Below are 71,844 nucleotides of genomic sequence, written 5' to 3' on the forward strand. Positions count from 1 at the left end.
TTTTATTCTATATCCTTTCTCTTAAAGTTTTTGTTTCCAAGAATGTGTAAAAGATGATATTAAGTGGGGACTTAGGGTACAGCTTTTCTAGGCCACAGTATTCAATGGAGGCCTTCAAATAGTACATCAGTTAAAAAAGTAGGGAAATAGGGCGGCTCCTGTGGCTCAGTGAGTAGGGCGCCGGCCCCATATGCTGAGGATGGCGGGTTCAAACCTCAGCCCCGGCCAAACAGCAACAACAAAATAGCCGGGCGTTATGGCGGGCGCCTGTAATCCCAGCTGCTTGGGAGGCTGAGGCAAGAGAATCGCGTAAGCCCAAGAGCTGGAGGTTGCTGTGAGCCGTGTGACGCCACGGCACTCTACCCGAGGGCGGTACAGTGAGACTCTGTCTCTACAAAAACAAAAAATAGTAGGGAAATAGTTTTAGGTGCTGTAGACTATCTCTCTCCACCTCTTTCTATCTCAGCGGATTCACTGGGACCCTTGGCAACTTCTCTAATACTTAACCTTGGTGTGGTGGCCTTGACCTTGGTTGTTCCTGGTTTTGCTCTCTGCTTGCCACCTTGTGGATTTATTGGGAATTGCGTCTTCTTCTGAGAGCCCGGCTGACTCACCCAGTTATTTGGCTACTGCTTTCACTGGGAATGGAGATGGGGCAGGTAGAAAAGAATTCTCTCTACTGGAGTAACACAACAGGAGATCTTGCTTTTCTAGTCTTCCTGTAGCACCGCTCCCCACCCTCGGTGTACCAGGGTGTGATCAGGCCCTGACTCTGCCCAGTATCACCTCTCCAGTCCACCAGAGGTTCCCTTGTGCTTTAAAAACATTATAAAATAAGGCTGGGTGCAGTGGCTCACACCTGTAATCCTAGCATTCTGGGAGGCTGAGGTGGGTGGATTGCCGGAGCTCACCAGTTCCACATCAGCCTGAGCAAAAGTAAGACCTCCTCTACTAAAAAAAGAAAAACTGAGGCAAGAGGATGACTCGAGAAAAAGAGTTGGAGGTTGCTGTGAACTATGATGCCACGGCACTCTACCCAGGGTAACAGCTTGAGACTCTGTCTCAAAAAGAAAAAAATGATAAAATAATACAAGTTTACTTAGAGCTAACAGTCTGCAGAGGAGACAGATTTTAAAAATTAGACAAATAAATGCAACATTTTTTTAAGTTATGGTGCGTGCTAGGAGATGGAGAACAATGGTGGTGGTGGGAGAGGGCAGGGGACTTTCATTAAGTAGGCTGGTAAGGATAGGCTTGCCTAAATAGGAGAAATTTCAAATTGAAACCTGAAAGATGAGAAGGATCCAGTCATGAAAAGAGGGAGGATGAGCATGTGCAAAGGTCCTGAGGGGGAAAGAGCTTGTCAAGCTGAAAATAAATGAGTGTGGCTGGATTGCTGGGAGCGGAGGGGAGTGGCTGGAGTGGGGCCGGAAAGGGTGGTAGATGCAGATATTCAGGGTGGGCCCTGCAGTGCCGGGTAAAGATTCTGACTTTGTTCTGAGTGTAGTGGGAAGGTAATGAAAGATTCTTTTCTTTTTTTTTCTGAGACAGAGTCTCATGTTGTTGCCCTTGGTAGAATGCCTTGGCATCATAGCTCACAACAACCTCAAACTCTTAGGCTCAAATGATTCTCTTGCCTCAGCCTCCTGAGTAGCTGGGACTACAGGTGCCTGCCATAACACCTGGCTATTTTTAGAGAGGAGGTCTCACTCTGGCTCAGGCGGGTCTCGAACATGTGAGCTCAGGTAATCCATCTGCCTTGGCATCCCAGAGTGCTGAGATGATGGGTGTGAGCCACTACCGTGGGCCTAATGAAAGATTCTTTTATTTTATTTTTTTAGAGACAGAGTCTCACTTTGTAGCCCTCAGTAGGGTGCTGTGGCATCACTGCTCACAGCAACCTCCAACTCCTGGGCTTAAGCAATTCTCTTGCCTCAGCCTCCCAAGTAGCTGGGACTACAGGTGCCTGCCACAACGCCTGGCTATTTTTTGGTTGTAGTTGTTTGGCAGGCCCAGGCTGGATTCCAACCCACCAGCTCTGGTGTATGTGGGTGGTGCCTTAGCCACTTGAGCTACAGGTGCCAAGCCCTAATGAAAGATTCTTAAGCAGGGAAGTGATGAGGTCTAACTTCTTTGTTCTATTTCTATTTTACAAGGATCATCATTGCTGCTGCATGGATAATCTGTTGAAGTGAATAGGGAGGGAAGCTGGGACACCAGCTGGGAGCCTGGTGCAGGAAGCTGGGTGAGAGGGATGGTGGCCTAGACTTGAATGGTGGCAACAGAGATAAAAGGATCCTGGCTGTCTAACACGGCAGCCACTGGCCACGTGTGGCTACAGAGCGTGTGAAGACTCGGCACAAAAAAAGATGGAAAGAAGCTTTTAGTCATTTGTTCATATTGATTACTTGTTCAAATAATAATACTTTGGCTATTTCATTATGTGAAATAAAATATAATATTAAAATTTTAACCTTTTGGGTGGAGCCTGTGGCTCAGTGGGTAGGGCGCCAGCCCCATATACTGAGGGTGGTGGGTTCAAACCCGGCCTCAGCCAAACTGCAACAAACTTCACATCTCTGGATTTCACTTTCCTTATTTGTAAAATGGAAATGGATAATGATGGATAGTGCCAGATGCCATGAGGTTCCTAGTTTTCCTTACATCCTTTGTCACACACCCTCACAAGGTAGCCTGTAGTCCCAGCTACTCCGGAGGCTGAGGCAAGAGAATTGCCTAGGCCCAGGAGTTGGAGGTTGCTGTGAGCAGTGTGACGCTGCGGCACTCTACCAAGGGCAAGAAAGTGAGACTCTGTCTCTACAAAAAAAAATTTTTTTGGACCTTTTTTATTAAAAAAATGTGGTTACTAGAAAAATTTAAATTATATGTGTGGCTTATATCTGTGGCTCTCACGTTATTGGACAGTGCTGACACAGATAAAAGTCATTAAATTAAAAAAGATATTGTTCTGAAATAATCTCACTCTGTACCCAGATTGGAGTTCAGTAGCATGATGATAGCTCACTGTAACTTCAAATTCCTGGGTTCAAGCAATCCTCTTGCCTCAGCCTTCCAAGTAGCTAGGACTATATACATGCTTCACTATGCCTGGCTAATTAAAAAAATTTTTTTTGTAACTATGGGGATCTCACTACATTGCTCAGACTGGTCTCAAACTCTTGGCCTCAAGTGATCCTCCCACCTTAGTCTCCCAAAGCACTGGGTTTATAGGCCTGAGCCACTGAGCCTGGTCTAAAAAGTATTTTTAGAGTAAACTTATATTGGATACATTAGAAATTTCTAGCTAGACATAGATTTCTAGCTAGGCATAGACTTATTTGGTACACAGAAGATGTTCATTTGATATAATAATAAAACAATACAGTTAGTGTCCTGTCCAACCACAAAAAGCAAAAAGAATGAAAGATTTGAACTTGAACATAAAAAATTCAAGATATTTGATGTGACAAGTATATATTTTAAAAATAATGCTCCTAAAATGCCTCAGTTATTGACAACTGCAAGAAAACAGAAAAAAGTCAATAGCAACACAGTTGAAACCAAATGTCAAATTTAGAGCAAACGAACATGTGAGGCAACTTTCCGAGTGGTGCGTGTTTTTCTTTTCTTGTTTACAATCTTCTCAAAATATCTTCATACCAACTGAGTGGGCAGGACATTTAGGTTGAATATCAGTTATACAACATTAGTATAAATCGGGACAGCAACAGATAGGGTATTGTTTTCTGTTGAGCTGGTAAAGTGACCACAGAAACACTAGATCAGTTCTCTGAATGGAGAATTTTATCCAAATAAATGCCACCTCTCTTCCAGATATATTTATAATATATTTAATATATAAATATAATACATTTGATAATTTCTTCATGTGATATTTATAGATGATTTGACTTTAAAAGGACTTTAGCTTCTTGAGATTTTATTCTATTTATAAGGATAACCTTAAGTCTGGAGCAAGGTTGTTTACAGTGTTACTGACAGCACGTTGTGTAAGGTCCTGTAAATGAGGAAGGCTGCCCCTGAGGTCACGGGGCTTAATGGGAAGACCACACATTCTAGGCTTGAAGACAGAAGATTCTGGTTCTTCCTTGGCATCCATAGCGTGTGAACTTGGACCTGACTTCACATCTCTGGATCTCACTTTCCTTATTTGTAAAATGGAAATAGATAATGATGAATAGTGCCATATGCTCTGAGGTTGATAGTTTTCCTTGCATTCTTTGTCTCACCCCCCCACAAGGTAGGCACTGTTACTTCCTTTTTACAGAGGAGGAAACTGAAGTTCAGAAAGGGTAAATGACTTCCTTAAAGTTACGTTGGTGGAAAGAGGTGAAGCCAGGATTTGAACCCTGGTTTTTCTGGCTCCAAAATCAGCTTTTTTTTTTTTTTTTTCCCCTCTTATCATACTCCTTATTCATTTTCCTGCTCACCTTTGAAATTATTGGGAAAGTCAACTTAGACTGATGAATGGGTTTTGCAAAAATGTCATAAAACATGCAAATGTATGAGATTATGAATCCTCAGTTAAAAGGGAACGTAAAATGAAGCTCCAGGTAAATATTCATAACAACTGTATTAGGTATATATATCAGTTGAAGTAAAATGAATTTCACATGTTGTTTTCAGATTCAAGCTCTGAAGCTCATATGACAAAGGGGTAATTTCCTTCCTCGGGATGAAAATTTACAGGAATTCAGAGGAAACTATTTCAGTGGTCATTTCTAAAACGCTGAAGAGTCAGATGCACTCAGCATCATATGCTAAGTCCCGTTAGTCAAAGCATGAAACAAACATCGGGCCTGACCTGGCGTCCGTCAAGTAGGCTGGCTCTGTCTGGGAGAATTCATTCAGCAACAAGCAGAGAGAGGTACCCAGGCAGGATGGAGAAGTTTGTGTTTCTGCTGGTGCTGTCTCTTCCCTTCCTGACTTTCTTCTCAGGTGGGCCTTTGCTCCAAAAAAACATAGTCTCTTTCTATAATAGTTTCTTTGATATTTTCAAGTATTTTTTTCTTCTAAAATGATAGATAGTATATAATGTATAATGTAAAGATATTTCAATGCTCTTTCTTTTTCTTTCTGTAAGAGCAGGCTTACAGAATTGCTATCCTTAATACATCTTTAAATGTATTTGAGAACTAATTCTTAAAAATGCTAATCGTAGCTTTACTTTCTTTATTTTTCATGTGAAATCACCAAATGTTGATATACTTCTATGGGCATTATGATAATATCTTTTAGAATTTGCATGTGATTATCAAGACAATATAATTTTATGGTTATAGTAATTCTCTTTGAGGGGCTGTAATTTATTAAGTTTAACTTAAGTTTATAAGTCAGTGGGCATCTTCCCATAACAACATTAAACTTGATTCAGTCTATTGAGGATTTAAAAAATTCCACTGAAACATACCTAAAATTGCAGATCAGAGAACTGAAGAAACTGTTGTGTGTGTGTTTTTTAACTTTATGTGGTTGTTGTGGAAGAAAATATGTATTCATTAAATTTATACCCACTTTTAAAGGAATAGGCCATTGCAATCAGTAAATACATTTAGGTTGTGCAGTTTTTTGCTCTAAGTTAACCATATCAGAAACAATTTAAAATTTCTTCCTGAGCCTTTTGGAATGCCAAGTCCTCTGAGACAAGTCCCTGGGAAAGAACATGAGTGTTCTAACCAAAATTGAACTTGCAAATCCTTTGCCTTGGACTGTGGGGATGGAAAGTGAGAACCCTTAGTCACCTTCCTGACTTTTCTAGAGGCTTCCCCAATTCTGAAGGAAAAGGAAGCCAAACAGTTCCTGAGATCCCGGCGACAGGACCGGCCGAGCAAACCTGGATTCCCGGACGAACCAATGCGGGTGAGAGCTGGGTTCTGGCAGTTTTAAAGGAAATTCAATGTTTGAATGCTCATTCATTGCGAAACTAAACTAGGTGTTGGCCCTAGCATGGGCTGCTAGTTGGGGGTCCTGTTAGAGTTTCAGTTATCAGGCACATGCAATGTCAACCTTTTACCTCCTCATTTTCTCTTCTGGAGGTGCCAGCCGACCTAACCTGTGGTGAGTATACAGTAGGAACAGTGGGGCTACTGGTGGGAGCCCCAGGATCCTGACCTGCCTGCTGAGGAGCTGTCCTCTCCAGCTGGAGCGAAGCCTATTTCTCCTTCTTCCTTTGGCCCCGGGGCTGCTGTGGCCAGTGGTGGTCTGCCCAGGCATGCAGGAACTCTGTCTCAGTTGCCTGGGGGTGGGGGTCCTGTCCTGATCTGGTCACTCTGATTTTGGCCTCTGGCCTCAGCTCTGCCCTGTGGGCTCATGGTGTCCACCTGCACAATCTTTCTGGGCCAGGCACCCTCTCCTAACTTCATTTGGGGAGTTGAGTAGATGCTGCTGGATCTGGACCCAGTTCAGGCCTTGCTTGGCTCATCCTGTGGCTAAAATAGTCCTATTTTTGCCCCACCCTGGTGAAGGTAAGCAGCAGTGATCTGAGAAAGTGTTTGGGAAGCCAGTGTCTGCGGTCCAGGCTCATCTTCCTTCCCGGCCCCTTCAGCAGGGCCCATGCTCTTTCTCTTTTTTCTGCCTTTCATGTCAAAGCCCAAGAGGATCTGCAACAACATTTATCTGCAGTCAGGGCAGAATCCTGTGCATAACTGGATTATCTCCTTTAAGAGGCTCTTGTTAAGATGCAGTATCCCACAGCGATGAAGCATGCTGGCTCTGGGCTCAGACTGGGTTTGAAGCTCCCCATTTCCTAACTACGTAACCCTGGGGAACTTTCCTCATATTTCTGCACCTTAGTACTCTCATCTATAAAACGCGGATAGTAACTGTTATTATTGACGTTACTATAACATTGTTATTATAAATAATATAAAACAACCATTTCATGAGGCTAAATGAAATACTTCGTAGTAAAGCACTTAGAACGGTATTCAGCAAATGGTAACTACTTTTTTGAGTATTAAGTACCAGGTACTGGGCTAGGGGCTGGGGCGGTACAGATGGGTTGCCTAGGTTTCTGCTCAGAGGCTGTGGTGGAGACAGAGATGTAAGCAGATGGCTGCTCTGGAGTGTGACAAAAATGAATCCACTCCAGGATGTTCGGGATGGATGTGGCTTTTTTGAAGAGGAAGCAGAAGAGATAAGAGGTAGCTCAGAATGTCTAGGTGTAGGGTAGGAGGGAACAGGGAGGTGGGCAGAGGCAGAATTGAGAAAAGTTTGAGTAGTTGAACTTCATTTTATGTGGAGAGCAAATGAAAGATTTTTCAAACAAAAAAGTACAGATCTGAGCTTTAGATAGAGAGCTCTAGAAACAGAGAAGAGGCCCAGGGTTAAAGTCTGGGACACCAACGCTCAGGTGGGTAGAGGAGAGGGACTGAGGAACAAGGTGGAGAGAAACAGAGAGAAGCCTGGCCCCAGGGCTGGCAGGAGGCCCCCAAAGGGTGCAGAGAGCAAGGAAGGAGGGCAGGTGGAGGGAGGAGACGGGTGGGTGCGACAGCGGCTGGAGGAGGGGTCCTGTGGGTGGATGACTAACTGGTCCTTGTGTGCTTTCTTTATGATGTCTGGAGTGGCCATTCCAAAGGCTGTTCTTTGGGGCCCCGGATGGGGGGTGTCGGCACACTCCCCCATAGCAGGTGCCCCTGCTCCAGGCGTGCAAGGGGCAGCTGTAATGGATCCCCAGGGCTGCCACCTGACATTTTCTCTGACAGCATCTGCACCTGGCTCTTTTGAACTGTGACTGTGGTTAACGGCTTTTGCCCTGACTGAAGGCACTGTGGGCATCAGTCAGCAGGTGGGTTTGGACCTTGTGGTCTGGCTTCCTGCCTCTGCCTTCTGTCACCATCCCCGTGCCAGCCTACAAGCCATGCTAGACTTTGCCCCTAAAAGCCTGCACTGTGTGGTCCATGCCCTGTTCAGAAAACTCCCCCCAACTCCTCGGTTTGCCTTTCCCCTGCTGTGATCATCACCTCCCCTAATCTTTTGACAACTCTCTGCTCGCCTCCAACTTTGTAATTTGCTATCTGGCTCTCTTCTTGTTTACTTTAGACACCTTTCACAGATGGGACCAGCACCTGCTCCCCTTAACCGCTCAAACCTACCAGATCTTGTTTCTTTGTGACTCCTTCCTGCCTCTGAACCTACTTCTGAGCCCCCAACCATTTCTGTCCCCAACCTACCTACAGCCCAGTCCTGCATGTACCTCCGAGACATTTCACCCCAGTGTCCAGAATCCTCAGGCACTCAGCCTGTTTGGAGAAGTGGTCATGGGACTTGCCATTAAAATGTGAAATCAACACACATTCCATTATTTAGCGGCTAGTCTATACTAGTAATTCCCACCCAGGGGAATTTTGTTTCCCCATCCCCAGGGACATATGACAATGTTTGGAGGCATTTTTGGTTGTGACAGCTGTAGGAAGGGTCCTGTCGGCATCCAGGCATCCAGCAGGTAGAGGCCGTGGATGCTGCAAACACCCTGCTACACACAGGACAGCCCCACCCAGTGTTAGTAATGGAGGGTGAGGAACCATTTTACACCAGGCCAAGGAGCCTCTTTCTCATTCACCCTGGGTCACACTGTGTCTCACTTGTTCTTGTTTAGTTACACTCAGTCACATGCACAGAGAATTGGTTGAATTTGCATGTATTTTTTGGCTTTCCTTCCTTCCTTCCTTCCTCCCTCCCCTCCCTCCCTCTTGTCTTGTCTTGTCTCACTCTGACACCCTGGGGAGAGTGCCATGGCATCGTTGCTCACAGCAACCTCAAACTTCCTCAGTAGCTGGGACTATAGGCATGTGCCACAATGCCCAGCTAGTTTTTCTATTTTTAGTAGAGATGGGGTCTTGCTCTTGGCTAAGCCTGGTCTTGAATCTCTGAGCTCAAGCAATCCACCAGCCTCAGCCTCCCAGAGTGCCAGGATCGCGGAAGTGAGCCACTCCCAGACTAGGTATGTGTTTCTTAACTTTGGTTTGCATACTGGAACCACTTGGGGAATTAAAAATTCTGATGACTGCATTCCACTCCAGGATTGGGGACCTGAGGGTGTGGCCTAGATGAGAGGGTGGAGTTAAAGCCCCCCAGGAGTGCCAGTGTGCAGCTGAGGCTGAGAACCGTGGTGCTGTGCCTTCTGGGAGAAGCCAGCCACATGTGAAAACAGCCTCCCCTACTTGGGAACACAAAAGCATTTAGAAAGCAGTGAAATGTTAAACTGAGCAAGATGGAGAGTAAGAATTTTAGTTGTGTAAATTGCGAGAGGAAGAATTTTAGACAGAAAGTGAGGGGATCAGGTGGTGGGTGCTGATCAAGGTGAGCCATTAATTAAATTTTCATTGACTATGCCCTACCAGGCTCGAGGCCCTGAGGGTGAAAGATGAGCTAGACATTCTTTCTTCATTCAAGAGCCCTTTGTGTGAGATGGAGCCACAGCATTCCAGGGCTATATCCTCCAAGAGACTGTGGATGTGAAAGGAGGGAGCCTTGAGTTCTAACTGGAAAGAGGAGGGGGGCTGAGAAGGCTTCCCAGAGGAGGTGTCCGCCCTCTGAGGCTTGAGGGATAGAAGGAGTTGTCAGGCAGTGTGGCGGGTGGAGGGGAGACAGGAAGAATATTTCTCTGTGAATATCCCAGTTCCAGTTCATATCTGCCATAACTAGTTGTGGACTTTGGGCTTTGGACGCCGGCTAAGTCACTTTCTCTGTTGGAAGGCTACTCTTCTCATTTGTAAAACACAGAGTTGGGTTGGGATCCAGGCTAGAAGGTTCATTCCAGGTCTCATATTGTAGGGCAGTGGTCCCCAACCTTTTTGGCATCAAGGACTGGGAGACAATTTTTCCATGGACAAGGGGGGGGGGTCAGGGCTTTGGGGGTATGGGGACAGGGGATCGTTAGGGGATGTCAAGCACATGACATTTCAGATCATCAGGTGTGAAGTTCTTGTAAGGTAGGTTCAGCCTAGATCCCTCGCATGCCCGCTTTGTAGTAGGGTTTGATACAGGTCTGGGGGTTGAGGACCGCAGTTACAGGGCTCTGGGTAGAGTTTGATGTTGACACAAGTTTTCTGGTGCCAGTCTGTAACTTGGAGGTGACATACACACACCCTCTCATCCCCCTACATACACCCGACAAACACACCCTCACTCCCTTACACACCCTCACACATCCTCATACCGTCTTCCACTCACACACTCACACATGTCCTCAAAATCTTGTACAAACACCCCACATCCCCCCTTACATGCCCTCACACACCCCTACACCCTCCACGCTCCCTTACACGCTCACACACATCCCTCACAGTCATCCTCACACCCCCTCACACATCTGTACACACTCTCACACAGAGGGATGTGTGGTTTTTTAAGGCCTGGCAGAGCATGTTTTTGGACAGCAGGTACCAGCCCTCTCACTTCTGCTTTGGCCTTGACCTGTGCATGTGAGCTGTGTGGCATGATGGGAACTGGCAGTCGAGGGTCATCTTGGGGCTGGGAGGCCCTGGGACATCACAGCAGCAGAGTTGGGTTTCTGTACACAGAGGGAGCCATCAAGGGCTTTTAAGTAGAGGAATGATGTGACTTGGTCTGTTTCCAGGGGCCCTTTGGAGTTCAGGACGCAGAGCCTCTGAAGTGTTGGCCTTCAGACACTGTTGCATGCAGGAAATGGGAAGTGACATTTCTGGATGCATTATTGCATTTCCTTGCCGTGGTCCCCAGGAGACAAACAAGTGGACTTGGGCGAATGAGTGGAGTCAGTGATCTCCGGGCAACATGTGTGCCCTTGGGAACTGAGCCTTGAGACTTGGGTGCTCACCAGTAACTCTAAATCACTCAGAGATGATGGCTTGGGTTGTTACTATTTTATTTTACAGTCCCCTCTAAGGGACTGTACAAAAGAAAAGCCTTTCAGAGAGGGGAGAGGCTACCCATGGCGGTAGACAAGTGGTGCTTCAGGAGGAATTAAGGATTCAACATGAAAACAAGTATGAAGATTTGCAGAAATCTTCCTGTGGAGATCTATTAAGGTCTGTTAATAATCAAAAGTTGGCCTAGATATTGGCAGAGGTTGGCTCCCGTGGAATTACAGACTTTTTAGAAACAGCATCAGACAAGTCACGCCTGTGTACACAACGGGCTTGATTGTCTGGCATCTGTCCTGTGGATTCAGCGCCACATCTGTTCCTTTCTGACTTTGTGGTGGGAAGGACAGAACTTTCTGAAGAGCGTAGTGGGGTGCCCCTGTACCAGGATGGAGGGCCAGCACAGACACCTGAGGTGGAGACACCTGCTGGGACCCTAGGCAGAGGACAGCAAGGCCCCAGAGGACATGGAGAGGGGGGCTGGAGGGAGGCAGAAGGCTCTGGGTAAGAAGGTGGGACAGATTGGGATAGATGGAGGCAGCCACACTGGATGAAAGGCCCAGTATGTGCAAAGGAGAGAGACCGGTGGGAAGGCAGGGCCTAGGGGGGATGCACCGCTGAAGTCCCCTTGGGTAGGAACTGGCTGATATGTTTCATCTATGATGAAGCTAGATGTCGATTTGTAATCGTTTTCTGCTCTGTGCTGTTGTAATCCTCTGCTGCCCCTAAACCCTAGGGAAAGCCTGCTACATGCAGCAAATTTATCTTCGTAGTTCTTTGTGTGTGTATGTGTGTGTGTGGGGTGTGTGGTATGGAGTGACAGTGGCTGACCAGAGAGGAAAGGAATCGTTAGAGTCTGGAAATGGCGGTGGTAGAGACGAATTCATCTGAGAATTCGTTCTGAGACGAATTCATCATAAGCTTGGCTCCAGATCCTCAGAGATTTTGGAGAGTAGAGTTCAAGACTTCATAGGCGTAGGATGGACACTCCCCCATGGCTGGAATTTGCTTGGGCACGTCCCTTTTTGGAGGTGTGTGGCTTTCAGCTGAATTGACTTTCTACCATAGACAAGGTGGCCTAGTCATGTCAGAGAGCTTGTGGGTACAGTGAAGTCTTAAGATCCTTCAGAAGAAAAAAATCTGCTTGGAGAGAAATTGGTGAAGAATTTGTGTTCAGAGGGAAGAAGGTGGAAAAATATTTCGAGCTTTCTCCCAAACATTACCTCAGTGGTGAGGATTGGTGTCTAAACTCCCACGACTCCAAAGGGGGTCCCCAGCCTGGAGGGGCAGGCTTCACCTGTGAGTCTGTCAGGCTCACAGAACCCAGGCTCCTCCTCACACCTCCAAGGGCCTATCTGTGCCTCTGCTAGACCAGGGTGATCCTTGTGCACCGTCAAGTTAAGATGCACTGTGCTGAAAGATGGAGACTTTACCTCTTTCATGTTCACATGGATGGAGCTGGAACATATTCTTCTTAGTGAAATATCTCAAGAATGGAAGAAAAAGTATCCAATGTACTTAGCCCTATTATGAAACTAATTTATGGCTTTCATATGAAAGCTATAACCTAGTTATAACCTAAGAATATGGGGAAGGGGCAGAGGGAGGGGAGGGAGGAGGGAAGATGGGCAGACGGAGGGTAATTGGTGGGATTACACCTACGGTGCATCTTACAAGTGTACATGTGAAACTTACTAAATGTAGACTATAAATGTCTTAACACAATAACTAAGAAAATGCCAGGAAGGCTATGTTAACCAGTGTGATGAAAATATGTCAAATGGTCTATAAAACCAGTGTATGGGGGCGGCGCCTGTGGCTCAAAGGAGTAGGGCGCTGGCGCCATATGCCGGAGGTGGCGGGTTCAAACCCAGCCCCGGCCAAAAACTACAAAAACAAACAAACAAACAAACAAAAAAACAGTGTATGGTGCCCCATGATTGCATTATCTTGAGACTTCACTGTACCCACAAGCTCTCTGACATGACTTATGTCAGAGAGCAAATGATTTAATAATAATAATAAAAAAAAGATGCGCTGCACTAGACGACTGCAAAGGTGGCCCTGTCTCTCTCTGTTCCTGGCGTCTGGGGACTAGAGCCAGTCTGGTATTTGTTTTGACACCGTTGATCTCCCTTCCTTCCTTGTGGACACTCTGGTCATTTGGTTTCTGTCTTCAGGACATCTTGCCCTCGGCTTCTCCTCCCTTTTCTCAGCCCCCACTGCTAGAGTTTCTTAGGATTCTTAGCCTCTGACAGTCAGTTCAGTGTCAAGAGCCTGCCAGAGCTCTGCCCTCTGCCTCCTCCGGTCCCCGTGGCTTTAAATCTCTCCTCCGTGCTGACAGCTGCACATTTTCTGTCTCCAGCCTGACCTCTCCCTAGGAGCCTCAGACTCATTTACATGAATGTCCACACTGCTGTTTGTGCTGGAATATTTAACAGGCATCTCAGATCTGCCACCCTGGAGTGGAGTTCCTGATTTCACCCCTACAACAGCTCCTGTCCTTGCCTTCCATGTTGGGGTAATTGGGACCACCCCCAAACCCAGAACCTGATAACTTCTCACCCTCCACTGCCACTGCCACCACCGTTGTCCTCAGAGAGGTGATCTCTTACTGGGTGTCCCTGCTCTTAGCAGAGGTGCCAAAGTCATTTCTTTCTTTCTTTTTTTTTTGAGATGGAGTCTCATTTTGTCACCCTTGTTAGAGTGCTATGGTATCATAGCTCACAGCAACCTCAAACTCTTGGGCTCAATGATCCTCTTGCCTCAGCCTCCCCAGTAGCTGGGACTGCAGGCGCCTACCTTAACATCTGGATTTTTTTTTTTGTAGAGACAGAGTCTCACCTGATCGCCCTTGGTAGAGTGCTGTGGCGTCACACAGCTCACAGCAACCTCCAAATCCTTGGGCTTAGGCGATTCTCTTGACTCAGCCTCCCAAGTAGCTGGGACTACAGGCACCAGCCACAAGGCCCAGCTATTTTTTTGTTGCAGTTTGGCCGGGGCTGGGTTTGAACCTGCCACCCTCGGCATAGGGGGCCGGCGCCCTACCCGCTGAGCCACAGGCGCCGCCAACATCTGGCTATTTTTAGAGCCCGAACCAGGGTCTTGCTCTGGTTCAGGCTGGTCTCTAACTCCTGAGCTCAAGCGGATCACCCAGCTCAGCCTCCCAGAGTGTTGGATTATAGGCGTGAGCCACTGTGTCGCCAGGAAATTTATTCTTTCACAGTCAGTAGGCTAGAAGTTCAAAATCAAAGTGTTGGCAAGTTTGGTTCCTTCCAGGGGCTCCGAGGGAGAATCTGTTCATCTGTTCCATGCCTGTCTCCTAGTGTTCTGGTAGTTGCTGGCAATCTTTACTGTTTCTTAGCTTGTCCTCCAGGCTCTATGTCTGTTGTCACATGGCCCTCTTCCTGTGTGTCCCTGTGTCCAAATTTCCCTTTTCTTATCAGGACACCAGTCATTGGGTTTAGGACCCACCTTAATCCAGTGTGACCTTCTTTTAACTTGGTAACATCAGCAAAGACCCCATGACAAACTAATGCCACATTCCCAGGTTCCATGTGGATGTGAATTTAGGAGGACCTTAGTCAAACATTCAGTTTTTTGAATTTAATAACAAAATATATGATTTCCCCCCAAACAACCCAACATATAACAACCCAAAATATATGATTTTCCCCAACAACAATGAAAGTGGTAAAGAGTGGGGCAGAGATGGCCTGATCTGAATCCACCAGTCAGCTTACCACTTGTTGCCTCTTCCTCCTTGGCCAAGTTGTTTCAACTCTTTAAATCTCAGTTTTCTCATCTCTAAAATGGGGAATAATAATAAGACCTGCCTAAAAGGCTTATAGGGAGGATGAAATGAGAGAATATATGCGAAGTGCTTCGCACAGTGCCTGACATTTAGTGACAATGTTAGCTTTCATTCTTCTCCTTTTATAAAAGTAGCAGCTTCATAAATACTTCTTAGTGGCTCGGCACCTGTTGCTCAGTGGCTAGGGCTCTGGTCATGTACACCGGAGCTGGCAGGTTTGAATCCAGCCCAGGCCTGCCAAATAACAGTGCCAACCACATCCAAAAAATAGCTGGGCATTGTGGCAGGTGCCTGTAGTTTCAGGTACTTGGGAGGCTGAAGCAAGAGAATTGCTTAAGCCTAAGAATTTGAGGTTTCTGTGAGCTGTGATGCCATGGTACTCTACCTAGGGCAACAGCTTGAGACTCTGTCTCAAATAAATAAATAAATAAATAAATACTTCTTTGCACATTCAGCCCCTTGCCATGTGATGATACCCTGTGCCACCACAGAACTCTGCAGAGTCCTCATCAGCAAAAAGGTTCTCACCAGATGCACTCTCTTAACCTTGGACTTTCAAGCCTCTAACCTTCAAGAATTAAATTTCAGTTTTTTTATGAATTAAAACAATACTTCTTATAATAAAACAAAATGAAAATCTCCACAGCTCCTTACTGCTTATCAGATAAAGGCCAACTGTCTTAGTTTGGAGACACATTGGGCCCCTGGGCCATCACTAGGTTTATTGACACTCCTCCAAGACAACTTATGCTCCAGCCACCCACAATTTCCCATTGCTTTTCAAATGAGATCTTTCTGTGCACCTTTTCACAAAATATTCCCTTTGCCTATAATAGGCTTCTTCCTTCTCTCTGCCTGGTACCTTCCTCTACATTCTCAATCTCCCTGAGTTGGTTCTACCCTTGGTACTCACACACAGAGCATTACTATCTACAGTATTTATATAGGTAGATTTAAATGCATACAAATGTTTTTTTAAAAAGGTCTAGAAAGTTAATCAGTTGATGGTTAATCTTATCATCTCATCAAGAAGACAAGGACTGCAGATGGTAATCTAGCAAACTCTATTTGATGTTTGAGTTTTAAACAACAATAATTAACGTGTGTAATGAAAAAAATTAAACCATTCACATTTATTGTTAAAAAACTGAGAACCAAGAAAGAATCAAATGAAGAAAAGAAAACCAGGCATAGTCCTGCTCATTCTCCCTAAAGACAGCATGGGTATTTTAAAATGTATTTCTTTCTAGTCTTTTTTGTATATATATATTTTTAAAAAGTGCATCTATAATTTTGTATCTTGGTTTTTCTCCTAATATCACAACACACAAATTTCCTCCTATTGTAAACTATTGGTTACCATAATGTTTCTGAATTATATTCTTTTGTTAGATAGTTGAATCATTTCCAGTATTTTTTCATTATAAACAACATTCTGGACATTTTTTGTGCATAAAATGCTTTCAATATATTAAATTGTTTGCTGTGTTTATATTCCAAAAAAAAAATGCTGGATTTAAAAATATATAAAGCTTTTAGTATATATTATTGAATTCTTTCCAAAAGCATTTTAACAATATCTGTTCTTGTCTTCCAAGAGTACTCCAGTTGAGGTTTTAAGGTAAAGAGATGAGGGGCACTTGATTATGGTAGCTTAAATTGGAGACTAGTAGCTGTTGCTGAGGCAGGAGGAGTGGGTATAATAAGGGAGAAATAAAAAATGACTTGTTTCATTATTTTTCTTAATGATTCTTTTGTTTTCAATTTCATTGATCTCTGATTTGATTTTGGAGATTTCTTTTCTTCTACTGGGTTTAGGCTTAGTTTGTTCTTCTTTTTCCAATTCTATAAGATGGCTTGTGAGTTTTTTGATACACTCTCTTTCTGTTTTTTGAATGTAGGCATATAAAGCTATAAAATTTCCTCTCAAAACTGCATTTGCAGTATTCCACAGGTTTTGGTAACTTGTGTCTTCATTGTTGTTATGCTCAAGGAAGTTATTTCTTCCTGCACCCATCTATCATTCAACAGAAGGTTGTTTAATTTCCATGCCTTTGTGTGGGTTCAAACGTTTTTGTTAGAGTTGAGTTCCACCATTAGTGCCTTATGGGCTGAGAAGATACAGGGTAAAATTTCAATTCTTTTTATTCTGTTGATATTTGTTTTGTGTCCCAGGATATGATCAATTTTGGAGAATGTTCCATGGGGTGATGAGAAAAATGTATATTCTTTATCTTTGAGATGGAGTGTTCTATATGCGTTTATCAAGCACAGTTGTTCTAGGGTCTCATTTAAATCTCTTATATCTTTGTTTAATTTCTGTTTAGAGAATCTGTCCAGCTCTGTAAGAGGAGTGTTAAAGCCCCTGTTATTGTGGTATTATCAGATATATTGCTCAGACTGAGAAAGGTCTGTTTCAAGAATCTGGGAGCATTTAAATTGGGTGCATAAATATTTAGAATTGAAACATCTTCTTGTTGTATTTTTCCCTTGACCAATATAAAGTGACCATCTTTATCTTTTTTTACTTTAGTTGCTTTAAATCTACATGTATCTGAAAATAAGATTGCAACTCCTCTTTTCTTTTGAATTCTATTTGCCTGAAAAATTGTCACAACTCCCTTGACTCAGAGTTTTACTTTGTCTTTTGAAGCCAGGTGTGTTTCCTGCAGACAGCAAATAGATGGCTTGTGTTTTTTAATCCATTCAGCCAATCTATGTCTCTTCAGTGGGGAATTCAAGCCATTAACAGTTATTGAGATAATTGACAAGTGTGGTAGTATTCTATTCATCTTATTTTGTGAGAGTCCATTGCTTAGTTTTATCTTTTGCATCAGTGTGGAAGTTAGGTTCTGTCCTTTAATTTCTGAGTTCTTACTTTGCTGCTGATCCATTGTGATGGTCAGTGTGTAGAAGAGGTTGAAGTATTTCCTGTAGAGCTGGTCTTGTTTTGGCGAATTTCCTTAATGTTTGTATATCCGTAAATGATTTGATTTCTCCGTCAATTTTAAAGCTTAGCTTAGCAGGATATAGAATTGTGGGCTGGAAATTGTTCTGTTTAAGTAGATTAAAGGTAGATGACCATTGTCTTCTTGCTTGGAAAGTTTCATTAGAGAAGTCTGCAGTCACTCTGATAGATTTGCCCCCGCAGGTCAACTGGCGCTTACTCCTGGCAGCTTGAAGAGTCTTTTCTTTTGTCTTGACTTTGGACAGGTTCATCACAATGTGTCTTGGAGAAGCTTGGTTAGAGTTGAGGTGACCAGGGGTCTGATATCCCTCTGAAAGCAGTGTGTCAGAATCTTTGGTGATATTTGGGAAATTTTCTTTTATAATATTCTCTAGTATGGCTTCCATTCCTCTGGGGCATTCTTCTTCCCCTTCTGGGATTTCTATAACTCATATGTTGGAACGCTTCATAAAGTCCCATAATTCTGACAGTGAACATTCTGCTTTCTCTCTCTTCTTTTCTGCCTCTTTACCTATCTGAGTTATCTCAAAAACTTTGTCCTCTATCTCCGAAATTCTTTCTTCTGCATGGTCTAACCTGTTGCTGATACTTTCTATTGCATCTTTAAGTTCCCTAATTGACTGCTTCAGTTCCTTCAGCTCTGCTATATCCTTTCTATATTCTTCATATCGTTCATCTCTTATTTGATTCTGTTTTTGGATTTCCTTTTGGTTATTTTCCACTTTATTAGCAGTTTCCTTCATTGTTGCCATCATTTCCTTCATTGTTTCCATCATGTATATTCTAAATTCCCTTTCTGTCATTCCTAACATTTCTTTATAGATGGAATCCTCTGCAGTAGCTACCTCATGGTCCCTTGGAGGGGTCACTATGGACTGGTTCTTCATGTTGCCAGGAGTTTTCTGTTGATTCTTCCTCATGAGTGATTTCTTTTTATCTGTTTCCTTGCCCTAATTTTCCTTTCAATTCCTCTTGCTCTTTAAGTTCTTGTGCCTGTAGACTAGGGTTTCAATGAGTCCTTTTGGTACAGGCCCAGAAGGATGAGAAGGTTGAAGAGCAAGAAGGGATAAAAGAAAGAAAAAGAAAGAAAGAAAGAGAAGAAAATAGAGAAAGGAGAAGGGGTGGGTAAAAGGGAATATTGACAAAAAGAAGAGAGGCACAGAAAGAGGGAGACAGGGCAATATATATGTACAGTAGGGCACTTTGACACCTTAAAAAAACCCCAACCTCTGGGGGTGCCTGGTTGGGTGGTTCCCTTGAGGTCAGCAGCTCTTTGCTAACCTGATCGGACACAGTACCCCACCTCCACCAAGTAGAGAGGAAAGACAAAAATGCTCTAAATCAAACCAAAACAAGCAAACAGAAAACTTTATGAGATAAAATTGGGTGAAAAACCAAATAATAGGGATAGAAACACTAGCAAAAATTAAGTTCTAATTATTGAAAAAGGCAGCAATGGGAAATTGTATTTAAACTAGAAAAATGGAGAAAGAAAAGAAAGAAAAAAACGAGAAGAAAAAATCTGTAGGGAAAAGGTTGAAATTAAAAAACAAAACAATAACAACAACAAAAATAAACAAAAAACAAACAACCCCCCCAACCCCTCAAAACAAAGCAGTATATATATCTTGTTGAATATTGTCTGGGCAACAGGTGGTCTTCTGGGGTATGAGATGTTAATCACGATGCTGATACGACTGGAAGCCTCCGCTGATTTCTCAAACCCCACAGGGTGGAGACCCTAAATCTCTCTTCAGCCCTCTTAAAAAGCACTTTAAACTTCTAAACTTAGCTAAGCAGAAGCTTTCCCAGGAAAGTGCTTGTCGCTGGGATCACTGCTGAAGTGGCTATCCACTTACCCAGTGTACCAAAACCACTTTCACTCTACCCCTGAGGGTTAAGGCTGTAAGGCTTGGCTCAGTCCCCGCCTTTAGGCTCCTCAGTCACTAGATTACTATCTCCCACCCTATTGATCCTTTTTCTGTGACCCTGAGGGCCGAGCTTGCCGAGCTTGCCAGGGCAGTTCTCTCACAATGGCTCCCTGCGGACCCAGCCAAACACTATTAGCTCCTTTGGCTCAGCGGCTCAGTCTGGGGCCCTAGACAACACCTGAAGTTCTCTGCATTCCTGCCCAAGCTCTCCCCAAGGCAGTTCAACTGAGTGCCAAGTCCAAAAACACCAGAACAGTTCACAAATAAGGCCTTTCCCATTTGCAGTCTCACTGCTGCTGTACTTACAGCTGCCAGTGGGATTAGACCAATCGAACACACGCAACCACTTCCACTGTTTTTGTCCTCCTCTTGGGGTCCAGAAGTCTCTCGCTGACTCCCTGTGTCCTCAAAGGGATGATTATAGGCAGATCCCACCAACCAGAGATGCCTGGAGTCTTACCTCCCCAGACTCACGGTGCCCAGTTGCAGGGGAGCTGTTACTCGGCCGCCATCTTGCTCTCCAGTCCACCTTGCTTTTACTAATGAGCAAAATAATTTTTCCAAATGTCGATGGACTTTGTTTCTGCAAAAATGTCATAAGAAGGATTTTGTCTTCTTGGCAAAAGTCCCTACCTCGATATATGAATTGTTCCTTTAGGATTTCTGGTAGGTGTTTTTTTACCACACCCCCCGCCCCCCCAGCACCATAATAAAAGACTACTTCCTTATGCTCTACTTACTAAGAAATTATTTAATTAAATCATTACAGTTGGCATTTGACATGGGACGCAGATATTGGTTTTTGTTTTGCTTTATTTTTTTTTCCTCCTTCTTAAAGAAAAGAACCTAAAGAAGTTAAAACTTATTTTCCATCTACCCTTTCTTTCTTGGTCCAGGAACATTTGAGATTATCATTAACGCTGGGTTGTTTCTATCTCAGCCAATGCAATTGTTGAATTTGTGGTTTTTGGCTGATTTGCAATTTGCCTTTTCATCTTTGACTAATGATTGCTTTTCAGCCTTTTGTGGTGTATTCATTTTCCTAACATTTTAAATAAATAGTGAAAAGTCATGGAAACTAGTGCTGGTTTCTTTCTTTCTTTCTTTTTTTTTGAGACAGAGTCTCACTATGTTGCCCTCGGTAGAATGCCATGGCGTCACAGCTCACGGTGACCTCAAACTCTTGGGCTTAAGCCATTCTCTTGCCTCAGCCTCCCAAGCATCTGGGACTACAGACGCCCGCCACAATGCCCAGCTATTTTTCGGTTGCAGTTGGCATTGTCATCTGTCAGGCCCGGGCTGGATTCAAACCCTTCGGCCCCAGCGTATGTGGCTGGCGCCCTAGCTGCTACAGGCGCCGAGCCATGGTTTCTTTCTTGTTCTCTGTGTGTGTCTGTTTTGGTTTTTTCCCCTCAATGATGATTTCAACTATTGTCTAGGAGTGTGATATATATATTAATTTTTGGTGCTTTTTGTGCACATTTGGCCTGGGTCATTATATTGAGCTGACTGGCACAGATGTCAAGGAAACTTCCAAGGGAGATTTAGTGAGATTATGGGGAGAGACAGTCATTTCATTTGTTCACTTTCTCATTTATATGATAAATTTCCTTAGTGGGCTTTACTGATATCCTGCTGTGTGCCAAGCACTAAGACATATACTAGGTATATCTTAGTCACCACCTTCAAAAAATTGGCTGGATAGAGGTCGGCACCAGTGGCTCAGTGGGTAGGGTGCCGGCCCCATATACTGAGGGTGGTGAGTTTGAACCTGGACCCAGCCAAACTGCTGGGCCAGGCATTGTGGTGGGCGCCTGTAGTCCCAGCTACTCGGGAGGCTGAGGCAGGAGAATCACCTAAGCCCAAGAGCTGGAGATTGCTGTGAGCTGTGACACCACAGCACTGTACTGAGGGTGATAGAGTGAAACTGTCTCTAAAAAAAGAAAAAAAAAATTGGTTGGACAGTTGGCTGAGAGGAACAGGGATTAAATGAGTAAGGATGCAAATGAGCATATAATTATAAAAGGTGCTGCGTATCAGTGGTGATTCTTGTTAATATCATCAGTTGTCTCATCAGGAAAGTCTTTTTATATGTTTTTTATGTTAAAAATAACTTTTTCATAGAGACAGGGTCTCACTCTGCCACTCAGGCTGTAGTGGAGTGATGTAATCATAGCTCACTATAGCCTTGCACTCCTGGGCTCAAGCACCGTCACACCTAGCTAATTTTAAAAACATTTTTGTAGAGAGACACATCTTGCTATGTTACCCAGGCTGGTCTCAAACTCCTGTTCTCCAGTGATCTTCCTGTCTTGGCCTCCCAAAGTGCTGCAGTGACAGGTATGAGCCACCACATCTAGCCAGAAAAGTCTTTTTTTTTTTTTTTTTCCGAGACGGAGTCTCACTATGTCACCCTTGGTAGAGTGCTGCGGCATCACAGCTCACAGCAACTCAAACTCTTGGGCTTAAGTGATTCTCTTGCCTGAACCTCCCAAGTAGCTGGGACTATAGGTGCCTGCCACACTGCCCAGCTATTTTTTTGATTGCAGTTGTCATTGTTGTTTAGCAGGCCTGGGCCGGGCTCGAACCTACCAGCTTTGGTGTATGTGGCTGGCGCTCTAACCACTGAGGTATGGGCGCTGAGCCAAGCCAGAAAAGTCTTAAAGCATTAGGAAGCTGTTAGCATCACGGTAGCAGACCCAGGTTTTCCAAAGTTCCAGTTTGCCCCCGAAAGCTTGGATTTTATCATTTAGCAACAAATAACTATTTTCCCCGAGGGGACAGGCTCACTTCTTTCACTCTCGAGATGCATGCCAGACACTCACAGAAGACACTGCTAGTTCAGTCCTTGACATCAACGGTTGGGCACGTGCTTTCCTGGTGACAACCCTTGCACTTTGTCACACAGCAAATGTGCTGCCTGCCTACTCCCTGTCGGGTCCCTCTCTGCAGCCTCCCCACCAGGGCATTCTTCAGTGGAACTGGCATTTCCAGAATGCTTTATATTTATTTTTGTAGCTGCGAGTGTGTGGCAGGGAAGGATACGATGACCGTGAGTATGACCGAGCACCGGGCTGAGGCGCCAGGCATCACACCTACCGCTGCTTTGAGATGTCAGTGCAAATGCCAATCCAGTGAGAGGGCAGGGAATGTCTGCGTGTTATTCTGGAAAGAACACTATTCTCCAAATAGTTTTGACCTCATGGGACCCCGAGGGGCACACAGGCCACATTTTGAAGAATGTGGTTCTCATCTTTTCTTCAATAAACCTCTGCTTAAAGTTTCCTGTGGTCCAGTTCCTGCCATGGAAGTCAGGGGAGGGAGGGGCTCTCCTCCACAACTTCAAGGTCTACTCAGATCTTTCCTTTTTAACAGTAACAGAAACTAACAGCTTGCACTTACTGAATTCCTATTATATGCCAGGCATGGTGTGTGCCAAGCCCTGTAGCATCAGGAAACCATCAGGAGACAGGGTAATGGAGGAAAGTTTACTAAAGATACTTTTCCCAAAGGTGTGGGCAGGATTACGGCAAACCAACAGAAAATGATGAAACAATGGGACTCACAACCCTGAGGCATGAAAGGGTAAGGAGAGTGAGTGGTGCTGCCCAGAACTGGAGAGGGCATCCCCCAAGGAGTTGTGGCCATCAGGACAGAGATTTAGTCATTGCCAGGGTAAACCATGGGAATTCTTTAAAAAGCTGACTTTCAGGCTTACATGTCTTTTCACGAGTGTGCTCATACTCAGTGGGACTGTGTCCCCTCAGGGATGAGCCCGCAGGGTGAGAGCCTCTGGCCCCTCTCTCTCCTCTGACCCTCTAATTCCCTGGGAGCGCGTCCCTGAGGTGAGGACAGCCACAGGACAGGGGAGTCTGTGAACTGTAATCACAGGGCCAGGTAAAAAAGGGGAGACAATGGATCTGAAAAGACAAATGCAGGTTACATATTTGGCACCGAACTTAAGTGTGCCATCTCCTTTCATCTCGCTGACTAGATAGGGCAAGTGCTGGAGCAATCTCTGTCCTGCAGATGGCCAGATGGAAGCTGGAGAGATAGGGTCTGGATTTGAACAAGCCAGAAGTCTTCGCTCCTGTGCTGCACCAGCTGGCAAACCGGCAGGCAGGAAGAAGGCAATGCGGGTTCCCTTAGAGCCGTGCTTTATTGAACTAGCTGAACGAGTAAAAGCTATGCGCTTGGGGTGCTTGTTCTTTATTTATAGGACTCCACACTGTCTTCCGGTTCCTCTCAATTACTATTCTTCTGGCCAGAGACTCTTTGGACAGGGCAGAAACTCCGTTCAAAACTCACAAACGCGGCCAGCGAGCAGCTGGGGAATCATTGTTGGGTTTCACAAGGAGCCCTCTCTCTGTCTGCCTTCTACCCTGGCTGACCCAGAGATGCCCTGCCGGGACACCCAGGGTATTTTGATGAGTTAAATGAAAACAACGACCACAACCAAAAGAGATTCAAACTGCATGAGTCCTGGGGGAAAGAAGAAAAAAAATCAGGAAAGTTGTCCCCTTCGTTATTTCTTCCTTTGCCCATTCTCCCCTTACTCCTTTTAATAACTACATTTAATATAGGTTGTAGAATTCCTAGAGGACTTTCAGGAATTTAAAAACAAAGTTCTAAGTCGGGCTCTTTGTTAAAGCTTTATCGATGCCATAGGAAAGTTTCCGTGATTTCCATTTAGGATATCAATTTAGGGTATCAGTACATGCTGGGACCAATGTAATCATGTCACAAATATTACTAATTATGTCTACTGTCTCCCAAGGAGGAGGGCTGCGTCCCCGATTAATGGCCTGCTGGTTAGTGTTACCTATGCGTGTTTATATGGTTGTGCTTCCTGCATACGTGGCAATTGTTCACATCCCATAATCACAGCACCCAGGCTTCCTGCAGGGCAACATCAACAGCACACATTCCTCCTGGTTAAAAATCATTCCCATCTCTAGCTACCCACTTTGGGAGGGAAGTTCAAGTTTTCGAGCAATACGTGATCTAATCACACTGCTCCTGCATTAAACAACATGCAGCGGGGAGAAGTCACTGTCAACCAGAGGGACCAAGGCTGTGCTGGTCTAGAGAGCTCTGGGGGCCCAAGGAGCAGTGGGGTCACAGGACATCTGAGAAGGCTTTCTGGGGGAGGTATCATCGAAATTGGGACCTGAAAAGTCAGACAAGCAGGAGGTGAGAAAGAGAAGGCGCGTTGGTGTTCTAGGCAAAGGGAGTAGCAGGTGCCGAGGAAAGCTTCAAGACGGGATTGAGAATGGCCCGTTCAGGGAAGGATGGAGAACAAAGCTCAAGTCGTTGGTTAGTGACAGGAGGCTCAGGAGATGGGTGTGGCCGCATCTGGGACAGCCTGGAAACCACATTAAGGAATTGGAACTTCCTCCTGAGCCAGTGGGAGCCATTCATGTATTTTAAGCAAAGAAACACCGTGGGCTGATTTTTGAGAAACATCACTTTGCAAAAGGATGCCGCAAAATCAAGAGGGTTTTTTTGGTCTTTTCTTTATAATTTGCTAATTTTACAAGATTTAAAAAAACAGAACGTATTACTATTATAATAAAGCCACTAAAGATATTTTAATTTTCATATTTTAAAAACTCGCCCTGACAAAAGATCTGAGAAGACACAGAGATGGCTAGGAAGCATAGGGAAAGATGCTCCACATCACACGTTGTTAGGGAGGTGCAAATCTAAGTAACAAGGAGACACCATTACGTACCTATTAGAACAGTGGTTCTCAACCTTCCTGATGCCGCCACCCTTTACTACAGTGCCTCATGTTGTGGTGACCCCCCCCCCATAAAATTATTTTCCTTGCTACTTCATAATTATAATTTTGCTACTGTTATGAATCGTAATGTAAATATCTGATAGGCAGGATGTATTTTCATTGTTACAAATTGTACATAATTAAAACACAGTGATTAATCACAAAACAGTATGTCATTATATATTGTGAAATATTTATTTCTGATTACAAATAAATGAAATTTTGTCTTGAAGCATGGTGTAGCATGGGTATCAGTCTTCATATAACAAGAGTAAACTACATGGCTACATTTTGCCACAGACAGTACGTGTAAAAAGCCAACGTCAGTGTGAAGGTTGAGATTGCATCTTTCTCACCAGATCAGAAATTCTCGGGGCAGTCTTTGCAAAAGCACAACAAAGATCATCTTCCACGACAAGTCTACTTCTGTATTTAGACTTGATAACCAACAAGCTGGAAAACCCTGTTTCACAAAGATATGTTGTTGGAAATGGAAGAAGAAGGCACAACATAGTCTCAGACGGAACAGGATATGACTGCAGACACTTGATTCAGGATTTTGTAACTGGCATTGTACAGAAATCAGTTCTCGCTGCATCACTGTTAATAAGTTCAATGAACTCTTGTGCTGTCTCGGGAACATCTTCAACTTTGTGAATGGGCTTCTGGCAAGTGTAAATGGGGTGTCAGGTAGATTTGGAAATTTCATGAAATTTCATCTGCAAGCGTGTGCAAGTGTTCTTTCATAGAAATTTTCATCGTAATCCTTTTGTCTGGTTCAATGTCATGTTCCTCAAAGAAAGCAGATAAGGTAGGCAACATGTAAATTTTATTTTCATCCATTTTTTTTTGCCAAAGCTGAAGTTTCATTTGGAATGATGGGATCTTTTCAGACAAATCGAGGCATGTTGCTTTGGTCCTTGCAGTGATAAATTTAACTTATTTAAGATGGCAAAGATGTCAACAAAGTAAGCTATTTTCTGTAGTTCACTTTTATCGCTGAAAAGTGCTTTGAACTGTGTTCCTGCTTTCTGATTAAAAAATGTTTTGAGTTCTTCACGAAGCTCAAAAACATGTTTTAAAATTTTTCCTCTTGACAACCATCTCACTTCAGTGTGAAATAGCAGAGCATTGGAGTGGCACCTGTGAGTAGGGCGCTGGCCTCATATACCGAGGGTGGCAGGTTCAAACCTGGCCCCAGGCAAACTGCAAAAAAAAATAGCCGGGTGTTGTGGTGGGCGCCTGTAGTCCTGGCTACTCAGGAGGCTGAGGCAAGAGAATCGCCTAAGCCCAGGAGTTGGAGGTTGCTGTGAGCTGTGACTCCATGGCACTCTACTGAGCATGATGTAGTGAGACTCTGTCTCAAAACAAAAACAAACAAACAAACGAACAAAAAAAAAAGAAAAAATAGCAGAGCATTGTTGGGTGCATCCAACTCGTTGCACAGTTGTGAAAAAGTCTACTGTTTAAAGTGCTCGCCTTTACAAAATTGACAGAACTTATGACGCTTTTCATGCTTCTTGTAACTCTTGTGGCAGCGTCTTCATTGCTAATATTTGCCGATGAATCATACAGTGAGTTCCGGTGACTTTTGTGACTCATTCAGCCCCAAACGTTGAAATCCAGATCAACATCCTAGCATAGCTGGAGCACCATCTGGGCAAACACCACAGACCTTTTCCCAAGAGAGCTAATGCTCATTCAGAAACAAACCAACTATGTCAAATACATCACGTGTAGTAGTTGTCGTTTCAAGAGGTTTGCAAAAAAGAAACTCATCTTTAAAGTCCCTACCATTAATATACCTCAGGTAAACCAGTAACTGTGAACAGTTTGCAACGTCTGTGGATTCATCAAGCTGGATACTAAATATTGGAAGTGGAGCAGGTTTAATTTCCTGGATTACCTGATCAAGAACATCAGCAGACATGTCATCTGTTCTTCTGCGGACAGTGTTTTTAGATAAGGAAATTGCCCTCAATTTCGTAACAAATTCACCTCCAATCATAACTCGAACAATGTCTTTGCCGCTGGCAACAGTAAATCCTCAGCAACGGTGTGAGGTTTCATCGCTCTGGCGATTCTGAGTGCCACCAAATACGAAGCTTCAACGGCTGCTGCGTTTTATCTGTGTCCCTTCCCACCAGGGTCAAGTCTGGCTTTCTTGAGTCCACCAGCTTTGCTTCTAAAATAGTTGGTATCCGTGCTGGCAAAGCTCGGATGCTTGCTATCAAAATGGCGTTTTAGTTTGTTCGGCTTCATAGATTCAGCTGAAAGAACTTCACAACAAATAACACATTGCGGTTTCTCAATTCCTGCTGTAATTATTGAGGTAAAACCATACTGTAAAATCCTCACTATATTTTCTTTTCTTAACATTCTTCTCTACACGATCCATTGTCATGGGATGGTTTGCTAATGAAAATAATATGTAACAATAGCTTTAATAATACAAAAGATGACACATGGCATAGTTCAGTCAATACAGTTCATGAAAGTGAACTGATTTACCATTCTCTGTGTTGTTTTTTACCATACCTGTTACTATCACAAGGGGGCAGTAGTCACATCAACCACAGTTGAATATAAACAGACGGATTAGCATCCAAATTAAGTTCCCATGGTACGGATATTTTGCAGTAGTTGATGATTTTACAGTACGTGATTTTACATTTACCCAGTAATTATAATTCATGAAGTGTCCTTTTACCTCCAATACTGCTGCTTTCAATGCAGTAGCTGCTTTTAACAGAGTAGCTGCTTTCAACACAGCAGCTGCTCTCTACACAGTAGCTGCTCTCTGCACATGTGTGACTGGTCTGCTTAAGTACATTATGGCGCCAACCCTGTCACATACACCTGTACTTGTACGGGGTGTATGTGACGGGGTTGGTGCAATGATGTCATCACGCTGGGTACTTGCATGCGGGCGTATCTGCAAGTGGGCGGACCCCGCCTGGAGACAGATAGAGGAGCCAGGTCTTGGTTCCTAAGACCTTCGGAAATATGTGTTTTCGATGGTCTTAGGCAACCCCCAAAGGGGTCGTGACCCACAGGTTGAGAACTGTTGTATTAGAAGGAACAACCAAAATCAAGAACTCGGATGATAGCAAATGCTGGCGAGGATGGGGGTGGGTGAAAGGTACTCTGCTTCATTGCTACTGGGAATGCAAAGTGGGATAGCCTCTTGGAAGACGGTTTTGCAGTTTCTTATAAAATGAAACATACAATTCAGTAATTGCACTCCCTGTTTATTTACCCAAAGGAGCTGAAAAGTTATGTCTACAAAACCAACCTGCACACAGATCTTTATAACAGCTTTCTTCACAATTGCCCAAACTTGGAAGCAATCAAGACATCCTTCAGAAAGTGAATGGGCAAATAAACAGTGCTTCATCCAGACAATGGAATGTTATTCACTGCTAAAAAGAAATGATCAACCCATTGTAACAAATGTACCATGCTGGTGGGGGATGTTGATGTTGGGGGAGGTTCGGGAGCAAAGTGTATATGGGAAATCTCTATTTCTGCTCAATTTTACTATGTCCCTAAAGCTGCTCATAAAAGTAAGGAGACAAACACAGGAAAAAAACCCACAAGAGGAAGGAGGTAAGGCAAGAGGCGCCAGCCCCAGGCGTGGGGCAGAGGAAAGAGTGTGGGGAGGAGTCAGCAGTGTCTGTGGGAGCCAGGCTGTGGGATGGTGGGCCTGGAGGGGAAGGAGGAGGAGCTTTTGGCCTATTCAGCCATGTGGTGAAGTGAGCAGAGATTTGATGAGCCACTTTTGGTAGCCTGGGCAGTGCCTATGGGCCAGAGATTGCAGCAGAAGATGGAGAGAAAAGTGAAGAGGGAAGGAAGAGGTTTTGTAACTGATTAAGACAAGAGAAGTAATGCTTTGTTCTTCTGTTTAAGAGACATCTTGCTGGCTCAGCGCCTGTGGCTCGAGCGGCTGAGGCGCCAGCCACATACGCCTGAGCTGGTGGGTTCGAATCCAGCTGGGGCCCGCCAAACAACAATGACAGCTGCAACCAAAAAATAGCTACTTGGGAGGCGGAGGCAGGAAACTCGCTTGAGCCCAGGAGTTGGAGGTTGCTGTGAGCTGTAATGCTACGGCACTCTACCCAGGGCAACAGCTTCAGGCTCTGTCTCAAAAAAAAAAAAAAAATCTTGCTGATTTATCACTTTTCTGCTTTGTGCATTATCTACGTGAGCTAATGCAATGATCAGCCATTGATCCTTGGCTGAACTGGCTTTGCTGCAGACCAAAACACATCAGGAGGAGAAGGTCTGCCCCATGACATTCATGCGGATGAAGGGCAAACAGAGAGGAGGGGAAAAGACAAGCACCCGCGGTGTGCTCAGAGGCTGCTGAGCTGCAGGAGGCAGCACGGCCCTGTCCAGGCCAGCTGCTGTTTGTGCTCCCTGCCCCATTCCCTTGCTCACTGCTTGTCCTGGTCTGGGTTTCTCTGCCTGTCCCCAGCCCACCCTTCACCCTGCTCTGCCCTGCTCTGTGCTGCAGGAGGCTGATTCTCATGGGCCACATCCCCAATTCCCTGTCTGGCTGGCTTCTCACTGACCTTGGCAGGAGCCTAAGGGTAAGGGAAGAGAGGAGATAGGGTTTGTTCCCAGCTTTGTCACAGCCTGCAGGGGCTGCATCCCCAATCCCAGGGACCCCAGTTCTGTCAGCCCCTGTAATGCGGCCTTGGCATGACTGTGGCTTTCTTCTATTGCTAGTACCTGGGTGCCAGGGTGTTCTGTGCTGCTTCCCTTGACCCTGCTCACTTGGCTGTGAATGGTTCCCTTAATAAAGTTTCTTCAGATGAAACATTTGATGGAAAAATTGTGGTTCTAGAGAAGCGTGGAGACCAGCAAGGGCTGTCAGTGATGGGCAGGGCCACCCTCTGCTGCTGTGAGGAGTGGGAGAAGGTGGTGGATCCTACAGACAGCTGTCCTCACCTGCTTGCTGGCTTGCAAGTATGTTATCCAGAGTTGCAGACGAAAGAAACCCAAGGAGTAGAGGCAATCACAACCTCCTGCCTCCTTGTAGGTAGGCAGCACTGGTGAATCCTCAGAGGAGGATTGTGGCCCTTTTGGGTCACTCTGTCAGGGTAGAGCAGGGATGGGGAGGTGTGGGAATGCAATGTGGAGGGATAGATGGAGGGTAAGGAGGCTGCAGTGACCTCTGTGGATAAAGGTGAAAACCTAGGCTGGGTGCAGTAGCTCGCACCTGTAATCCCAGCACTTTGGGAGGTCGAGGCGGGTGGATTGCCTGAGCTCACAGGTTGGAGACCATTGTGAGCCAGAGTGAGACCTCATCTTTAAAAATAGCTGGATGTTGTGGTGGGCACCTATAGTCCCAGCTACTTGGGAGGCTGAGGCAAGAGAATCACTTGAGCCCAAAATTTTGAGGTTGTTGTGAGCTATGACACCACAACACTCTACCAAGGGTGACAAAGTGAGACTCTGTCTCACAGCAAAAGAAAGTGGGAACCTGATCAGCAGAAGTGTCAGAGACAGAGGGAAGGCACTTGAGGACCACTCAGGAGTTAGACTCCAAGTCCTAACGTTAGTCTTACGTTGTTTGCAGGTGAGGGAGACAGTGAGTCTGTCCTGGCTGGGGTTCCTGATGGGTGCTGATCACAGAGAAGGGCAGCATGGGACAGGGCGAGGAGCTGCTTGCTGTCGTGAACACCACATTATGTAGAGCTGGCCACATGTCATAAAAGTGGAACCATACAGCACGTGGTTCTCTGTGACTGGCTCCTTCCACTTAGCGTAATGTTCCCAAGGTTCACCTACGTCGTGGCATGGATCAGTACTCCATTCATTTTAGCAGCCAAGTAACATTCTATTGAATGGACTTACCACATTTTATTTATCCATTCACCTGTTGATGGACATGTGAGTTGTTTCTAACTTTTGGCTACTATGAGTACTGCTGCTATGAACATCTATGCACCTGTTTTTGTGTGGACATCCATTTTTATTTCTCTTGGGTATACACCTATAAGGACAATCTCCAGCTAAGACTGCAGATGCTAACACTACGTTTAATAACATTTGGAGGGACTGCAGGATTGTTTTTACAAAATACTCCTGTCTCTAGTAGCATTTTTGTGTTTTAGAGTCATTTTGTTTGATATTAGTACAGAAACAGTAGCTTTTTTCTGGTCACCCCTTTCCCTTTTAAAAAAGATGATGTGGCCAGCAGTAATATATTATGCAGTTATGCAGGTTTTGAGCTTTATAGAAATGGGGTCACACTATAAATGTAGTCCACGGGGACTTGCTGTCTTCACTCACCATGCTATTTCTAAGACCTAAGTTGTCACATGTAGCTATAGTACAATTTATGGTCACCGCTGTGTAATTCTACGGTCTGGCCCTATCATTTACTCAGTGGATATTTGGCATTTAGTGTTTTGCTACTATGAATTTATTGCTGCTGCCAGAAACATTTTTATTCACCTTTCCTGATAGGAGAGTTTCTCTTGTTCTCAAAGCAACTAGCAAGGTTGTCATGGGCTGGGAACTGGTGAAAAATGCAAATTATTGTGCCCCATCCAAGATCCACTGAGTCAAAAACTCTGGGACTGGGTCTGGAAATCTGAGTTTTAATAAGCCTTCCAGGTGACTCTGACATCTGACAGTGTGAGGTGCACGGCTCCAAGGTACAAAGTGAAAGTGAAATTTCTGGGTTGCAGGCAGCCAGTTGTTACACTCCGCCAGGAAGCGTGGGAGTCCGGGTGGAGACACCCTCAGGTCCCTCAGTACTGCCAGACTTCTTTGTTTTGTCCAGCGAGTGGGTGGATCTGATTGGTTTTCCCTGAGGGAGGCGGGGCCATGGTGGTTGATTTCCCCTCCCTGTCTGCCTCCCACCCTTCCTCTGCCAGGCTGCACCATCTCAGGAGGCAGAGCCCCAGCACGCATGCAGGTTAGCAGCTCAGCGATCACTGTGGGTGATGCCTTCTTCCTTATGGCTTTGTGTCCACAGGAGCACATGCACTACTTGCTTGCCCTGGAGCACCGTGCGGAGGAGCAGTTCCTAGAGCACTGGCTGAACCCTCACTGCAAACCCCACTGTGACAGGAACAGAGTCCACCCCGTGTAAGGGGCTTGGGATTAGCTGTGGTACGTCTCATTCTCCCAGGGGTTGGCAGGGGACAGCATGGCATGGGCTGGAGACTCTCTGGACCATGGCACTGGGGGCCAGCATGGGTCAGGGTGGTCAGAGCAAGGCAGGAAGGCAGGGAAGATGGGGAGCCAGGTTGAGGGGAGGCTGCGTGCGGGACACACAGGGAGCCTGCCCTCTACTGAGGTACCTGGAGATCCCAGATAGGGAAGGATGTGACCCTGTTTGTCATTCAGAGAAGATCAATCTGGAACCCACATCTGGACTGTTGAGACTCGGGTCTCTCCGGTGAGGTCAGCATTGTGGGATTGACCCGTGCCGTCTGCCACATCAGCACCATCTTCACCAGCATCTGAAGCTTCCTTCCTGGGTCTTGGTCCCATTCCCCACTGCCCTCTCCCGTCACCCTCCACCTTCTGTCTTCACTGGGCTTCCTCCTTCCACCCGCGGGGGACTGCTCAGCATCCCCAGCACATCCCACAGGCCCACCTCTACCCCTCTCTTCCCAGGGGAGGCTGTTTGCTTCTCCTGGTCTGTCTGTCTGTTCTCATTGCCTTTCCTGCTTTTCCCATTTCTATTAGATAAGGTGGTGAAACTCCTTTAGAAGTTAAGCCCAGGGAATTTCATTTCTCCTCTGTAAGTTTTATGGACAGGCATATAGTCAGGTAGTGTATGCTTTGCGGCTAGGAGAAATCCTACGTCTTTGCTGTTTATACGCATTTTGTGCCAGTGTGGGCAGTCATCACAGGGACTCTGTTAGAGGATCGTTTTATAGTTTTTAGGTGCTGTCACATAAAATCTCTCCTTTAATCCTCTTTTATTTTCTTTTAGAGACAGAGTCTCACTTTGTTGTCCTCAGTAGAGTGCTGTGGCATCACAGCTCACAGCAACCTCCGGCGCTTGGGCTTATGTGATTCTCTTGCCTCGGCCTCCCGTGTAGCTGCAACTACAGGCACCTGCCACAACGCCTGGCTATTTTTTGTTGCAATTTGGCTGGAGCTGCGTTTGAACCCACCACCCTCGGTATATGGGGCCGGCACCCTATTCATTGAGCCACAGGCGCTGCCCTCCTTTGATCCTCTTAATGCTCTGCTGTCCTGGCCGGGCATGCACTTTGACCCCACTTTACAGAGGAGCTAACTGAGCGTGAGTAGGCTACTAACTCACGCTCGATGGTGGTTGGTGTTTGTCTTCTGATGACTGCAAGTCCCACACAATTCATGCAGACTCTCCTGCTCAGTCCTGTGTGTGTAGGTGGGTGGGGGCATGGAATCCCTCAGAGGGGCTTTCACAGATACTGAGAGGGCACCAACTGGGAGTGGAATAGAGGTTTTGCTTTTGAGGGGTAGAGGTTAGGTTGACATCTGTCTTCTATTCTTCTAGTCTACTGTCCTTGAGGTCAGGGTTCTGCGGTACCTGGGCTGGGCTCCCAGCTTCCAAATGTTAGCTCCACTGACCTTGGTCTTCCAGCACTGGAAGCTCTAACAAAAGTGTGCAGTAGGCTCGGCGCCTGTAGCACAGTGGTTTCAGCGCCAGCCACATACACTGAGGCTCAGGCCAACTGCAACAAAAAAATAGCCGGGTGTTGTGGTGGGCACTTGTAGTCCCAGCTACTTGGGAGGCTGAGGCAAGAAAATTGCTTAAGCCCAGGAGTTTGAGGTTCTCTTGCCACTGTGAGCTATGACGCCACTGTACTCTACCAAGGGTGACCTAGGGAGACTGTCTCAAAAAAAAAAAAATGTGGTGATGGTGATGAGATGCCCAGAGCTGATTTGACTCTCTGTGTCCTAGCTCTGTGGTCTTGGGCAAGTTGCTTAACCTCTCTGAGTCTCCATTTCTCCCTCTGTATTGAAGTAATAATGATGTTTAGGAAACCTGGCACATAGTAAACAACTCCATAAATGGAGCCCATATCACCACTGTGCAGTCCAGGCAAGCAGAGAGCTTTCTGGGTTGGGTGAGCCCCATGGAGATATCCTCCAAATGTGACTGAGGTCTTTCCTGCTGGTGAGCCAGGGGCCTCGCTCCTGCAAACACCATTCGTTCCACAGAGGCCTCCCTCCAGCAGCTCCCACTCACATGAAGACAAGAAAGCAGGGGATGGAGGGAGCTGACAATTTGGAATTTGGAGTTAGCTTTCAGGTATTGAGTCTGCCAGTCACTGGCTGAATAACCTTGGGAAAAAAAAGGTCCCGATTATACAATTTCCTCATCTGTAATATGAGGATAGTAATAGGTTCTCCCTCATGGATGTTCTAAGATTGAAAAAGTCAATGCCTGGAAAATAGTGTTGCCCTGGCACCACATAGGAAGTGCTTGGGAAATGACAGCAGGATGCTGTGTGCTTCTCCTTATCTCCTCTTCCTCGTCCTTTGTCTCTTCCTTCTTCCCTTTCCTCCTCCTAGTTGTTCTTTATCAACATCATCATCCCCATCCCCCACTATCATCACCTCCCCCACTATCATCACCTCCCCCACCATCATCACCTCCCCCACCATCATCACCTCCCCCACCATCATGACCTCCCCCACTATCATCACCTCCCCCACCATCATGACCTCCTCCACCATCATCACCACCCCCACCATCATGACCTCCCCCACCATCATGACCTCCCCCACCATCATGACCTCCCCTACCATCATCACCTCCCCCACTATCATTACCTCCCCCACCATCATGACCTCCTCCACCATCATCACCACCACCACCATCATGACCTCCCCCACCATCATGACCTCTCCCACCATCATGACCTCCCCCACCATCATCACCTCCCCTACCATCATCACCTCCCCCACTATCATCACCTCCCCCACCATCATGACCTCCTCCACCATCATCACCACCCCCACCATCATGACCTCCCCCACCATCATGACCTCCCCCACCATCATCACCTCCCCCACTATCATTACCTCCCCCACCATCATGACCTCATCCACCATCATCACCACCCCCACCATCATGACCTCCCCCACCATCATGACCTCCCCCACCATCATGACCTCCCCCACCATCATCGCCTCCCCCACCATCATCACCACCCCCACCATCATCACTACACCCACCATCATCACCACCCCACCCCCACCATCATCACCACCACCCCACCATCATCACCAGCTCCCTCACCCCCCCACCCTCACCATCATCACCACCACCCCACCATCATCACCACCTCCCCACCATCACCACCACCACCATCATCACCACCACCACAACCCTCACCACCCCCACCCCCATCATCATCACCACCCCCATCCCCACCATCATCCCCGCCCCCACCATCATCACCACCACCACCACCATCATTATCATCACGACCACCACCACCACCGCTGCCATCATCATTATTATCATCATCACCACCACCATCATCACCACCACTACCATGATCATCACCACCATCACCATCATCACCACCCCCACCATCATGACCTCCCCCACCATCATGACCTCCCCACCATCATCACCACCCCCACTATCATCACCTCCACCACCATCATCACTACCCCCACCATCATCACCTCCCCCACCATCATGACCTCCCCCACCATCATCACCTCCCCCACCATCATCACCTCCCCCACCATCATCACCTCTCCCACCATCATCACCACCCCCACTATCATCACCTCCCCCACCATCACCTCCCCCACCATCATGACCTCCCCCACCATCATCACCTCCCCCACCATCATCACCACCCCCACCATCATCACCACCCCCACTATCAACACCTCCCCCACCATCATCACCTCCCCCACCATCATCACCACCCCCACTATCATCACCTCCCCCACCATCACCTCCCCCACCATCATGACCTCCCCCACCATCATCACCACCCCCACCATCATCACCACCCCCACCATCATCACCTCCCCCACCATCATCACCACCCCCACGATCATCACCTCCCCCACCATCATGACCTCCCCCACCATCATCACCACCCCCACCATCATCACTACGCCCACCACCTCCACCATCATCACCACCCCCACCCCCACCATCATCACCACCTCCCCACCATCATCACCACCACCACCATCATCACCTCCCCCACCATCATCACCTCCCCCACCATCATCACTACACCCACTATCATGACCTCCCCCACCATCATGACCTCCCCCACCATCATCACCACCCCCACCATCATCACTACACCCACCACCTCCACCACCCTCACCACCCCCACCCCCCCATCATCCCCGCCCCCACCATCATCACCACCACCACCACCATCATCATTATCATCACTACCACCACCACCACCGCTGCCATCATCATTATTATCATCATCACCACCACCATCATCACCACCACCACTACTACCATTATGATCATCAATGTGTTCATCGATATGATCATCAATCATGTTCATCATTTTCTTATTCTTTTTCAGCAAACATTTCATAGGAAACAACCTGGACAATGTTCAAACAAGACGAATTTCCTTCTTTCATTCGTTGTTAAACTGCAGAAATGGATGTCTTCAGACCTCATGAGCTGTGGGTGTGGCAAAGTTTGCCTTGGGGATGGCAAATATATATACTGCTTCATTTTACTAACCAGCATAAATCATTAAAACTAACAGCCTAAAGTGTAGACTTCCCCAGAGATCTTTCTACCAGTGTGTAAGGGTGGGCAGAACAAGAATCTTACATGGGCTGATGGAGCTGGAACTCCAGACCAGCAGTTTGGGGCAGCTGCCTGCCCTAAGGAATTTGGAAAAGCCTTGTTCCGAGTAATGAAGCACACCACTTGGGGATGCCAAGGTTTTTGTCATCTATTTTTTCCTTCTTTTTTTCTGTCCTAATAAACATTGGTGTTAAATCTACTTTCTGGGGTTAAATCTTTCCCTGTAAGAGGTGAAGCAGAGGGTTCCTTCCCTTGTTTATCTTTGTGAATCTAGCATCAGAAAATTTACTGTTCTTAGAATAAATGAATGGATAATGAACATTCAGCCATTTTGTACAAGGGCCATATTTTTTTGGTGAAGAGATTATTTGCCCAAGGCCAGCTCTGGAAATATGGCCATGACTTCACATGAGGTGCACACCCTGGTCTTCTAGCAAAGCTGATGTTTCTTGTAGAAAGTGGGTTGCAGCTGCTGCATCCAGAGGCCCTCACCTGCCCCACAACTCCCGAATCAAAGATTGAACATTTAAAGACCAAAAAAAGGGTAAATTCAGAAGGCAAGGGAAGGTGGGCCAAATGGTTCAGGGGAAAGGACTAGCATCTTCAAGAAAAGCTAAGAAGGAATGCCCACATACCTAGGCTCTAGAGGAGGGCTTGTCTCAAGGGAGGTTGAATAGGTTTTCCTAGGGAGAAAGTTACCACAGGTAGTTTGTCCAAGTATACAGGGGATGGGTGGAAAAGCTGAGTTTTGAACCTAGAAATCCCCTCACGACTCTGCCCAATACCCTACACCTCTGCCCTAAACCCAATGTAGTTTTGCCTGGAATTAAATGATTTTCTAAACTGAGCTCCTTGAGGGCTGAGTATGTGTCTTACTGGGGTTCAGCTGCACCCTTCGCCTAGAGGGGGCATTAGCTGTATGCCAGATGCTTCCACAGGCCCTGACATTTAATGCAGGGACTTGCCCAGGGTACATGGAAACATGGTGTGGACAGACTGTTCCCTTAGCCCACCTCTCACCTGCCTCTCAGGGTGTTTTACAAGAACTAGGAGCTGCGTATGTGCACATGGGACAAACCGCAAAGGAATGAGACTGATAGGTCCCAAAAGAGAAAGGAGAGAAGCAGAATTAAAAATAAAGCAGACCTACTAACGTGAAGCCAGTAGATGATCTAATACACGTCCACACAAGAGCAAAACTCAATTCAATTTTAAAAGTGGGGAAGGGAAGGAGAGAGAGAGGCGAGGGGAGGAAGGAGGGGGATTGGTGTGCTCCCAAGTAATGGGCACAATGTGGGGTACATGGCACACCTCCCAGGGTTGGGACACAACTACAACAGGGTCTATATTTAACAAATGCAAACCTTATAACCTAATTCTTTGTGTGCTGAAATTAACTTGGGGAGAAAAAGGTGAAAAAAAAAAAAAGCAGATCCACAGGGAGCCAGGGTCTCATGTCCAGGCAGGGAAGGAAGGGCTTCATCATCCTAAGGACTTTAGGAAGGGCTTACGTATCAGAACCCCCCTGTAGGAGTAGAAGGGATTCTTCATCAGTCACATACAGCCTGGTTCCCAGCCTCTTCCCCCTCCCCTTGCCAAACAAGGTGCATGTGCTTACCCAGAACATACCGGGAGGTCCACAGCTGAACGAACTAAGGAGGTGATGTTCACTGGTGATCTTGCTGCAAGATCACTTGCAGAAGGCAAGTGAGTGACAACAGTCTTTTTTTTTTTTTTTCTTTTTTTGTAGAGACAGAGTCTCACTCTATGGCCCTCGGTAGAGTGCCATGGCATCACACAGCTCATAGCAACCTCCAACTCCTGGGCTTAAGCGATTCTCTTGCCTCAGCCTCCCGAGCAGCTGGGACCACAGGCGCCCGCCACAACGCCCAGCTATTTTTTGGTTGCAGTTCAGCCGGGGCCGGGTTTGAACCCGCTGCCCTCGGTATATGGGGCTGGCGCCTTACTGACTAAGCCACAGGCGCCGCCCATGACAACAGTCTTGCCAGTGGCAGAGAGCAGCAGTTCAGGATGGAGACTTGGGGCCAGACTGCCTACCTTTAAATCCTGGCTCCACCATTGACTAGCTGTGTGCCCTTTGGCAAGCTGATTAACCTCTCCAGGCCTCGGTTCTTATCTGTGAAATGGGAATAATCATAGTACTTAGTTCAAAATGTCATTGTTATAATTATTTTATGGAGTAAAACTGGCTATTACTACAAAAAAATTCTTGGGCATTGGTCTATTGATTAAAACAAAGTTAGTTGGTCAGTCTCTTTTTCCCCTATTTTCTTAAACAAATCTTTTTAAACTTAAGTTTTTTTTATTAAATCATAGCTGTGTACATTAATGCGATCATGGGGCACCATACACTGGTTTTATAGACCGTTTCACACATTTTCATCACACTGGTTAACACAGCCTTCCTGGCATCTTCTCAGTTATTGTGCCAAGACAACTACATTCCACATTTACTAAGTTTCACATGTACCTGGGTAAGATGCACCGCAGGTGCAATCCCACCAATCACCCTCCCTCCGCCCATCCTTCCCCCTCCCTTCCCTCCCTCTTTCCCTTCCCCATATGCTTAGGTTATAACTGGGTTATAGCTTTCATATGAAAGCCATAAATTAGTTTCATAGTAGGGCTGAGTATATTGGACACTTTTTCTTCCATTCTTGAGATACTTTACTAAGAAGAATATGTTCCAGCTCCATCCATGTGAACATGAAAGAGGTAAAGTCTCCATCTTTCTTTAAGGCTGCATAATATTCCATGGTGTATATATACCACAATTTATTAATACATTTGTGAATCGATGGGCACTTGGGCTTTATCCATGACTTAGCAATTAGGAATTGGGCTGCAATAAACATTCTGGTACAAATATCTTTGTTATAATGTGATTTTTGGTCTTCTAGGTATATACTTAGAGGAATTATAGGCTCGAATGGCAGATCTATTTTTAGATCTCTAAGTGTTCTCCAAACATCTTTCCAAAAGGAATATATTAATTTGCATTCCCACCAGCAGTGTAGAAGTGTTCCCTTTTCTCTACATCCGCGCCAACATCTCTGGTCTTGGGATTTTGTGCTATGGGCTAATCTTACTGGAGTTAGATGACATCTTAAAGTAGTTTTGATTTGCATTTCTCTGATGATTAAGGGTGATGAACATTTTTTCATATGTCTGTAGGCCGTGCGCCTGTCTTCTTCAGAGAAGTTTCTCTTCAAGTCCCTTGCCCAGCCTGGAATGGGATCACTTGTTCTTTTCTTGCTAATGCGTTTGAGTTCTCTGTGGATTCTGGTTATTAAATCTTTGTCAGAGACATAACCTGCAAATATCTTCTCCCATTCTGAGGGATGTTTGCTTGCTTAACTTACTGTGTTCTTGGCTGTGCAGAAGATTTTTAGTTTGATCAGGTCCCAGTTTTTTTGAAGCTGCATCAATTGCCCAGGGGGTCCTCCTCATAAAATACTCGCCCAGACCGATTTCTTCAAGGGTTTTCCCTGCACTCTCTTCTAGTATTTTTATAGTTTCATGTCTTAAGTTTAAATCTTTAATCCAGTGAGAGTCTATCTTAGTTAATGGTGAAAGGTGTGGGTCTAGTTTCAATCTTCTACAGCTTGCTAGCTAGTTCACCCAGCACCATTTGTTAAATAAGGAATCTTTTCTCCACTGAATGTTTTTAATTGGCTTGTCAAAGATCAAATAATGGTAAGTAGCTGGTTTAATCTCTTGGTTCTCTATTCTGTTCCATACATCTACCTCTCTCTGTTTTTGTGCCAGTACAGTGCTGTTTTGATCACTATCAATTTATAGTATAGTCTGAGGTCTGGTAGTGTGATTCCTCTTGCTTCGTTTTTATTTCTGAGTAATGTCTTGGCTATTTGAGTTTTTTTCTGATTCCATATAAAACGAAGTATTATTTTTTCAAGATCTTTAAAGTATGATAGTGGAGCTTTAATAGGGATTGCATTAAAATTGCATTAATTTTGGGTACTGCTTTGGGTAGTATGGACATTTTAACAATGTTGATTCTTCCCAGCCAATGAGCATGGTATGTTTTTCCATTTGTAAACATCTTCAGCTATTTCTTTTCTTAGAGTTTCATAGTTCTCTTTATAGAGAGCTTTCATGTCCTTTGTTAGATAAACTCCCAAATATTTCATCTTCTTTGGCACTACTGTGAATGGAATAGAGTCCTTAACTTTTTTCAGCTTGACTATTGTTAGTATATATAAAGGCTACCGATTTATGAATGTTGATTTTGTAACCTGAGATGTTGCTGTATTCCTCGATCATTTCTAAGAGTTTTGTAGTAGAAGCCCTGGTGTTTTCCAGATATACAATCATATCATCTGCAAAGAGTGAAAGTTTGATCTCTTCTGACCCTATATGGATACCCTTGATTGCCTTTTCTTCCCTAATTGCGATGGGCTAAAACTTCCATTATAATGTTAAAGCACATTGGAGACAATAGGCAGGTTACTTGCTAAATTTCTGTCCTTTAACTCTCCTTCTGGATGGGAGCCTCTGTGGAAAGCTGGCTGCAGTCAGCCATCTTGTCTCTGCCCTAATTTTTATTTTTTTGATTTAAGGAAGAGGTGGAGCGTATTTGGGATTCTCTGAGTAGAAAAGCCTCCCTATTTGAGAAAGAGTTGCCATCTTTATGATATGGAATCTTCCTATCTATGAACATGGTCTATCTCCATTTATTTAGGCTTTTTTTTTTGAGATAGAGTTTCACTTTTCACCCTCAGTAGAGTGCCGTGATGTCACAGCTCACAGCTTATTCTTGGAATTAAGTGATTCTCTTGCCTCAGCCTCCTGAGTAGCTGGGACTATAGGTGCCTGCCACAATGCCTGGCTATTTTTTAGAGACAGGGTCTTGCTCTTGCTCAGGCTTGTCTCCAACTGGTGAGCTCTGGCAATCCACCTACCTCGACATCCCAAGTGCTGGGATTACAGGTGTGAGCCACCGTGCCCAGCCCAATTTAGGCCATTTTTAAATATCTAGTATTAACATTTTGTAATTTTCTTTATAAAAATTATACATGCAATTTTTAAGCATCAATCCTAGATATCTTATAGTACTTTAAAAATTATAATTTTCTTGGGCGGCGCCTGTGGCTCAGTCGGTAAGGCCCCGGCTCCATATACCGAGGGTGGCGGGTTCAAACCCGGCCCCGGCCAAACTGCAACAAAAAAATAGCCGGCGTTGTGGCAGGCGCCTGTAGCCCCAGCTACTCGGGAGGCTGAGGCAGGAGAATCGCCTAAGCCCAGGAGTTGGAGGTTGCTGTGAGCTGTGTGACGCCACAGCACTCTACCGAGGGCAATGAAGTGGGACTCTGTCTCCACAAAAAAAAAAGAAAATTATATATATATATATTTTTTGTAGAGACAGAGTCTCACTTCATTGCCCTCGGTAGAGTGCTGTGGCGTCACACAGCTCACAGTAACCTCCAACTCCTGGGCTTAGGCGATTCTCCTGCCTCAGCCTCCGCGTAGCTGGGATTACAGGCGCCCGCCACAACGCCGGCTATTTTTTGGTTGCAGTTTGGCCGGGGCAGGGTTTGAACCCGCCACCCTCGGTATATGGGACCGGCGCCTTACCGACTGAGCCACAGGTGCTGCCCTATAATTTTCTTAAAACTACATTATTCTGATATGTGTAGGAATATTATTGATTTTTATGTATTGACTGTACATAAAAAGGAAACCCCCTTCCTGGCGGTGGAACAGAAATACCTTTACCAAGGGTATTGCTGATGGGAGGCAGTTCACAGGCTTCTGAGCTGCTAGAAGCAGACACATTCAGGTTCACTGACTAACACAACATGCACTTTCTGAAACAGGCAGAGACCGTGGGCTCTGATGTCCTGGGTGTGGGGTTAGAAAGGATGTACATGAGAATTTCCAGAGGGAATTGCATTTCATGTTTTATTTAACCAGCACTGAGCCCCTTTCAGGGAAGTACACTTATTCTTTTCACAGGTTCAAAGATAAATAAGATTCTAGTTAAAAACACTTACAATCTATCAGGGGAGAAAGATATACAAGCAGGTAACTACACTACAGATCAGGGGTTGGCAAACTTGTTCCAGGAAGGGCCCAATAGTAAGTATTTTTGTCCTCTGAGCCATATAGTCTGGTTACAACCACTCTGGTATTGTATTTGTAAAGCATCCAAAGACAATAAGTGAATAGATGGGAGTGGCTACTATGGAGGGATAAGTAGGAGATGAGAGCAGGGCAAGGTGGTGTCGGGGAAAGAAATCAAGTTTTGGAGTGAGACAGATTCTAATTGCAACTTAAAGCTTGTGCTGAGCCATGTGTCTTAGGAGAGTCACTTAACCTCTTAGAGTCTATTGGTCCTCCATCTTTATTTGGAATAACCCTACCGGGCTCTAGATTGCTGGGGGTATTCAATGGATAACTGCTAACATTTTGCTGAGCACTTAAAATGTGCCAGGCACCATGTTGATGCCTTCACTGTGCTAATTCATTTAATTTTTACAATGACTCTGTGAGGTAGGGATGATTATTTCCCCATTTTGCAGATGCGGACCCTGGAGGTTTAGTGATGTGCTGGAGTCATTAGATCACAACATTAGGAAATGACTTGACCCAGAGGCCACAGTGTTGGCTCCACATTGGAGCCTTCCTATGGCCCACAGCAAGTGCCCATCTCCAAGCCTGGCACATGGGAGCCGGTCGAGAAGCATACTAGAAGTCCCTTCTGACCTGCACTTGCAGTTACCAGAGGTCAGTAGCAACCTGGAAATTATTCACTGGAAAATTCCAGAAGTAAACAATTCATAAGTCTTAAATTGCATGCCTTCTTAGTAGCAGGATGAAATCTCTCACCATCTGGCTCCGTCTCACTGGGCATGTGAATCCTCCCTTTGTTCAGAGTTTCCAGGCTTTAGACACTCCCAGCCCTCTAGTCACTATCAGGTATTAGACTGCTGTGTTATGGCAGCATTTTTGTTCAAGGAACTCTTATTTTACTTAATAATGGCCTCAAATCATAAGAGCAGTGATGCTGCCAATTCAACTATACCAAAAAGAAGCCAAGGGTGCTTCCTTCACATGAAAAGGTAAAAGTTTTCAACTTCATAAGGAAAGAAAAACAATTGTAGGCTGAGGTTAAGCTTTATGCCAAGACTGACTCTTCCATCCATGAAATTATGAGGAAGGGAAAAGGAATTCATGCTACTTTTGCTGTCAGACTTCAAACTGCAAAAGTGAACAGCCCACAGTGCGTGATAAGAGCTCAGTTCAGGTGCAGAAGGCTTATGTTTGTGAGTGGAAAACATGCAGAGACGCGAGTTCTGACTCATAGCCATCAGTTTGGTACCATCTGCGATTTCAGGCATTCCTTGGGGCTCCTCAAAGGTAAGGGGTGACTATCGTGTCCTGCTGAAGCAGAAGCCTGGAGGGCTCTGACCATTTCTGGGAATTGTCTCTCCAGTCCTAGCTCAGTGCTTGGTTCCTAGGTGGTGCTCAGTGAATATTTATTTGTTGAATTGTGAATTCTCTTCCTGTCCCTGCCCTGTGAATTGCAAATACCAGTGCTCTGATAATGCAGAGGGAAAAACTAACTCTTCCAACAGGAAGAATCAGTCTGCTGTGGAGGAAAGGCATTGCAGGCTCGAGCTCTGTGCAGAGGTACTTACCTACCCACCTGGGCTGTGTTCTAAACCCCTGCTCCTCCTTTGCAGCAGTTTCCATCAGGGACAGTGCTCCACTGCTAGATGCTGGCTTTTATTGCTGGTGGCTGCTGCATCCAGTTTCTTGGTTTGTTCTTGTCCTCATTTACTCCCTGTGGGTCAAGCACTGTGCTAGGGACCGGAGATGCCCCCTGGGGCTTCCACTCACACTGGGACCAGCCGTGCAGAACAGGTTGGCTGATGCAGGTTATGAAGGAGAGGTCAAGATGCCCAGGTGTGTAGGGCATTAACAGGTACCCCCCTACATCCCCGCAGAGTAGCTTGTCCAACAAGGCTTCCTGGAGGGGGCACCTTCTGTGATTGGGAGGGAATTGCTTGACAAAGGAGAAGGAGGTGTGATAAAAGGTAGAGAAGTGAGGGTAGGGCAGGCGGTGCAGGACGAGGGAAGAGACAGTTGTTGCAGACAGAGGCAGCACGTGAAAAGGTCTTGAGGAGGGGAAGGAGCTGGTTTGTTCTGGGAGATTTCACACGGTCCTTGTGGGCTCACCGGAAGAGTGACCGGTAGGGGAGAGTGTCTGCAACTAAGCCTGCAGATGTGGTAAGAAATATGTGGTTATCCCAAGAACGTAGGGAAATAGATGGGAGTAGAGACAGGAAGCCACAGTGAGGACCTCTAATTTCAAATCAGAATGTGGCTCTAGCCAGTTGTGTCATACAGCCAAGTTGCCCTTCCCCCCAAACCTGTAAACTCACCTGATAGAAAAGAAGCCCTCCTTCAGAGAGTCTTCTAGCGATTGAAACCGACAACTCATTTTTTGTGAGGTTCAGTTTTCAGGTGGTTCAAATCTCTCTCTTATTTTTAGACATGAGCTGTCCCCTTCCTCTTTCCTGGTCACATCAAGGTACGTCCTTTCTCTTCTCTTGGTTTACGGATACCAAAAAGCCATTGTCCTCCACCTGCAAACTCTCAGGCCCACTCAGACCTTCTGAATCAGCAGCTCTGGGGCTGAGGCTCAGCGACCTGCATGTAACAAGCCCTCCCAGCGATTCTGATGCACACTGGATGGACTTTGCAGACCACTGGCCTAGAGTCTCCTGAAGCTTCTTGATGTGGGAAGAACCTGAGACTGAGACCTGGGTTTTCATCCTCTTTATTCATTTCTCTAATAAATATATTCTGAGCACCTGCTGTGTACCTTGCACTCTGATAGGCCCAGGGGATGCAGAGATGAACAAGCAGACCAGGCTGATTTAAAAAAAAAAAAAAAAAAGTTGGGGTAAAATTCATACAACATAAAATTCACCATTCTAACTATTTTATTTTTATTTATTTATTTGTTTGTTTATTCATTCAAATTAATGAGGGAACAAATTTTTAGGTTACATTGTTCTCACTTCCAAGGTAAAGTTCAAGTTGCAGGAGAGCCCCTCACCCTGGAGGGGGTGTGTGCTAAATAGCCTCACATTGTGCACATTAAGTGAGATCCCACAAAATATCCTCCCTTGCCAGGCACAGTGGCTCACGCCTGTAATCCCAGCACCTGGGAGGCCGAGGTGGGTGGATTGCCTGAGCTCACAGGTTGGAGACCAGCCTGAGGCAGAGCAAGATCTTGTCTCTAAAAATAGCTGGGAGTTGTGGTGGGCACCTGTAGTGCCAGCTACCCAGGAGGCTGAGGCAAGAGGATTGCTTGAGCCCAAGAGTTCGAGGGTGCTGTGAGCTATGACACCACGGCATCCTAGCAAGGGTGACAAAGTGAGAAAAAAGTACCCTCTCTCCTCCTGCCAATTGCCCTCCCCTTTCTTTTCCTTCCCCCTTGCTAGATTATATTTGTGTTTTAGTATAAGCATTTATATATTGTTTTCATACTACCATTGAGTACATTAGATACTTTTCTTTCCATTCTTAAGATACTTTACCAAGATACATGTGTTTCAACTCCATCTAGGTAAACATAAAAGATGTAAAGTCTCCATCTTTTTTATGGCTGAATAATATTCCATGGTATACATATGCCACAGTTTTTTTATTTTTTTATTTTTTTTTTCTTTTGTGGTTTTTGGCCGAGGCTGGGTTTGAACCCACCACCTCCAGCATATGGGACTGGCGCCCTATCCCTTTGAGCCACAGGCACCACCCAATATGCCACAGTTTGTTAACCCAATCCTGGGTTGATGGGCATCTGGGTTGCTTCAGTTCAGTGGTGTTTAGCATGAAGTCATGCAACCATCACCACAATCTAATTTCAGAATATCCCCAAATGAGACCTTTTACCCATCAAGCAGTCACTCCCCTCTTCTCCCTCCCTGTAGCTCCTGGTGGCCACAGATCTGTTTTCTGTCTCTACAGACTTGCCTATTCTGGATATTTCACATAAACCCAACCATATAAAGTGTAGCCTTTTGTATCTGGCTTCTTTCACTTAGCGCATGTTTTAGGGGATTAATGTTGCAGCCTGCATCAGCGCTTTGGCCTTTCTAAGGCTGAATAATTGTGTGGGTATATCACATTTTCTTTATCCTTTATCAAATGATGAACAGCTGGGTTGCTTTGTGAGTAGTGCTGCTATGAACATTCATGTACAAGTACCTACTTACTCTTTTTTCTTTTTGAGACAGAGTCTCACTATGTCGCCTTCAGTAGAGTACTGTGGCATCACAGCTCACAGCAACCTCCAACTCTTGGGCTTAAGCGATTCTCTAGCCTCAGCCTCCCAAGTAGCTGGGACTACAGGCACCCACCACAACACCTGGCTATTTTTTTTGTTGTAGTTGTCATTGTTAGTTTAGCTGGCCCGGGCTGGGTTCGAACCCACCAGCCTCAGTGTCCGTGGTTGGCACCCTAGCCACTGAGCTACGGGTACTGAGTCTGAGTACCTGCTTTTAAAAAAATTTCAGATTAATATGAGGGTACAAATGTTTAGGTCATATTATTTTCATTTCTAAGGTAAAGTTCAAGTTGTAGTTGAGTCCTTCGCCCAGGGGTGCATGCTGCAAGTCCTCACGTTGTGCACATTGGGGGAGACCCTGCTCTTTCGCCTCCTCTCTCCGCTGTCTCCTTCCCCCCTTTATAGACTATCTGGGTGTGTCGTTGTTTGTATATTGATTTCATATTAGTATTCAGTACATTGGATACCTTTCCCCCCATTCTTGTGATACTTTACTAAGAAGAATTTTTTTAACTCCATCCAGGTAAACACAAAAGATGGGAAGTCTCCATCGTTTCTTGTGGCTGATTAGCCGAGTGCCTGCTTTCAATTCATGTACCTAGGAGCAGAGTCGCTGGATCAAATGGAAATTCTCGGGTTAGCTTTTTGAGGAACCACTAAATTGTTTTCTGTAGTGGCTGCTGCATTTTATATTCCCACCAGTAAGATATGAGGGTTCTAATTTCCCTATATCCTTGCCAACAACTTAATATTTTCTGTTCCTTTTTAAAGCCATTTCAGTGAGTGTGAAGGGGTAGCTTATGGAGGTTTTGATTTGCATTTCGCTAATGACTAATGCTGTTGAGCACCTTTTCATGTGTTGATTGGTCATCTGCCCATCTTCTTTGATGAAATGTCAATTTAAGTCCTTTGCCCATTTACAAATTCAGTGGTCTCTTTGCTACTGACGGGCTGATGTTTTTAGTTGACTAGAGCACAGCTTACAAAAGGTGAGATCTTGGACAAGTTACTGAGCATCTGCTGCCTCAGTTTCCCTTTCAGGAGGACAAATGAGGGATAATGACAGAAGCCTCTGGAAGAGGGGGTGGTGAAGATTAAATGACTCACTGCGGGTAAAGCTTCTAGGACTCTGTTCTGCAGGCACGTGGTCGGTCGGTGCCATGTAACTGATAGCCTTCTTAGACATGAGATGAGACTAACAATAGTAACCAAATAAGAAATTACTAGGGATTAATATCTGCTGGGAAGTAACTAAACCGGTGATGCAATTGAGAGTGACTGGAAAGCTATTTTAGGTCGGGTGGACAAGGAAGGCTTTTCGGAGGAGGTGACATGTGAGCTGCCACCGGAACGGCAGGAAGGAGCCAACCCCGTGAAGGCCCATGCACAGGATGGGCCTTCCAGGCTGAGAGAACGGCTGGAACAAAGGTCTTAAGGCAGGAATGAGCCCCGCCAGTTCCCAGAGCTGCTTAGGCAGGGGATGGAGGAGGCTGGGCCTGCTGGTGCTGGGGCTCCTGACCATAAGGACAGTGACAGCATGAGAAGGCAGAAGCTTTGGAGCCAGGAAGCCCGGCTATGTGGGTCTTGGGTCTCTGCTTATTAGGGGGAGACCACTTAGGCAAACTTGAGACAAGTTACACAGTCCCTTTGGAAAAGTCCTCTGCTTCCCCATGTTGAAATGGAGGCCGGTTATACCCACTTCATGGGTTTACTGGAAATCACAAATGAGATAAATGGAAAGGGGGTGGCCCACATTTCAGATGGTATGAATCACACTGATATGGACTGAGGCTGTGTGTTCTAATCCCTTTGTTCTGGGCAGAAAAGACAACTTGCAGTGCAGGTGTGTTTGAAAACACATTTTCATTGGCGTAGGAGTGGAGAACACACCCTGTGTTTTTCTACCATAATGGTGTCTGCAGGGTTTTTGGCCTCCCTCCCACCTTCCCACATTTCTTGGACCTTCCCTCGGGGTCTAATGCAGTTGAGCTTTTATTGAGCACCTACTGTGTTTGGGCATGAGGCTTTGAAGGTGATGGCACAGTCTGGGAGCTCTTTCTATAGCTCCATGACTATAGCTCTATAGCTCTTTCTCTCTCTCCAGCCCCATGCAGTTGCTGAGAGTGCGCTGAAGCTAACCTGGACCCACACGCCCTAGTTACTTAACCTTTCTGTGCTTTAGTTTCCCCATCTACGAAATAGAGGTGACTGTAGTTCTCACCTCACAGGGTCATGATGAGGGTTCCACACAGGTTAGTTTAATAGAGGTCAAGTGCTAGAAGAAGGCCTGGTAGACAAGTGCTAGGTAAATACTTGCTTAATAAAATCAATAAAAACAGCAGCTTTGTGACCCCAGCAAGCTGTCTAACCGCCAGAGCCTGTTTCCAAATTTGGAGTATTGCGAGGCTGCCGAGGGATAACCGCGTGCACAAGGCCTGGCGCTAAGAGTCTCTCCGGAAATGCCAGCTCCCTCCCTCCCTCTCTGCCGTGGGTCAAGAGCAGAGAAATGGGCCCTATCACGGTTCTTAGGAATCTGTGTTCTCTGGGCTTGGAAAAGGAGAAGAGAAATTGTTTCTCTGGTTTGGAAGAGATAAGAACATTGTGCGTGTGTGCTGGGGCATGCGGTGCAGACGCAGCGCCGGCCACCCCCGCGTGGCCCACACAGAGCTGCTCTGTGGCAGTTGCGGTGTTCTGAGACTCGGGCCGCCTGGAGGGCGGGCGGGCGCAGGGCCTGCGGGCCCCCGGCCGGCCACTAGGGGTCAGTGTGTCCCCGCCGCAGGCGCCCGCGGGCCGCTTACCTGATCCCGGCAGGCGCCCACTGACAGTTCTTGACAGTTTGCAACATCTCCTGCCCAACATTAAAAAAAAATAAAATAAAATTGATTAATGCATCTCTCTCCGTCGTAGAGAAAGGAGCTCAGACAACCGAAATAACAAACCGGCTGTCTTTGTAGGAAAATGCAGAAGGTGGTTAAACCGTCCAGTCCTTTGCATTCCTGGGCTGACGGAATAAGGATCCAATTGTGGTTTCTGCTCTGGTTATCTTGGTGCCACGGAGGGTGTCACGGGGGACATCTGCCGAATTCTTCCTTTTCTATTTTCTGCCCGGGCGAGGAGGAGGGCGTTAATGCCTGCTGGCAGTTACATGAAACTGAGAGGGATGGTAAGAGGGGGGTGTTAACAAACAAGAGCAGGAAATAAAGTGTCATGTTTTCTGGAGGGTGAGCCGCTCCCGGAGGCAGATCTGCAGATTTTACTGAGCAGACACCTTCAAGAAGAAAAAACTCTGTGCGATCTCTCTCCTTTCGCTTTCTTGTGCTTCTTTGGTGAGACACAAATTTAGTTTTAGCCCTGTCTGCCTAATAGGCAATAGGTCACGGACAAGAAAAGAGAAAACACGTAGCTCAGTGCTTACGGCGCTGCCACATACACGAGGCTGGCGGGTTCGAACCCTGCCCGGGCCAGCTAAAAAAACAATGACAACTGCCACAACTACGCAAAATAGCCAGGCGTTGCGACGGGCACCTTTAGTCCCAGCTACTTGGGAGGCTGAGGCAAGAGAATCGCTTAAGCCCAAGAGTTAGAGGTTGCTGTGAGCTGTGATGCCACGGCACTCTACCGAGGGTGGTACAGTGAGACTCTGTCTCAACAACAACAAAAAACATTTAGTTTTCTCTTATGTGAGTGTGTATTAGATCGCTCCCTGGCTTCATAATAGTACTGAGTACATTGTTTTTTCATTCTTGTGATATTTTACTAAGAAGAATATGTTTCAACTCCATCCAGGTTAATACTAAAGATGTAAATTTAAGTTGGAGGGAGGGGTGTGCTCCCACTTAATGGGCACACCTTTTGAATGTGGACACAATTACAACAGGGACTTTGCCTAACAAATGGAAACTTTGTGACCTAATTGTATCTTCACATTAATCTGAAATTTAAAAAAAGAAGACAAAAAAAAAAAAAGAAAGAAAGAAAAGAAACAAAGCAGTTAGATTCCCACTTCAGTGCTTAGTTGATAGTCTCAGGCTGAGTCTGGGGGTGAACAAGGCTTCAGGACTTGGAGGTGGACTTCACATCAGAGCTACCTGCCTGGAGCCTGGAGCCTGGAGCCTGGAGCAGAGTATACCTGGAACCAACTGAGTGCACGCACTGCCCAACCTCAATCCCACCCGCCGGCGATGCCCTGCAGCCGCCCCCTCGCTGGCGCTTTGCACATTGGGGGTCACCCGCAGCCCACTCCCGCATTCTTGTCAGCCTCCTCCAAGGCATCTTCTCTGATTCCTTCTGCAAGGACCCCCACCTGCCTGGCCACCCACTTCCCCCACCATCCCTTTCTCTGGACTAGGAGCTTTTTGAAAGCCGAGCTGCTGTCTCATTTTCTTTGTATCTCTATCACCAGGTGAAGTTCCTGGTCCATTGTTAGTAGGTGCTGGATCCATAGTTGTGAATGAGTAAATAATGATATCCTGAACTCCTCAGACAGACATCATACTGGTCATCCCTTATCCTAAATGTTTTGCCTATTTTCTCTCAATCTTATACCATCCCTTGGAGAGGGGAACCAGCATGCCATTGTCATTGGTCCCATTTGACAGAGATGGAAGGTAAGCGTTGGGGTTAACTGGCTTGTCCTCAGCCACACAGTCTAGCTACTGCAGAGCAGGATGCAGATCCGGGGATCGATGCTTTAGGACCCTCCCTCCTTGGGCAGTCTGCTGCACGGCACCTGGGGCCCTCACATGTGTTCCACAATTACTAGCTGACATTACTATAAATCACACACACTCTTGCTTGATCTCCTTGCAAACATGTAACCTCCTCAAGGCCAAGGTTGTGGTTGCAGCTTCTCTGTGGCCTTCAGAGAGAAAAGACCAAATGAAGTCAAGGGGCTGAGTCCTCTGGAAGAGGGCCTTGGATTTGGCTTTGGTTTGCACTGAGTGGATCCCCAATGGGCTTGACTACTTCTGAACTCTTGAGCCAGGCTGCCTGCGTTAAAATTCCAGCTCCGCTACTCTCTAACTGAGCCAGCTACTTAATCTCTCTGGGCCTTGGTTTCCTCATTAGCTAAACAGGGAAAATAATAGCACCCACTTCACAGAGTTGTCATGAGGATGAAATAAATTAATGCGTTTGCTTTCAAAGTAAACAAATATCTTGGCACAAATATCTACTAAATGTTTATGGTACTTATTTTGAGATACTGGACATAGAATCTGCATTCTTTGCAGCCACTCTGAACTATATGTCCTTGTATAGTTCATCAAATGACCCTGGGCCTCCTAAATCCCTCTTTTTTATTTAAAAAGTAGCCATTCCTGCTTGAGCTCAGGAGTTTGAGACCAGCCTGAACAAGAGCGAGACTTTATCTCTACTAAAAAAATAGCCAGGCATTGTGGTAGGAGCATGTAGTCCCAGCTACTTGGGAGGCTGAGGTAAGAGGATTACTTAAGCCTAAGAGTTTGAGGTTGCTGTGAGCTATGATGCCATGGCATTCTACTGAGGCTAACAAAGTGAGACTCGGTCTCAAAGCCCCACCCAAAACAAAAAACCAAAAAAACCCCCAAAATAAAAAGTAGCCATTCCATTGAAAACAAAGAATACCCCAAACCAACAACCTTGCACCTTTGAGGAGACAGGGGAAGACAAGCATTTGGCATTTCACCTTCGACATTCACTTCCCGTTGCTTGTTAACAGTATATAAATAGACAAGGGGGCCCACATCGGGCCTGCTATTCTATACATTTGCTGCCTGGATGCTTTGGGTGGACATCACTCACAAATAACGAAGTTAGCCAGCTTCTCCGGATGGATATAAATACTCTAGGAAGAGAAACCCAAGACCAGAGCTTGGGACAGCCCGTGCTGGCAGCACCGGCTCATGCTCTTCCTGTGTGAGATGCAGCATAACTCGGTCCTGATCCCTTCCTGAGAGCTGGGTGAACCTGCTACGGCTGCATTTTTGTCAGTGTTGCCAGCGGTGTCACCAGGATGTGTGCAATGTGCTCTGCTGGGAGAGGATTTTGGTGGTAGACAGACATGACATTAAACTACATTAGCTCACTGAGTGATAGACGTCCTTCATTTTCAATCCTGTTAGGAAAGAGGAAAATTCCAGGATGTTTTTAATGCTTACTAATCTCTCCTACTAACAAAGAGTAAGCAGGCCCTTGGGTCATCCAGACAAAACCTCAGCCAATACCACCATCCAGTGACAATTGTTTTATTTTCATTGATTTTTAAATTTTTCCTTCTGTTTATGGCAAGTGATGCTGGTCACCCTTTATAGTTGGACATTCTAGCTTTCTGTCTCATGGAGTTATTTGTCACCTCAGCTAACTTAGCCTATTCTGACTGCTGCGGTAATGGTGTAAAATAAATACATGCATTTGTGTAATTTTACAGCTCCACACAGGTAGGGCAAGATATATGAAGATGGTAACATCAGCAGCAAAGTCTGAACAGTGATTGACTCCTTTAAAGACTTTTTTAAAGGGCCTGATCTAAACAGGATGATCAGCTCTCCTGGAATTGTGTTTCTGGGATGTGAAACTTTCAGTTTCAGGATGAGGAAAGTCCCAGGCAAACCAGAATGAGTTGGTCAGACTGGTCTTCACTAAAACTAACTGGTTATCTTCTCTAGTTGGTCTTTTTTTTTTCAGACACAGTCTCATTATGTCACCCTCGGTAGAGTGCCATGGTGTCACAGCTCACAGCGATCTCAAACTCTTGGGCTTAAGAGATTCTCTTGCCTCAGCCTCCCAAGTAAGTGGGACTACAGGCGCCCACCACAATGCCAGGGCTTTTTTTTGTTGTTGTAGTTGTCATTGTTGTTTGGCAGGCTTGGGCTGGGTTCAAACCTGCCAGCTCTGGTCTACGCAGCTGGCACCCTAGCTGCTGAGCTACAGGTGCTGAGCTTCCCTAGTTGGTCTTAATCAAAGTGGGGTGGCTGGGCTCACTCTTCAGAGTCCCCACGGGGCACTGGGTCCCATGAAGGAGTCCATGGATCTTTGCCTAGCCTGGCTGAATCGCCTGTCCTGACAGATGAGGTAACCAAAGAGGAGAGAAGTGACTGATTTGTTCAAGGTTGCACAGACATCAAGGGGTAGCATGAGGAGCTACCATAGCTTCGGTTTGTTCCAGTTAATTTTCTTCCCAGGGTCCCAGCTAGAGTTCTTTGCTCTACTCTGCCCTTCCCTTCATGGCCTCTGTTTGCTTTCAGTTATTTATATAATTGTGTTAAAACAACGAAGAATTAGACTCATGTGTTAAATCCAGACACTGTCCTAAGAGCTTTAGACAAGTGTTTTATACATCAATCTTTGTAATAATCCTATAAGGTAGGTACTATAATTATTTCCTTTTTATTCATAAGGAAATTAAGGCAACCAGAGGTTAAGTCACTTGCCCGGGGTCATCCAGTTAGTAAGTGGCAGAAGCAAGTTAGTAAGTGGCAGAAGCAAGCGGGCTGCCTGGCTCAAATCCATATACACGATCACGGGGCTAACCTGCCTCACTGTGTTTGTGGTGTGTTTCTATGAACCCTGACGTCAGATGAGCTCCCAGAGGGTGATGTCCACATTTATGTTGTGTGTGGTACTGGGAAGGGCTCAGTGGTGAGGGATCATAAGATTTGGTTTCAATTCTGGCTGCCTTGAGCATTCACTTGCAATGATTGGGCTTCACTTTACTTGTATGTAAAATGGGAAAATAATAGATAACAGATAATATTGTATTATAGCTGTTTTACTTTGTTGGGTTTTTAGAAGGATCACATAAGAAAGTCTATCTGGGGCCGGGTGCAGTGGCTCATGCCTATAATCCTAGCACTCTGGGAGGCCAAGGTGGGTGGATTGCCTGAGCTCACAGGTTCGAAAACCAGCCTGAGGAAGAGTGAGATCCCATCTCTAAAAACAGCTTGGTGTTGTGGTATAGTCCTAGCTACTCAGGAGGCTGAGGCAAGGGGATTGCTTGAGCCCAAGAGTCTGAGGTTGCTGTGAGCTGTGACAGCAGAGCACTCTACCAAAGGCAAGTGAGACTCTGTCTCAAAAAAAAAGAAAAGAAATAAAGGTCTATATAAAAGGACTTGGTGCTTAGAAAAGTGCCAAACATCTGGGTGCACTGGATCATGCAGGAGGATCACTTGAGGTCAGGAATTGGAGATCAGCCTGAACAGCACAGCAAGACCCCATATCTATGGAAACAAAACCCCCCAGGTGTTAACAAAAGTACAAAACAGATATCAATTAGATTTTATAAAACAGACAGTAGCACAATGAGGTACTTGTTAAAGGTAAGATAATGATGTGAAAAGCCCATTGTGAAAAGGGAACGGATTGACTAGTTAAAAAGGCCCTGAGTAAAAGTCTGGATGGTAGTGACATAAATAGTGAGTGCCCAATAACATCTGTTGAACAGACAAATGAATGAGCATTGGAAATAAGAACCATGACTGAAATACTGATGTCAAGTGCACAGACCTGGTCAGAAGATACAAAGGAAAAAAGAAGAAAAAGAAACTTTTACATCATACTACTGTTATTAGGGCCACCTGCTTTACAGATGAAGAAACCCAGATAAGAGAGCCCAAGAAGTTTGCACAGAGCACAGCTTTGCTCCCAGCCCTGTCGTCACCAGCTGCTGACTCTATGAGTCTCATTTTCCTCTAAACAGCAAGGATTAGATGATATATTTCATTTAATACATTAAACACTCAGCACAGTGCTAGGCACCTGGGAGCCCCTCAGTCAATTTCAGCTATTAGTGCTGGTTTAAAGTGAACCAAAAGTATGTGTTTACATGGATGGAGCTGGAACATATTCTTCTTAGCAAAGTATCTCAAGAATGGAAGAAGTATCCAACGTATTCAGTCTTACTATGAAACCAATTTTATAGCTTTCTTATGAAATCTATAACCCAATTATAGCCCAAGAGGAAGGGGAAGGGGAGAAGGAGGGGAGGGGAGGGGGGAGGATGGGTGGAGGGAGAGTAATTGGTGGGACCACACCTACGGTGCATCTTACAAGGGTACATGTGAAATTTACTAGGTGTAGAATATAAATGTCTTAACACAATAGCTAAGAAAATGCCATGAAGGCTATGTTAACCAGTTTGATGAAAACATTTCAAATCGTATATGAAACCAGCACATTGTACCCATGATTGCATTAATGTACACAGCTATGATTTAATTAAAACAAAAAGTGAACCAGAAGTTACTTTTAGTATTTGTATTTCTCTGTCTCTGCTGAGACTCTGCAAAGAGTTGCCATAGGAGGCTGTGAGACCTTCCTCTGGTTTCAAAACCTTTCTGATCCTTGCCGGAGGCAGAAGGATCCCTTTCTTTTTTTTTTTTTTGTAGAGACAGAGTCTCACTGTACCGCCCTCGGGTAGAGTGCCGTGGCGTCTCACAGCTCACAGCAACATCTAACTCTTGGGCTTACGCGATTCTCCTGCCTCAGCCTCCCGAGCAGCTGGGACTACAGGCGCCGGCCACAACGCCGGGCTATTTTTTTGTTGCAGTTTGGCCGGGGCTGGGTTTGAACCCGCCACCCTCGGCATATGGGGCCGGCGCCCTGCTCACTGAGCCACAGGCACCGCCCGTGAAGGATCCCTTTCAAGACCATTTTGATTCCAGCCCATCCTCTGGGTTTGAACCTCTCATTTAGTCAATCCTGTCACATCTTTGTGCTTTACCAAAGTGGCTACCCAATAAAGAAATGAGTGCTGCTTCCCTTCAGCAATGAAATGCTTGTGCTAACAAAGTGTCTTTCAGGTGACCAGTGGCCCATGGGGCCTAGAAGCTGAGTTTCTGGGAGCAATGGCAGACTGTCTTGCCTTTCCCCCCTCTGGCCACCCTCAGCATGTTATCTGTGGGGGTTGGAAAACATTATCAAAACAGGCCCCATCTGTTCCTGAAGTCATGGAAGAATACTTGTGTGATGAATTTACAGGGTCACTGGAAGACCCTCTAATTTTCTGGGAAATGACAAGGCGTCTGTGGCCACATTGTGTAAAATTTCCTCTTTTATACCTAGGTTACATGCCATGGACTATTTACTTGGAGTCTGAGGGTATATTTACCATTCAGGCAACATCACAAGCTGTCAAAGAAATCTACTCAGAGTAGGATGTGTTTGGTGTCTCGCCTTTCTAAAAATGACACTTGGTTCTTTTTTTTTTTTTTTTTTAATAAATCTTTTTAGGCCTTATGTTCACAGTGCAAATAGCTCAGAAAGGACACTGGTAGGAAGTCAAAGTTTAAGTCAGGGCAGACGTGTTGTGTGGAACCAGGACTCAACCCCGCAGCTTTGCCAAGAAAGGAAGTGGGCTATATATTGGATTCCCTCTATGATGTGCGACCAGAGCACATGATTTGGAACAGGGCTCTATCGATCTGCTGAGTAAGCACCTTCCGCGTTTGAAGGCGCCATGTGTCATTACCAGCAAACAACCGACTATATAGAGAAGTTGCCTCCAAGGTCAATAACTGAAGGAATGTTTTGGAGAGATTGGAGAACATGCTTTTCCAAATTTAGAACCCGCTTGCATTTTGTGGGTTCTGACATTCATATTGAACTTGAACATAAAGTTCTGGCAAAATACAATTTCCTGGTTTAAAACAAAACACTAAGAGAGCTTGCAAGAGTGGCTTGGAAGTCTTTTATATAAAGCAGCCTGTTCGAGGATTGGAGGATTGGAGTGTGGATGAATCAGGACCAGACTGATTCCATTTCCCTTGAAAGCCATGTGGCTTTTAGAATTGAGCGGCAGGGAAGCAGGGAGGTAGGGAGGTAGTAGAGGTGTGGAGAGGAGAAAAGAACTCTGGAGAAAGAGCATGTGGGGTTTTGCAGACCTGAAGACATTTGAAAATTAGTGTGAATTCTTCTAGCAGGTCTTGACAGTCTATGAATCTTACAGACTTAGTGTCTGGTCTGGACAAATAACTAACAGGAATTGTTGGAGAACAGAGTGGGCATCAGACCACCTCCCTGGGGATACAAGGACTGCCACCCCAGGCTCTGCCCTCATCACAAGGTGTTAGTCCCCCTGCTCTGGTCTCAGACTTACTCCTTGGGAGAGGAAAGAATTGCTGCTTTGCAGTGATTTTGGTCTTGAACTTGTTGCTCCCACCACCTTGAGGTTGGGGTTGAATGACCCCATATTCTAGCTACTACAATCTTTTTCAAATTCTCTAATCGTGTCACTTCTAGGCTAGACCCCTCAGTAGCAGCCCCTGCTGCTGCAGCTTGGAGTCCCCCGTCCCAAGCATGTCCCTGCCCTCCTTTCGTGGGCTGGCCCTGCCTGCCTCCCTCTACAATGTCCCATTTTGCTGCTCCCCACACTGGATCCTCTAGCCCTGCTGAGACATTCTTGCCCCCCCTAAAGCCCCATACCCTGTCCAGCTTCTCTGTCCTTGTCATTTGTCCTGCTTGAAACATCCTCTTCCTGTTTCCCCTCTTTCTCTGGGAATCCTTCTGGGGTGGGAGGTTAGGCCCATCCTTTCTCTGCTGCCTCCGCATGGGCTTCCTGAACTCTGCTGCGGGGCTTACTGCTGTCTGTGTTCTAGAGCTCTGTTTATGTGCAGGATGAGTTGGAGCACATTATATTCACCAGATTCTGGGGACAGCAGGCTGTTCTGTGTGGTATGTCACAGTAGAGAGTGAGGACTAGACTATACTCTCAGGAGGCTGTGCAGCGCAGAAGGTACCTCGTTTAAAGCTTGGGAAAGTGGATAATTATTGGTGGTAAACAGCAAAATGGTGGAAAGCTGCAGGGTGGAAGGCTCCAATCCTTTCTTGGAGCTCCTCAGATCTATAGCAAAGTCACCAAGTCCACAATATCAGCACTGGGGCCTAGAACTGTGTCCCAACAGGCTCATGGCCATCCTGGGATGACATCTATAGACACAAGAAGGGAGACAAGACTAGGATGAAGAAAGTGGGAACTTCCCCATATTGTGGGGAAGGGATCTGGGTTTATACTTATTACAAAATTTATACTAGTTACAAAATTTGAGATTTGAGGTATAGGTGATACTTGTTTCTTTTTCCACAGGACCTGGGTGGTGGGAAAAAAGCAGTTTATTCATCTCACAGTGTCTGGCATATAGTATATGGGGCTCAGGGAATAATTGTTGGATGAATGGAAAGATGGAAGGGTGGATAGAAGGATGGATAGATGGATGGAAGCGTGAGTAGATGGATGGATGGAAGGGTGGATGGGTAGATAGGTGGATAGATGGATGGAAGCATGAGTAGATGGATGGATGGAAGGATGGATAGATGGAAGGATGGATAGATGGAAGAATGGATAGATGGATGGGTGGATGAATGGATAGAAGGTAGATGTATGTATGTATGGTTGGATGGAAAGATGGATGACTTATTCCAAGGATGCAGAAAGATGGTTGTGATGTTCCCCGTGCCTCGCTGCCTTTCCTCACCATACTCCCATTCCTAGCTGACTAACTCATAGTCATCCTTCATAACATGACATCTGAGGCAGAGGGTGTAGTAAAAGCAAAGGCCCAGAGACTGAAGGAGCAAGGCCCAGCTGGGAAATGGAGAGAAGGTGTACGTGGCTGGAATGCTCATTTCGAGAGAGGGGGCGGTGGTGGGCAGTGCAGCTGGAGAATTTTAATCAGAGAACAGATCCCAAAAGACTCTGTGCATCAGTCTAAGCCTTTGGACTTTGTCCTGAGAGTGATGAGAACTGTAGAAAGGTCTCACGTGGGGCAGCATCCCTAACCTTTGCAATCCACTTCTTTGTCTATATCGTCTTCTAAACTGCTTAGAACCACTTTGCCAGGAACACTGCAACCCAGGGCAGAAGCCAGGTTAGCCCTATTGCAGCAGGAAGGCCTGGGCCTGGAATCAGAAGGCCTGGGTTGATTTTGAGGCCTCACTATTTCAGTTCCTGGGTGAGTGACATTGACAGAGTCCCTTTACCTTGTGCTTCCGTTTTCTTATCTGTAAAGTGCACGAAACAGAATTTTCCCAGGGCTGGCTTCGTGTGCATGCAACTTGTGCGGTCACACAGGACCCCATGCTTACAACAATCCTATATTTGCTTTAATGCTCTGCTGTCACTGCCTTGACATTCTTAGCAATATCTGAACAAAGAGTCAGATATTAGCAATATCTGAACATTTCATTTTGTGCTGGGCTCCACAAATTATGTAGCCAGTCCTGCCTTCCTTCCAGTTACTCACACCCACCATGCCCCCGCCACCCCAGGGCCTTGGCATGTGCTGTTCCTTGTGCCTAGAACACCGTCCTTTGCTCTCATCCATTGCCTGGTTACCCCAAGCTCATCAATCATGTTGCTCCCAAGTTCCCCTTTTTCAGGGAGGCCTGTGCTGGCCTCTTTCCCCACCAAGTCACCCAACTCCTAATGGTCTCTCAAAGGACTACAAACCTTCCTGTGCTAGTCCTTTGTGCAATTGCATGCACTTTATTGTGTGGTTATGTTGATAGTTGTCTTCTCTCACACTAGCAGGACCACACTGGTGATTGTTCCCTGGCAGTGCCTGTCACAGGATGGATGCTCCATAAACACTAGGTAAGTGCATGAATATGCATACACTGTTCATGACGTTTGTGCCTGTTCATTGTTGATGGGTCCTGTCACTAGAATGTGAGGCCCACAGGAGCAGGGCCATGGGCTGTCTCATTCCTTTCTGCATTTTTAGCTCTTGGAAATAGTGCCAGGAATAGTTACTGATGCCTTGAATGATTGATCGAATGAGTGCGAGGGAGTGAATAGTTCTGTGCTTATGACAATCCTGCGTTTGCTTTAATGCTCTGCTGTCACCGCCCTGAAATTCGTAGCAATATCTGAACAAGGAGTTCCACAAGGACCCCAGACTCCAAACAGACCAGAGGGCTCCCACTGCCACCCACTTTCTCCATTCTTCAGACCAGAGAATGTCCATGTCCAGCTGCTGGAGGCACAGTGTCTCCTGAGGAGTTTGCGTTCAAATTTTGGGGGCATTTCCAAAACTCTAAAATGTTCTATTGATATAAAATCTATAGCTCTCTTGGGTTCTGAGGGTTCACATCTTATATTTAAAATACATTCTACAACATGAAGAAAATGTACTCTGTGCACGCCTCCTCCACTCTCTCCCCTGCCCCGCTGCCTCCCTGCTCCCACATCCCTGCCCCCACCTCCCACTTTCCACCTTACAATTGTCCATTTGATACTTTCAAGCTGGCCGGAGACTGGAGAGAAATGGATTTTATTTTATATCCTACAGCTGTCACAATGCTGGAGAAACTCTACCTATTTAAAATATTCCAGTGGCCTCCATGTTGACAATATGTCATAATTGAAGCCTGCTGCCCAGTCAACCCATTTCTGGAAAGGAAAATAAAAAAGTAAAACGTGAAGTCTTCATCCTTCTCCTGTTGCCCCTAAGCCCGTAAAAGCAATTTAGAAAGAATTTAATATTTGCTGTCCCCACCCTCTGTTTGGACACCAACAATCCACCCAGAAAGGAGGAAACCTTGGTTCTTAGACTGGAAAGTGCCTCCCGGGGTGAGATGAAGGGTCTGAGGATTCATCAGACCTCTCCGCCTGCCTCTGGGCTGGCCCCCATTCAACCCTCCATTCCCCTCTGCCCCCCTCCCTGAAAAGGAATCTAAAACTTTGAGAGGAGGCAATTTCACAGTCTCTCTAGGAGTCCTCTTTCATGGCCCAATAAGCCCATACAGTCAGGAAGTCATTTCTTTATCTGACCTAAGGCTCTTATGCTGCATTAAACCGTGCTGATCTTAAACAGCCTGGGTTTCCTGGATGGCACCTAACTCGGGCTTTCCTGGGGCCCATGAAGGTAAATGAGCTGGCTTTAAAGGCACATTGTAGGGGAAATCTGTCTTCCACTGTCTAATGGCTGGAGTGTTCCTGCTGCTGGAGCCTTTGATGATTTCCTTGCTTGAGGAGGATGCCTGCCCCACAGCAGGGAGGCCTCTCCGAATGCAGCGGCATCCTGGGGCCAGTCTCTTAGGTGAGGTTCAGATGAGGCTTGCTGCACTTTATTCTAGTTCTTAACCCTCTTTGGGAGCCGGTGCTGAGAATGGTCTTAATTTTGTTCTTTAATTGCTTTACTAACCTACTGGCTCCATCTCATTTTTCACGCCACTCTTCAGGATACTCTGGCTGGAAAGGGGTCTCAAACGGAGACCCTGCCTCTAGGCTACGCCCAACCATATCATTGTGGACTGAAGGCACTTTCCCTTCTTCTAACCACTCTGACCACCACTGGTTAGGCTTTCCAGTTTTGAATGAAACTTCTAGACCTGCCCTTGCTTTGCAGTACACAGAGAACAGATATTTGTGAATGGACAGATTAATGAATGAATGGAGAGGTGCATTACCAGGTACCAGGCTTTACAGATTGACATTTGGGTTTTCAGTTGCTTCCTTGTTTAGCAATGGGTTTTTTCTGTCTCCCACCAACAGAGATCACAAAGCACATTTAATAAGTAGAGAAAAGGCCAGTAACCTGGGACAGGGGAGACCCAGCTGGGAATCCGGGAAAGAGTTTGACCACATTTTGGCTTGGGCACTCGGCCATGAACCAGGCAAGAACACAGGCCGAGGAGACAAAACTACCTCCTGTCCTGAGGGCATTGGCTCCAAGGCGCTTTTGCAACTCCACCTTCGGCATCCAGTCAACTGGCCTGTCCTCCTTTCTCAGAGACCTGGTGTCCACCTGGAGCTCAACAGGGCTGGACTGAAGAGAGGAAGGTCGTGTGCAAGGTAGCTCTGAACAAGTCCCAACAAGGGATATGCTATAAATGTGGTGTCTGCATCTCCCTGCCCTCCTCGGAAAAAGCAGCCCCCAGAGCTTGGAAGCCTGGCCTCTAAAACAGAACATAGCGACCTAAACACTGGACCAGAGGAGCTGTCAGGGGTGTACAAAGGTCGCGAGTAAATAGTGAGTTTCCCTGATGGTCCCAGGAATCAAATCCCTTTTCCTATAGTAAAAGAGAATTGCAACACAAGGGACTTGTCTCTTTAACATTTTTCTCTTCTTAACATAATCACTCTCTTTTGGAACACACCCTGCTCTTCAGGAGACACTACAGCCTCTTGCTCATAAAGCCCACGGGCTGGAGTGGATGATTCTCCCACAAACGTCATGTGGGAACACCCAGGATTTTGTCTTCCCCACACCCTCAAAAAACAAAACCCACATGGTCCCTCAGCCGTCAGACCAAGTAACACCCCAACGTCGCCAGTTCAAAATACAAACAATGAAAACCAAGGAACTGAAATAATAGATCTTCCTCCTTGCTCTCTAGTTGACTGAGCTCATGAATTTGTGATTTTTCTCAGCTTCTTGCAGCTTGAAAAACAAAAGAAAGTACAGTTGTATACATTTTGAGTTTCTCTGTCTTGGAAGAACTTTAAACACATTCTCTTTTGTTCACACCCCGGCTTTTCCTCTCTCCCAGGCAAGAGGATCCTGCTCTCAGGATATGATGTTTTAGCCTGAGGTTCACCCAAGCTCTGTCAGGCCCTGCCTTTTAATCCCAAGGTCATTACTGAGTTCTCAGGCCTGTGAGAAGTTGTCTCCATCTGAATTTTAGCATGTTCATTATACTCAGTAGTTCTTAGGGGGAAAAAAGGTGACTTGCCTCACAAACTAGCATGCATATTTTAATTGCCCACCTCATCCTGTTTTCCTTTTTTGCCTTGGCCACCAGGAGATCTGGTGAAATCTTTTGTTCAATTGCACCACTTTTCCTTAGTTTAAGCTTTTTTTTTTTTTGAGACAGAGTTTTACTATGTCACCCTCGGTAGAGTGCCGTGGCATCACAGCTCATAGCAACCTCAAACTGTTGAGCTTAAGTGATTCTCTTGCCTAAGCCTCCTGAGTAGCTGGGACTAAAGGCACCCACCACAACATCCGGCTATTTTTTTTGGTTGTAGTTGTCATTGATGTTTAGCAGGCCTGTGCTGGGCTCGAACCCACTAGCCTCAGTGTACGTGGCCAGCACCCTACTCCCTGAGCTACGGGCGTTGAGCCATAGTTTAAGCTTTTTGATTCTGACTCCCACAAAACCGTAGCTCCTCTGAGGGCAGGAAGTGTTTAGGTGGACAAAAGTATTCTGAGAAAAATCAAGGATTTGAGTCGAGAGAGAAAGAAAGAGAGGCATGTTTTTTTTTTATTAATATTAAATCATAGCTGTGTACATTAATGTGATCATGGGGCACCATACACTGGTTTTATAGACCATTTGACACAATTTCATCACACTGGTTAACATAGCCTCCCTGGCATTTTCTTAGTTATTGTGTTAAGACATTTATATTCTACATTTACTAACTTTCACATGTACCCTTGTAAGATGCACCGCAGGTGTAATTCCACTAATCACCCTCCCTCCGCCCAGCCTCCCCCCCTCCCCTTTCCTCATATTCTTAGGTTATAACTGGGTTATAGCTTTCATATGAAAGCCATAAATTAGTTTCATAGTAGGGCTGAGTACATTGGATACTTTTTCTTCCATTTCTGAGATACTTTACTAAGAAGAATAGTTTCCAGTTCCATCCGTGTAAACATGAAAGAGGTAAAGTCTCCATCTTTCTTTAAGGCTGCATAATATTCCATGGTGTACATATACCACAGTTTATTAATCCATTCATGGATCGATGGGCACTTGGGCTTTTTCCATGACTTAGCAATTATGAATTGGACTGCAATAAACATTCTGGTACAAATATCTTTGTTATAATGTGATTTTTGGTCTTCTGGGTATATACTTAGAGGAATTACAGGCTCGAATGGCAGATCTATTTTTAGATCTCTAAGTGTTCTCCAAACATCTTTCCAAAAGGAATGTATAAATTTGCATTCCCACCAGCAGTGTAGAAATGTTCCCTTTTCTCCACATCCACGCCAACGTCTCTGGTGTTGGGATTTTGTGATATGGGCTAATCTTACTGAAGCTAGGTGATATCTCAAAGTAGTTTTGATTTGCATTACTCTGATGATTAAAGATGATGAGCATTTTTTCATATGTCTATAGGCCGTGTGCCTATAGAGAAGTTTCTCTTCAAGTCCCTTGCCCAGCCTGTGATGGAATCACTTGTTCTTTTCTTGCTTATACGTTTGAGTTCTCTGTGGATTCTGGTTATTAAAGCTTTGTCGGAGACATAACCTGCAAATATCTTCCCCCACTCTGAGGGCTGTCTGCTTGCTTTACTTACCGTGTTCTTGGCTGTGCGAGAGAGGCATGTTTTTAAAAGAATTATAGATGTGGCTTTTGGTGTCTGGAGTTGAACAGAACCAAATGCCCTGAAACCCAGCACATTTTTGGAGAGAGCTTATTGTCAAAACTACTACCAGACTGATCTGAAAGAAAATGAGATTGTCGGGGATGAAATCAAATTTCTAGGTCCCCACCTCTTTAGAGCAGGATGCAGACCGACAGTGTGCCCATGGTCACATTCTCCAGTGTGCTCCTCAGAAGTGGCCGAGTCTGATGGGAAGTGAAGCCCTCCTAGAGAACAGAGAAGAAAGAATTTGGGAGCTATGCTGAGAGTGTAGAACAGGGGCCAACTCGGGGAACATTCTCGGCTTCTAAGTCAGACCTGGCAGCACAACCCCAGCGTAGCGCCTGAACTGCTGTGATCAGTGAGTGCCACATGGCTCCCCTTCTTTCCCTTCCAAATGGGAGGGTTTGTGCCCTTCCTGCCATAACATGTTGAGTACAATGGGGGAAACTACTCATCTTTTTGATTTTTAAGTCCCTATCAAATCAAGAGAAGCTTCGGTGAGACCTGAGGTAAAACATGAGATTTTGGATTTGCAGCTCAGTACCAGGATTGGATAAGTGTTTGGAATGTTTTAGGGATGGAGTGAGTGTGTTTTGCATGTGGGAAAGGACCCGAAGGGGAGAGTGTGAGCACTGCCTGTAAATATTCACCCTGCCCCCTTCTCATCCATGTGTCCAGGGGGCAAGTACACTTCCCTGCCCTTGACTTGGAACTTTGCCATTTGACTACTTTTGGCAAACGAGATGTTGATGGCTGTGACATGGGCAGGCATTGAAACGTGCTTGTGCAATTTGGAGTTTTCTGTCTTACGCTTCTGCCACAGCCATGGGAAAGACATGGCGTGGGTCCAGGTGACCTGTAGACTTGTAGTCTGCAGCAAAGCCACCCCATCTGACCCTCAGTCAGCTCCATACACCTCTTGTCATAAGCCACTGTGATGTTTGTGGTTGGTTGTTACACAGCAGTGGCTGACTGAGACAACCCACAATAGCAGCCTGCGGCCCCATGGCTTCCTCAAAGGTAGGAAATACACAAATGAATTGGGAGTGGGCCAATGTCACAAGAAGGGAGAAAAGGATGAGCTGAGAAAGTTCTCCTGACTGCCTTGAAAGTTCAGCAAAACTAGTGGGTCCTGGGAAAGGTGGGAGGCTGTAAGCAAGTGGACTTCAAAGTCTCCCATGATGGTCAAAGGAATAAAGAGTCGGTTGAAGTTGTGGGTGAGGTGAATGGGTTTATAGACTGAGGTTGCCCAGGAATTCTCAGTGTATATATACAGTGTACATACTTAATGTTTGATATGTTTATTATACAGTAATTTTCTGATAATTAACCTTCTTAATATAACTTTGTGGTAAGAGTGCTTTTCCCACATTCCAGAGATTACCAGGAGTCTGACTTTTAAAAAAATTGTGTATTGTATGTATTTTTAGAAGGAGGTAGAGTAAAAATAAATAGATTAACTAGGAGTGCTAGGAACGGGGGTTGGGTGGGAAAGAGAAATGTCATTCAGAAATAAACCACGAAAGTAATTACTTGGATAAACCAATGTAAAAAATGTATTGTTTAAGACAGACATCATAAACTCAAATACCTTAGGGGCCAGGCAGGTGACATAAACAAGTGAAGTAGGCTGAGTGGGGAGTGTGGTGATACAGAGAGTGTGTACCCTGTCCAAGGAGGGTGGCTAGGACCTAGCTCTCTCCAGTTGCTGCCATGTGGAAATGAGACCTGGTGTCACCCAGTCACGTTCAAGAAAACAGGGCTGCTATGTCTGGTTGTACAGGTTGGGCACTGCACAAGACTGCTCAACTGAGAGGGCAACTGGAGGCTAAAGTACAGTCTAAACCCTACTTACTGAGCTCTAGGCATGGGTTGGGGAGCAGAAGTGGGCTGGGTGTCAGCCCCCATGGACCTGTGCTAGTGTACAATCACACAGGGGGACCCCGGGAGGGAGGATCCTGCTTCCCATGGTGGACACTGAATAGGCAACTCCTCATCACTGCTCTTCCAGCCCAGGTGCCCTTCCCAGGCTTAGCCGGTTAGATGCTCCTTCTCAGGACCAGAGTCTTGAGTGAGTGACAATGGCACAGACAGAGGCAGAGGGAACATACGTGGCGGCATCGGCTGTGTTCAGGTGTGTGCTGAAGATACAACACTTTTTAAGACCCTGAGCTGCTAAACAAAGCTCTCTAGCAGGCTGACTGCCCCGGGGGCCTGCAGCTAGTCAGGTCTGGATGAAGGCATCCCAAGTGCACGGAGGGGCACATGTGAACCTTGGCACATCTGCACGTTTCTGCTCCATGAAGGTCTCCTAAATTTCGTGTGTTTCCAGAGGGAGGTGTCCTTTCTTGGCAGCACAGTGCAGGGTGATGACGAGATCCCTGTCTCAGAACCTCCATTTGGTTTTGGTTCTACGAGTTAGCTCTGTGATCTTGGTCAAAGTCTCATCATGCTGACCCTCAATTTCCTCATCTATAAAACAGGACTGGAATGCTAGTACTCTTTGCCTCTGGGGGACGTTGGAAGAATCAAGTCCAGTGAGATAATGCCTTGGGAAAACTCTTCGCAAGCTCTGACACACCATCAGGTGAACGCAAGGCAGCATCGCGTGGCTGCGGGAATGTGAGAGTTCACGTTGCTGACGCTTTAACCAGAGACATGTGAGTCTGGCACTAAGCAGGCCCATCTGATTACTTTCAAATCCACTGACTTGAATCCACCGCCTCCCTTGGCTGCCTGCCCTGCCCGCTGCTGTAAACCTTTGCCTTTCCTATGATAATAAATACTTGTATGGGTATTGAACCTTAACATTATTTTATTTGACCCTCATGGGAGTCTGGGGGTAAGAATTACTCCCATTTGCTGGTGAGCAAACGGAGGCTCAGGGAGCCTAATGTTATGCAGTTGGCAAGAAGCGAACTAAGGAGTAAATCCCAGTCTTCTGCTTCTAGTTCAGAGGTGCCTTCATACACAGCCCTGTGAAACCATCTCAGCTCAACCTGCAGCTCAGTGGCACCATCCATCATAGGAAAGACTCCTATCAAGACCCAGCCCAGAATCTGTTCTCTCCATTTTCTGGAAGCAGCAGCTTCCACCACTAATTTTTAAGGAAGTGCCGCTTTCCCTGCTTGGCATAGTTCTGTGTGAAGCTGCCTCTACCGTGCCAGAAAAGAGCATGTGATCCAGCTGAGGTCATTGAGACCATGCACTTGAACCCCTTCCACCTAGGGATGGAAGGAAGTTGCAAGTGAGTTATCCCAAGGCTGAGCCCAAGAGCAGCAGCTCCCCAGCTTGAGAGAGTACCAGAACCATCCCCAGGGATTGTTAAAGCCCAGGTTGCTGGGCCCACCTCCAGAGTTATGGATTCAGCAGGTCTGGAGTGAGATGAACTCCTTCTTCTCTTCCCCTTCTCTTTCCCTTCCCCTCCCCTCCCCTCCCCTTCCCTTCCTTCATTCCTTCCTTCTTTTTTGATACAGTCTCACTATGTTGCCCTCAGTAGAGTGTGGTGTCACAGCTCATAGCAACCTCAAACTCTTGGGCTTAAGTGATTCTCTTGCCTCAGCCTCCCGAGTAGCTAATGCCCGGTTATTTTTTGGTTGCAGTTGTCATTGTTTAGCAGGCCTGGACCACCAGCCTCAGCATATGTGGCCAGTGCCCTAACCGCTGATCCACGGGCGCTGCCAGCATTTGTGTTTCTAACAAGTTCCCAGGTGATGGTGATGCTCCTAAGGGAATCATCTTCAGGGCGGATTTTGCCCCCAGGGGAAATTTAGCTGTGTCTGGAGACACTTTTGATAGTCCTGACTGGAGGGTGACTGCTGACACCTTGTGGGTACAGGTCAGGAATACCGCTGAACAACCTAGGATGCACAGAACCAGCCTCAGCCACAAGAATTATCCAGCCCTAAATCTCAATGGAGCCATGTGAGAAAGCTTGTGCTAGACGAATGGTTTATGCGCTGCTCTGCTGAGGTTCCAGAGGGGCTGGTCCCTGCCTCTCTCCAGGCCCTTCCTTGGAATCTGTGGGCTATCTCAGTATCCTTCCAGAACAGTCTCTTTTTTTAAAATCAGAGTAATTTCTGTTAAGTGCAGCCAAAGGGCGGCTCGGAAGTTGGATTCTGGTTCCCGAGTTAGAATGGCACAGAGACCATGTGTGTCTCCTTTCCTCCTGAGACTCTCCTTCATGTTGATTTCTGTAAACAATTTTCCATTTGAAAAAAAATTATCATAATTTATTTATCCATTTTCCTATTGAGCATTTTGGTCATTTCCTTCATTTTCCTTTCTTTTTTCTCTCTCTCCCTCTTTTTTTTTTTTTGGTTATAAACAATGCCACAATAAACACTCATATGCAAGTGCTCATTCTTACAAGTAAGAGTTTTTCTAAGCTGCACACCTAAAGGTGAAATTGCTGGGTTGTGCCATTTGAACATCTTTGGTTTTACTGGATATTGATGAATTACTCTTCACAGTGGTTGCATCAATTCACTTCCCTGCCAGTGGTGAATCAATACCTCCCCACATCCTCCTAAATGCGGAGTGTAGACAGATACATTAATTTTTGCAATCTGTTCAGTGACTCATTGTTTTAGTTTGTATTTCCCTGACTGTAAGAGCAGTTGATCATATTTCCTTTTCTTTATTTCTACTTTTTTCTTTTTTCTAAAGAGCTGAGTGTTTCCCTGTTGCCCAGACTGGAGTGCAGTGGTGTGAACATAGCTTATTGCAGCTTTGAACTCTTGGGCTCAGTGATCCTCCTGCCTCAGCCTCCTGAGTATCTGGGACTATAGCTGCACGCCACCATGCCCAACTAATTTAAAAACACGTTTTGTAGAGGAGGGGGTCTCATTATGCCCCCCAGCCTGGTGTTGAACTTCTGGCCTCAAGTGATCCTCCTGCCTCAGCCTCCCAAAGTGCCGGGATTACATGTGTGAGCCACTGTGCTTGGCCATTGACCATATTTTCATGTGATTGTTGCTCACGTGGTTTTTCTTTTTGGAGGTGATTATTAACATTCTTTGCCCTTCCTCTTTCTATGTTACTCATTTCTTGTCTTGCTTGTTTAGTTGTTTGTAGGTGGTATTTATACATCCTGTGTACCAACCGTTATCGGTCATGTGAACTGAGCATCTCTTCTGGGCCTTGCCTTTCATCTTTGTTTACGGTATCATTCATAGTGCAGAACTTTTAAATTTGACTTTAGTTGAATGTATAGATCATTTTCTTTTTGGGATTTTTCCATCCTGTTTTAACAGTCTTTCCTTATGCCAATCTAATACAGATACTCTCCTTTATTTTCTTTAAAATATTTTTTTTTATATGAAGTCCTACTTTATAGAGAATATGAAAGTTAATGGTATAAAAAAACAGGGTTTGAAGTTTGATAATCATTTCCTTCTATGGTGGGACAGAGACTGGATTTTGTTTGCTTTCCATAATTACTTCGCTGTCTCCCTCCATTTCAAAATTGAGATTCACAAATGAACTGGATACCACTGCTTCTGGTTGATCTGTCTTAATGGTGGAATCACTCTGCATTTTGTTCTGCTGATACTGTCTTTCTGCTTCTTTAGACATCCTGTTTTCTTCCTCCTCCTCCTCCTTCTTCCTCCGGTAATATTCATCCATGGCATACTGGTACTTTGGGGTGCTGATGCCCAAAACAGATGCAATCTTCTCTCCAAGAAAGTCACACATGGATCAACAGTTGGCAAAACATCTTTCTTCTCCAGGCCATCGACTTCATCTTCATCTGTGCTGTATTCTTCCATTGTTTCACCACTGACAAAGTGGATGACCCTCCTCGGGACTTTCTTCTTTTTTCCTATGACTCCCAGTTCCACATTGTCAAAGCCTCTCTCATTACTCATCTGCCGCGCGAAGTCCCCGAATGCCGCGGCGGCCGCAGCGGCCGCAGCTCCCGACGCTGACTCTTCTCCCTCCACACGGCCCTCTGGGTCCGGGTCCATCGTTGAGGCTGCCACAGGGCTGCTGGGGCTGGCAAGACAGAGGGTAATGGTCGATAAGTTCACTGCCATCCTCCGCCTCCCCGCCCAGTCGCTGGCGGA

The 71,844-nt window shown here is 45.8% G+C and overlaps 1 protein-coding gene and 1 pseudogene across 2 annotated transcripts; one reads left to right on the forward strand and one right to left on the reverse strand.

Annotated features, from left to right (window-relative positions):
* Window positions 1-4,836: 4,836 nt before the first annotated feature.
* C18H17orf67 (chromosome 18 C17orf67 homolog) lies at window positions 4,837-37,264 on the forward strand. The gene is made up of 4 exons (XM_053570183.1): window positions 4,837-4,959; window positions 5,780-5,880; window positions 32,355-32,491; window positions 36,907-37,264. Exons 1-3 carry the CDS (start codon window positions 4,902-4,904, stop codon window positions 32,469-32,471), a joined length of 276 nt encoding a protein of 91 aa, XP_053426158.1. The 5' UTR covers window positions 4,837-4,901; the 3' UTR covers window positions 32,472-32,491; window positions 36,907-37,264.
* A 33,849-nt stretch (window positions 37,265-71,113) lies between these two features.
* LOC128570646 (protein FAM177A1-like) lies at window positions 71,114-71,814 on the reverse strand (annotated as a pseudogene). The gene has a single exon (XR_008375600.1). The product of XR_008375600.1 is annotated as a protein FAM177A1-like (transcript).
* Between the last annotated feature and the right edge of the window lie 30 nt (window positions 71,815-71,844).

This window comes from Nycticebus coucang, chromosome 18, assembly GCF_027406575.1.
Source record: "Nycticebus coucang isolate mNycCou1 chromosome 18, mNycCou1.pri, whole genome shotgun sequence".
In the NCBI taxonomy this organism is placed as follows: Eukaryota; Metazoa; Chordata; class Mammalia; order Primates; family Lorisidae; genus Nycticebus; species Nycticebus coucang.

Coding starts and splice junctions, on each gene's coding strand:
- C18H17orf67 (XM_053570183.1), top strand. CDS start 4,902: ATGGAGAAGTTTGTGTTTCTGCTGGTGCTGTCTCTTCCCTTCCTGACT. Junction 4,960..5,779: donor CTTCCTGACTTTCTTCTCAG/GTGGGCCTTTGC, acceptor TGACTTTTCTAG/AGGCTTCCCCAATTCTGAAG. Junction 5,881..32,354: donor TCCCGGACGAACCAATGCGG/GTGAGAGCTGGG, acceptor TTGTGTCCACAG/GAGCACATGCACTACTTGCT.